Source organism: Acipenser ruthenus, chromosome 18 (assembly GCF_902713425.1).
Source record: "Acipenser ruthenus chromosome 18, fAciRut3.2 maternal haplotype, whole genome shotgun sequence".
In the NCBI taxonomy this organism is placed as follows: domain Eukaryota; kingdom Metazoa; phylum Chordata; class Actinopteri; order Acipenseriformes; family Acipenseridae; genus Acipenser; species Acipenser ruthenus.
In genome coordinates this window covers 173,683-245,000 of record NC_081206.1, presented here as the reverse complement: position 1 = coordinate 245,000, position 71,318 = coordinate 173,683, and the positions used below count along the sequence as shown (strand labels likewise).

The 71,318-nt window shown below is 43.4% G+C and overlaps 2 protein-coding genes across 7 annotated transcripts; one reads left to right on the top strand and one right to left on the bottom strand.

Moving 5' to 3' along the window:
* The first annotated feature begins 11,387 nt into the window (after positions 1-11,387).
* On the top strand, positions 11,388-50,381 carry LOC117423547 (RNA-binding protein Raly-like). 6 transcript variants are annotated; one of them, XM_058990634.1, is made up of 10 exons: positions 11,388-11,575; positions 39,756-40,040; positions 40,756-40,828; positions 41,272-41,319; positions 44,655-44,812; positions 45,353-45,466; positions 46,790-46,902; positions 47,368-47,464; positions 48,176-48,220; positions 49,891-50,381. In XM_058990634.1, exons 2-10 carry the CDS (start codon positions 39,785-39,787, stop codon positions 49,932-49,934), a joined length of 948 nt encoding a protein of 315 aa, XP_058846617.1. In that variant the 5' UTR covers positions 11,388-11,575; positions 39,756-39,784; the 3' UTR covers positions 49,935-50,381. The 6 variants fall into 6 exon arrangements, with proteins under 6 accessions (XP_058846617.1, XP_058846620.1, XP_058846622.1 ...); XM_058990637.1 differs by having other exon boundaries at positions 11,389-11,575; positions 49,887-50,381; XM_058990635.1 differs by lacking the exon at positions 11,388-11,575 and adding an exon at positions 11,626-12,457.
* Positions 50,382-53,551: 3,170 nt separating this feature from the next.
* On the bottom strand, positions 53,552-58,775 carry LOC117428140 (eukaryotic translation initiation factor 2 subunit 2-like). Its single transcript, XM_034046816.3, has 9 exons — positions 58,589-58,775; positions 57,044-57,221; positions 56,846-56,958; positions 56,488-56,620; positions 56,055-56,158; positions 55,765-55,913; positions 55,105-55,161; positions 54,737-54,822; positions 53,552-54,060 (listed from the first exon to the last, which is right to left on the bottom strand). The coding sequence occupies exons 1-9, from the start codon at positions 58,601-58,603 to the stop codon at positions 53,885-53,887; spliced, it is 1,011 nt and encodes a 336-aa protein (XP_033902707.1). The 5' UTR covers positions 58,604-58,775; the 3' UTR covers positions 53,552-53,884.
* Between the last annotated feature and the right edge of the window lie 12,543 nt (positions 58,776-71,318).

The window sequence follows — 71,318 nt, the reverse complement described above, 5'->3', positions numbered from 1 at the left end:
ATACAAGACTCTATGAGGCCAGCCATAAAGGAAACAACACCTCATAAAACAGAGCCCATGCAGCTTTATTAGAGACCAATCAACGTGCAGTCCATTGAGAGCAAAGCACTGCCATGCCAAGGGCCAGAGCCAGCCTGAGGGCAGATTCAATATCGTGAGTCAACGGCAGAGCCCTTAGGGGAACTGATTTTAAACCATTGGTTAGCAAAAACGTTACAAAAAAGAAGAAGAAGAAGAATCAAATCAAAAATGGAATCCCTGCAGTATAGAAATGGTTTCATAAGAGCTTCTGATTGAGCGTTAGAAGTTAAGGGGTGACTCTTCAGAATACAGCTACATTAAGTGGACCTCCACTTTCTTCACACAGTTCTTACCCCTCAGCAGAAGCCTTCATTCTCAAAAGCCTTGCTTTGCGCTCTGAACACGGGGTTGGGATTGCTCACCTGTCAGGTGATATTTGAGCAGCGCAGTGAACAGGAGGTGCACATTGCAAACCCTTTTAGAGGGGCTGGCTGGCGTCTTCATGAGTATCTTCAGTGAGCTTCGTATGTGCGCTACGTGTCTGGGAGAGGAAGCTGTCAGCATTGAACGCATCTCCTTCATTAAAAGGTACCTTTGCTAGTCCACAGTCAGCTATAAAAAAGGAAAGCCATTCTGCACTGATTATAGAGAATGCTTGTGATTTATATGCTTGATGGCGTTTTTATGAGCAGCTCCAGCTCATCATAAAGTGTAATAACAGGCCTGTAATTGCATTGGCCGCATGTCCCGGTACTTAATTATACTCCTGTCACTGTCGTTTGTTGGTTTGTCCAAGGCAATAACCTTGCCATGTGGCTGACATCCAAGTGTGGGTGTGGGTGTTTTTTGTCTGGTGTGGTGATTTAGAAATGGCACTCCAAAGACAAGGTCCCTCTGGGGCTTTGTACTTCTGATCCAATGCAGCTTGCATGGGAAAAGAAGTACCAGCAGAGACTCAGAGAGTGTAGGAGAGGAAGGGGCTTCTCTGTGGTGTTTGTGTGTCACTTCTAGCAGCTGTCTGTACCAGCGACTTCAGAACACGCCTACTCGTGCCTACTGTACTGTCTAGCGGATGAAAATGTTGTGATGAAAGATGAATAATGAAGATCTTCGTGTTCTCCACCGATAAAAGCTTCAATATTTGCCTGCCCGCTCCACACCTATAAAAGAAATACCACAGTATACTACGATCAGGACCAAAAATAGTCTTGTGAGCGTTTATCTTTCTCTGAATGAGGTGTTGGCAGTGAATACTAGCAGGTCAGGGTCCTGTTACAGTGCCTGTGACACAGAGAGCGGGCGTTCAGTGTTACAGGACTGTACACCCTGTCTGTCACGCTGCCACAATAAAGCCATCTTGCATGCAATTGCATGCTTCCAGTTTTGAGACGGCGCATTGCTAATGTTGGAATGGAATTCTCCATACAGCCTGGGAGCAGAGAAGCAATCCGGGAATGTTAAGACGGAACAGCGTGTTTTTAAAGGCTTTTTATTTACAACTTTTCAGACTTGCTTTATTTCAGTGCAATATGCACCCCTGTTTAAGAGAACCCACGCATGAATTAGATTCAAAGAGAAGGAAACGAGTATAACTGACTCATGTATTAGACTTAATTATATCCTGATAGTGAAATATAAAACACTGAAATCTTGTCTCAGGGGGTCTGCGATGTTTTGTGTTTTTTTTTTACACTGCCGGAGAGGCAGAGCGCAGCGCAGTCTCTCTGGAGAGGAAGCCTACCTCAGTCAGGCTGTGAGTCGTACAGCGCGGTCTCTCTGGAGAGGAAGCCTACCTCATTCAGGCTGTGAGTCGTACAGCAGCGTGGTCTCTATGGAGAGGAAGCCTACCTCAGTCAGGCTGTGAGTCGTACAGCAGCGTGGTCTCTATGGAGAGGAAGCCTACCTCAGTCAGGCTGTGAGTCGTACAGCAGCGTGGTCTCTCTGGAGAGGAAGCCTACCTCAGTCAGGCTGTGAGTCGTACAGCAGCGTGGTCTCTCTGGAGAGGAAGCCTACCTCAGTCAGGCTGTGAGTCGTACATGTTAGGTAACTGAGCATTCTAAAATTAATCTGCTGGCCATCATTTTGGATCAAACAGAGTGGGGAGTTTTAGCAGGCTTCAAATGGCAACCACAAAAGAAAACCTCATCAAGACATCAATGAGTTTGAATTCATGTAAGATTTTTTTTTTCGGCTTTTTCTCCAACCAGGATGCTGTTTGATTATAAGGTTTGAAAGAATGTAAACTGAAGAGACTAAGACTTGGATTAGCCATGCAGGTGACACGCAAGTGAAGATTAAACTCGGAATACCCATGCAGGTACACACACAGGTGAAGATTAAACTTGGATTAGCCATGCAGGTGACACACAGGTGAAGATTAAACTCGGAATACCCATGCAGGTACACACACAGGTGAAGATTAAACTTGGATTAGCCATGCAGGTGACGCGCAGGTGAAGGTTAAACTTGGATTAGCCATGCAGGTGACCCGCAGGTGAAGATTAAACTTGGATTAGCCATGCAGGTGACCCGCAGGTGAAGGTTAAACTTGGATTAGCCATGCAGGTGACCCGCAGGTGAAGATTAAACTTGGATTAGCCATGCAGGTGACCCGCAGGTGAAGATTAAACTTGGATTAGCCATGCAGGTGACCCGCAGGTGAAGGTTAAACTTGGATTAGCCATGCAGGTGACCCGCAGGTGAAGGTTAAACTTGCCTGTGCGATCCCAAAGGTTAAATACTGGATGGATGGGTCTGTGCTTTTGCCAGAAGCGAGGTGGGAGTCACCGAAATGGAGAAATCAAGCAGTTGTCAGGAACTTCAGCAGCTCACATGGATTCAAGGCTCTGAGGCAGTAATGAAGGGGGGGGGGGTAGCTGTGCGAGTGAGAATTAGCAGGTGGAGCTAATCTTAGAAGACAGGAGTGCAGGCAGCTCAAGGAGGTCACGTACAATAAGCAACCTGAATGGAGTCCATTCAAATGCTCCTTTCTGATTACACTGAGTATAAACAATGTGAGTCATGGAATAAATGAAGAGGCTTCATCTGGAAATAAGCGGCTTTGCTCATATTTCCTAATGTCACAAATACAAAAGGCAAGGGGTTCATGAGGCGCATCTGCTGCCTTGATAACCTGCAGTGCAGCTATCAGCTCAGAACAATGACAACTGAAATGGGAAGAAGAATCCTCGCTCCCGTTCCTTTGTGCTTGCAGCGCACGTGTGCCTCTTCCTTCAAAGCAACGATGTGTCCAAAAGAATACGTGCTTTAGGAGACAATCTCATTATTTGCATATCAGTGCATATTTGCAATGGTGTTGCTAAGCCGGTCTCTGCAATGAAAGATGCTTCCTGTGTCTGTAGTCATATAGTACAGCCAGCTTGATCTCTGTTGTTTTCTTCAGTAGAATGTTTGTTTGTCACTTGCCACTGCACTTGTGCTCTAAAAGAAAATTGCTTCTCTTCCCTTTCCAAGCTGACCCCTTCTTGGGTTCAACGCACTAGGTCAGCTGTGTCTGAAGTACCTTGATTGCCTGCTGCTGAACAGACTGGTTCATCACAGTGCTGCTCCTCTCCAGCTGTACAGGGTATCAGAGAAGGGGACATGCTTCCAAAACAGGTGACTCTGCAGGGTATCAGAGAAGGGGACATGCTTCCAAGACAGGTGACTCTGCAGGGTATCAGAGGAGGGGACATGCTTCCAAGACAGGTGACTCTGCAGGGTATCAGAGGAGGGGACATGCTTCCAAAACAGGTGACTCTGCAGGGTATCAGAGGAGGGGACATGCTTCCAAGACAGGTGACTCTGCAGGGTATCAGAGGAGGGGACATGCTTCCAAAACAGGTGACTCTGCAGGGTATCAGAGGAGGGGACATGCTTCCAAGACAAGTGACTCTGCAGGGTATCAGAGGAGGGGACATGCTTCCAAGACAGGTGACTCTGCAGGGTATCAGAGGAGGGGACATGCTTCCAAAACAGGTGACTCTGCAGGGTATCAGAGGAGGGGACATGCTTCCAAGACAGGTGACTCTGCCGGGTATCAGAGGAGAGGACATGCTTCCAAGACAGGTGACTCTGCAGGGTATCAGAGGAGGGGACATGCTTCCAAGACAGGTGACTCTGCAGGGTATCAATGCAGAAAAGAGTCACAGCGGCTGGGTGTGGTCAACATGGTGAAAAAGGAAACCCTTTGAAACCAATATCCCTTTCATAGCCTTCGAAAACACTGTAGACCTACTGGACCAGGTGCACTGAACTTCAGGCTGGTAATATCCCCTTCGGTCACGCTTGTGTGAGATCTGTGGAGTTTTGAGAAGCTGCCCTGCCAAAACTTAGAAAAAAAACATCAATGCAATATAAAATAGATAAATAAATAGGAAACATAACTGAAGGGCTTATAGAACAGAATCCATGTTGCTCTTCTTCTGTGTTGGGCTGTTTGAACACCTGTAAAGACTCCTCCCCTTTAACCATCTGTTTGTTAAGATCCGTGTTCCAGCTCGTCTTCAATCACTGCAGCTCCGGGTGGCTTTGTAAGGCAGCAAGACTAAAAAGTCTAAAACAAGCAGCAAGCCCATGTGTATATTATCAAGATACAAATTCATTTTGGCATGAGACAAAGGCAAAGCCAGGGACTGGCACAAGTCATGTGGACGTTAATTAAAGTACACTTGACAAGGGGTCCATCTGTCAACTCAATCTGGTCTGCATTCGTGCTATTTGATTGATTTATTTATTCATTTATTTATTTCAAGTTTTTTGGTGAAAGTGAAAGACGAGCAGAAAGGGTTTTTGAACAGAAGTCAGGGTGGCGCATTTGAAATAGCAGGTAGCAGAGTCCCGTATTATATTAAATTAAGTCTTCTATTACAATTGGATGCTGATAAGGCCCCTCTTTGAAAGTCCACTCTTGGAAATGATGGTTGTGCTCTGGTGCTCAGTTAAGCCAGTGTCCCCTTTGTGAAGGACATGCCAGATTGCACCAGACTGGATTGTACTGTGTGTGTGTGTGTGTGTTGAGCTTCATTCTGCTACACAATGAAATAGAGCCGCATTATGCAGGTAAAGCGTGTCTTTGTCACCCGGTCCCTCACACACTCACAGCTAAAGCATGTCTTCTGATTGTGAGGAGAGGTGTCTTTGTCACCCGGTCCCTCACACACACAGGTAAAGCGTGTCTTGTGATCGTGAGGAGAGGTGTCTTTGTTTTAAGAGGTGTCTGTTTTAAGAGCATGTCTATATTAGGCCTAAGACACAAGCTATCTGGAGCTATGTGGCCACAATGATAGCCGAAGCAACAGTAAAAAGGGGTTTGTTTTGAATTACTTGAGTGTTATGATCCACTCATTAATCAGCTATAAAGTATCCATTATTCCATTCATCGGTATATATTCTATTCATGGTTATTATTCATCTCATTATTATTATTTTGACTGTGCTCCTCAGTGAGGTGTCTGTTCTTCTTGAGTAGGCGCTAAGGGACCGTGGGATTACCTCTCTTTGATTTAACCAACACCACCCAACCCTATGTGTTTGCTAGTGTAGTATAAATATACAACACATGCTTTTCTCTTTGCATCGCTGGTGACTTTTCAAACAGGGCTCTCTGCACAAGGGTTGTTTAAGCAGTCTTCCATGGTGTGCTCAATTACCACGCATCAGCGAGCAGGAAGATCAAGCAGTCTTCAAGACTTCATGCAAGTGATAGGACACAATTTGAATATGAATTGTGTTTGGATTGTTCTTGAGCAGAAGGTGATGTGTCAAAGGAATCCACTCTGTGCTCCACAGCAATTAGATTTTATTAAGTAGGATTCCCTTCACTCATCAGCAGAGCCCCTGAGAGCTCATTTGAGACCTCTGTGTCGAGTCAAATTTGAGACCTCTGTGTCGAGTCAAGAAGCCCACAAGCTCCCAGACCAGTGGAATCTACTTCTTCTGAATGAATTCATTATCTGGGCGTTCATTCATCTGCCTGTTATATCAAAACCACAATGATATTAAAGCAGTCCAGAGTATTATTTGCATTCAACTATAAGGTATAACGTCGGATATCAATGCCATCTTTAAAATGGTACTGCATGGGTATCTATAAAAAAAATAAATAAAAAGTTTTCTCTGTTGTGGAAATCCACACGGTGCCTGCATTGGGAATCAAGCTGAACGCACTGTGCAGAAGGCAGGAACTTAATTACAGTACACATGTAAAATGCAACAGCTGTCATTTTCAATCTGCTCAATTAAACCTGAATGGGGCCACACTAGGAGAGAGTTTCTCATTAGAGCAAATGCCACAGATGCTAAAAAAACATTTCTATTTCTCTTAATGTGCCACTGCTGCAGCAAGCAGCCACATAATGTAGGTTTTAATTAAGGTATTCAGATACAATTGCTGCTTTGCACACAGTGTGCAGATTAGAAGAGCCTCTAATTAGAGCTATTGCTTATACAGATCCCAACCTGTGCCCATTGCTCAAAGAATCAGTGGTTCAAGCCCTGAACGAGGGCTGAGCGAGCATGCCTGAAGCTGATGAGATAAATGTAATAATTCATTAGCCGCTGTATTGCTAATTTACTGTAGGTTGTTTCATTGCGCTCAGTCGGCTTTGGAGATCACAGCTATTTTAATTGAATCTGATTAAGCTCCCAGGAGTTTGAAGTACAGGGCGCTGCAGAATATTAGAGCTAAAGATGTACGGTGAAACTCTACATGCATATGAATTGCTGGAGAGATCTTTGATCATTAAAGTTTCACCTCGAGATATTGATCGACAGCATTAAAAATGGAGGGCTGGCATGGGGCATTTTGAGACGAACGCTTGAGGAGGTAGACGCACACAAATCTCATTAAAGAAACAGTCTTATTGTTTGCAGTCATTTCAGAGTTTTCCAGTAGAGGTTGAGAGAGCTGGTTGCATCTCTGTGGTGTTGCAGTGCTAAAGAACAGAGAAGCAGACAGCCCTAAATATCAGCTCAGGTCATCTGATTCCATGCAGGAGGAACAGGAGACAAGAGACCCCCTAGTACAGCACTGCATCGGCTAGGGGGGTCCAGGAACACACACTGCAAAAACCAGGGGCTGGATTAGAACCCTGGAGGATTCCATCTGCAGCGTGTGTAGCAAGAAAGTCTACTGGCTTGGAATCTTCAGACATTCACACTCTGCTGGTTATTCTTCCTAAAACACAAGTGCTTTTCTCTTTGCATCGCTGGTGACTTTTCAAACAGGGCTCTCTGCACAAGGGTTGTTTAAGTAGTCTTCCATGGTGTGCTCAGTTACCATGTATCAGCGAGCAGGAAGATCAAGCAGTCTTCAAGACTTCATGCAAGTGATAGGACACAATTTGAAGATGAATTGTTTTTGGATTGTTCTTGAAAGTGAGGTGTCAAAGGAATACTCTCAGTGCTCCACAGCAATTAGATTTTATTAAGCAGGATTTCCCCCACCCATCAGCAGAGTAATCCGCATGCACCTGAGAGCTCATTTGAGACCTCTGTGCCAAGGATGAGTCAACAAGCCCACAAGCTCCCAAACCAAAGGCTCTGCCACTGCATGAAGTCATTGTGAACACAGTATGCTTCTGTTCCATTCCTCACACTGCTCTCACTGCATGAAGTCATTGTGAACACTGCTCTGTGTGTGTGTGTCTGTGTGTGTATTTTATTGTGGTTTGTTTTCAATGTTTGTTTTTGTATCTGGCCATACTGTATACCCCAATATAAATACACAATGAAATAGGAACAAATCTATAAAAGTCTGTCAGTGAATGGACAGCTAGGAATTCTCCACCTCCTCCAGCATTACCTGAATGATACACATCTCTTCAGTTATGTTTCATTATAGTTTTTGTTTAAATGCATTGTCTTTTTCCTGATAATTTGTCAAACTGACGGAGGGTTGTGTGTTTCCCGTGGTCACCCCAGAGGCTTGGTCGAACATGCTCTGGCTTCACAAATCAATGGCATTTCAAGGACAGTGTTCCCTTGGACCGGCTGTGAATTACATGAAGGAGTGAGTCCTGTGCACTGACGAGGAAAGGGCCCACTGACTGACAGCTGACATTGATTGGGAGGCCTTTGATCTTGTGCAGCACTGCCAGCCTCTCCTGGCTGCAGACTCACCTGCCCTTAGCGTGATTGATGGTCCACGGGACCCAGCAAGCCCCAGAGGATCCCATCTTTTATTTCATTCACTAACAGCTCTGTTGAAGGATCCTCGTTAGAGTAAAAGGTTAGAATATCATTGGGTAGCACTTGAGGCAGTTCATACTGCTGTGTACAGTATCAGTGTGGAAGTGTGAGATTGATCCTGAATTGATGAGCATGTCGTATTTCAGTTCACTCCAGCCACTTAGTGCAATACACTACTGAAGAGAAATGTGTGTGTGTGTGTGTGTATATATAAAGAGAAAAGCAAGCTGTTTAACAGAGTAACTCAGGGGTAATTGTAATAGTTAAGTCTGTGTTCTCATAATTACCATATGTTATATGTCAGATATCATCTCTTCAGTTTAAGTGCAGTGGGAAGTGAGTAACGAGATAAAGCACTGAGTAACACATCCATGGAAAAGCCAAAGGCGTGCCGGTGCAAACGCACTGAAAATGCTATTTGTTCTATTTTTGCAGGAGAGCATACTGTAGCGACCCTGCTGGTGTGAGTTCATTTAAATTCATTGAAATTCAAAATCATGTCTATGCAGTATACAGCATGTTATTAAATGCCAACGGGGTGATATTAAAAAGAGCATGTCATGTTATTAATTCAACTTGATCACTTCTACAAATGTATTCATGTAATTCTCTCTCTCTCTCTCTCTCTCTCTCTCTCTCTCTCTCTCTCTCATCAATGCACCACCCATCGAACAAACACCTCACTGTTGTGGGGAAGCGTATTAGTGTTGCAAAGGCTTCAGTGCACAGTGCTAGCCAGTGTGGTTCCACAGCTCACACAGCATGTTGCATTGGCTGACGTGTTATTCATTGGAGTTCTTCATCCCTCTGGTTGGGTGACTCGTGGGCAGTGTTGGGGAGTAACGCATTACTGTAGTCTGATTACATTTTGTAAGTAACTTGTAACTGTAATGGTTCCTTTTTTGTTCATTAATATCGTCCTCTATTGAAGCATTGTGTTTTATTCGATGATCAAAGGGACCTAACAGAGTATGAATCTACAGACATGGTCTATTAGCTTTGATAAACATGCTCCAGTGTGGAAGTACAGTATACTTCTATTTAAGGAGATGTCGTTTTTTCTCTCTCTAAGTGCAGATTTGATCTTTTTTCACAGCATGTTCTGTTGCTGCTTGTATCAGTACATGTGGTTACAATGTGTATTATAAAATGGACAGGACTGCCCTTGCTTAACCCTGGGCCAGTGCCTGCTGAAATGGGTAGTGGTTTTATAAAGCACACAGCTGCCCACTCAAACTCACTTTGTGCATCAGAGCTGAAGGCCTGGGCTGTTAGTAAACAGGAATCAATAGCCGTAAATTATTCAAGTGGGTAACAAAACGCATGTGGATTTTAAGATAATAACTCTCATCTTCACAGCACCTATATTATTCATTGTTCAACAGTAATATGCCCTTATTAATTCATGAGCATGGAAATCCAATCATTTTAATTAAACATTAACAGAGACCGCAGTATCAGTCCTGGGCTCAATAAAAAGGTTATTTGGATCTTATTACAAGCTACCAAATTCACTGACTAGTAATAAATACTTAATAGACTGGTAATTTAATACACTTCAAGAAGCTTGGTTTGTGGTGTAACTCATTTGGTGACTTCCCTCAAATTCATGCCCTTTGGCACTCATTTAACTATAGTGTCTAGTCATCAGACCTAGGAGCAGTCAATCAATGTGTATCCATGGTAACCGTCACTTCATATGCTGAGAACTACTGCTAAGCAGCTGCGTCCAGTATATACTACAGCATTGGTACTTCAGTAAGCAACTAGGACAATGTTTGTGAAAGGGAAGAAAAATAACGAGCACATTTACAAAACTAGGGAGAAACAGCTCAGATGTCCACCTAAGCATATTTTCTGTGACAGTATTTATAAAATGTACTCAATAAAGCAGGTGGCAGAATACAATTACATTCCAACAGTGCCTGAAGACCACCACTGACTTTGTTCAGAACGCTGTGCCTTTGACCAGATCCATGTTATCTGGATGAATTGCTAACCCGCTGCATGATCGCGATTGCCACAATAACACCTGCCACGGTATGCCAACTTCAGATGGCCTTCGTCTTGCAGTGCTGTGCAAACCCTTCACCCTGATGGTGCCTGGCTCTTATCATTGGTGTCTGAAGAGTCATTTTATTTATATTCCTGTTTCAGCTTAGCTTCGGAGTGATGTAAAACAAAATCAAAAATCATCTAAATATGTTGCCATTTTTTATCTAGAGAATTGTGTTCTGTTGGGGTCTTGTATTATAAACATGTCATATAGGAGCTATTCTGTTAAGAATTACTGCACTTTTGCCAAAGTCTGCAGTGAGTCTCATGAGATCAGTTGCTTGCTGTACTTGGCTGTTTGTCTTCTTTGACATTAGCACTGTCTTTGCAGGAGCGCTTTTGTGTAAACTGGTATCTAATGCATTAAACAAACTCCAAAGCTGTTCCATCAGTATTATCACCATGAAGACAAGTTGTAACTGAAATTCTTTACAGAGCAAACACTGTTTATGCACGGGCAATTACAGTCCAGAGGCCTGCAAGGTCATGATGGCACCCCAATTACTTTTCATTGAGCAGCTCATCAGTCTTGTGTTGTTGAGGAAGCATCTCTTATATTCTCAGTGATTATGAGACCTGCCAACAGCCACACGCCTCAGGGTTCACACGCCATTCAAACACATCACCTCTGGGCTGATACCATTCATGCTTTCTGTGTGCTCTTTCATTACGAGGTATACTGTCATTTACCGGTACCCTGCCCATAGCACGTTCAAGCCATTCCCAGGATTTGCCATGACTTTAACTTGTTACAAACTAGCTCTATTTTGTTTTAATTCGTGTATTTATTTATATTACTTTTTATTGTAAATAGAGTAAAAAGCTGGGATTACTCTCAGGGGATAAACAAATAAATACTATCTTTGCATCGCACGCACACGCACACACTGGAGGAGCTTGCACGGCTATTATGAAGCGCTTTAAATAAGAACCGCTACCATTTCCCCTCACATGGTGGGCAAAATTAAATAATAATTTAAAAATAAAAAAAAAACAACATAAATTTAATCGATGTATCACTTGCCTGAGGATAAACATACGCGACACAGCTTTCTCTTAAGCAAACGATGTTATTGATGCGCTGCCCGGCGCATTGAAGGGGTGTCAATCATTGCGAGCAGTTGTTTTGGTACCCCCTGTTCTCTGTGATGATGGTTTGCCCGAAGTTGAGGTCTGTATTGTGGTGGAGGCGAGCTGCCTCCCCGGCTGCTGTGTGATCGCGCTGTGTTCTGTCTGCAGCCGCGCTGCGTGCCTGCCTCTCCCTGCTTTCTGTCTTTCTGCGTTTTTATTGCTTGTGAAATTTTGCTTGGTGAGTATTTTTTCTTCTTTTTCTCTTTCCACTTCTTCTTTTTTATTTTTTTTAAAACAATTGTTTTTATTTTTTTACATAGAAATATATGTCATTTTTCCTTTATTTTTTTATTTTTTTGCATTTGAAGCCTGTCCCTTTTAAAGGTTCGCTTTTTTCAATCTCTTTAAATGTTGGAATGCATTTGCTATTTTCGGTGTTCCACGAGCACACTTGATTTATCTGAAGACCATGTTGTGGTGTCGTATGATACATACTTTGAAACATGTTCAATGTATTTTAAGAATAAAAATAAAGTTTTACTTTTTTTCTACATGATATTTCACGCTGGTACAACACGGAAGCAATAAATGAACATCTTGCACAAATTATTTCGGTTTTGTTTTTTGTTTTGTTTTTTGCGTGCTAAGCCAGTGTATATTTTCTCAGTCATTTTTATGGCAAGGTAATTTAAATTCTTGATTTTTTTTGTTCGTTGGTTTGTTTGCTGTAAGTGTCTGTGTTGACACCTGCTACTCAATTCTCTCAAGGATTTCACCTGAAGCTCGTGCCGCTGTGCTGCTCTGGTCTTGTAAGAAAACTTGCTGAACTGATTCATTCTGGCAAATAACAAGGGAATACCGTTGCGGTGTGTGATAATATCCGGCTGTCTGTAGTATAGTAGAACCGTTTGTGAGGCAATCAACAAATCATTGCGAGCAAGTTTTATCATAATAATAGCAAACAAAAGAATCAAGTCAAATGTATCCAAGACACAAAACGAAAGAAGCGCGTCCTGGCTTGCTGTAGAGAACGCTGTAATAGTGACGCGCATCTCCAGCAACAGTCACTGCTTCTTGGGTGTTGGGTCGGAACCCGATGCAGCTTCTGGGGGAAAGTCTGGTAATTTTGTTTTTATTATTATTATTATTATTATTATTATTATTATTATTTTCCTCCCCGATGTTTTTTTTTTTAATCAGCATTGTGTGCAGATGAATTGTGGTGTCTTTGATGTGTCGTTGTTACTCCTTATGCTTCCATAGGGCGCTGTGAAAAGATCGGTTACTGTCTGCTGTCGTTGTTTGCATAATTTCACCTGGGTAATTAAGGGTTAAGGACGTTACCAGCGTGACGGGATCCTTTCTGTTCAGGATAGAGCCCACTGCTGTGAATGGCTGTTTACATGTTTGAGTTATTAATACCGGCGCTGTGTCTCTAATACTGTATCCAGTGAAATGCGTATGCATACCGGCGCTGTGTCTATAATACTGTATCCAGTGAAATGCGTATGCATACCGGCGCTGTGTTTATAATACTGTATCCAGTGAAATGCGTATGCATACCGGCGCTGTGTTTATAATACTGTATCCAGTGAAATGCGTATCCATACCGGCGCTGTGTTTATAATACTGTATCCAGTGAAATGCGTATGCATACCGGCGCTGTGTTTATAATACTGTATCCAGTGAAATGCGTATACATACCGGCGCTGTGTTTATAATACTGTATCCAGTGAAATGCGTATCCATACCGGCGCTGTGTTTATAATACTGTATCCAGTGAAATGCGTATACATACCGGCGCTGTGTTTATAATACTGTATCCAGTATCAGAGAGAGAGAGAGAGAGAGAGAGAGAGAGAGGGGGGGGATGTTTGCTTCCTGTTCGTTTCAAACATGCGTTTGGCTTTGGTTTGGATGGGTCACTGGGCTGTAATGATAAGGCGGGCCTTATTCATTTAGTAAGGTCAACAAGTAAAGCTGGAAGCACACACTGTGTTTCATCTTCTTGTATCCTTTCACTGTTCAGTTACATCTGTAGTTATATAGTGTGTAGAAACTCAACCCTTGCTACAGTAAACCTGAAAATGTAATATTTTATTATTCCATGTCCTCAATATCAAGCTACTCGGAGGCCCGTGAGTTGTGTGTATCGGGACTGGACCATCGGCAGGTACCGTTTTCAGGGATGCCTGTTTCACTTGTGGATTTCAAGGGGAGAGAAAGGTGGGCTGTAAACCCGCTTCTTCCCAGTTCAAGGATAGTCAGGGCAGACCCCCTTCTCTTGCTGTATAATTGGAGCGTAGTTGTCGGGCTTGGGGAGCGTGTTGCTCGTGTACATGTTGAGACTCCCATGGAAATGTGCTGCTTCTCTTCTCCACAGGATGTTCTGCTCTACACAAGATAAGTAACTGTGCAGTGATCTGTGGCTGGTGCTGTTCTGTCCAAGCTGAGCCTTGAGTGATCTCACTCCCCTTTGTCTTTGATCTGCTCATGCAGTCTGTGAGTTTATAATCTAATCTGGGGCTTTCAGTGCTGCAAATAGCTGGGCCTGCTCCACAATCTTTAGAGGAAATAATTGGATTCTGGAAACAGGTGTACTTAGACAGAATGTGTGAGAGGCTCTTTGGTATATTGTCATTATGTTTCAAGACCAAGATGCACTGAAGCTGTGTTTTCCATTTTGCACTCATTTGCAAAGCTACACTTTTTAGGGGATGTTTTTCTTTTAAAAACGTCCAAATGGAAAATAAATAATAAGCAGCAGTATTCTCTTAACAGCTTTTTCAAGGCGTATTGCAAGTGCAGTTGAAATACATAATATGTGCATCTGCTGTTTTAAGGATAAGCAGGAGGAATAATGAAATGAAAGAATACAGCGAGAAGGACTCGCTTTAAAACCTGTATCTAGACAATAAAAAGGATGTCATGTTTTATACATGTACAGAATGTTTCTCAGTTTAAAATAAGTGATAGGAGAACACCCACAGCAAGTGTGAGTGTGATTTCTAACTTCACTAGAACAGCAGCCAAGTCTGTCATCTTATCAAAACATATAACACACAGCACCTTTCAGGTCCAGCACCTCGAGACTGAATCAAATACAAATAACTATAAATCAGTGTGTGTGTGTGTGTGTGCGCGTGCGTGTGTGTGTGTGTGTGTGTGTGTGTGTGCGCGCGCGTGCATGTGTGTGTGTGCGTGCGTGTGTGTGTGCATACATGTGTGTGTGTGCGTGTGTGTGTGTGTGTGTGTGTGTGTTCTTTTTCTTTCAGTCCTGGGTGAATCCCAACTTGACCCCTCAATAGAGATCCTTTGAGAAGTATTGCAGTAGAGATTCAGAGTGGATTTATTGTCAGATGGAATCGGAAGTCTGTGTCGGACCCTCTCGCCATCACCCCGTGTTTCCTGAAGGACAGGTTCTACGGCTGGGAGCAGTAGAAGCACTCAGCTGAGATTGACCCTGATGTACAGTGGTTAAGGTGCTCGAGTGGGACTCGCGGGGTAGCTGTTTCAGGCACGCTCGTCTTCTGTGTCTGTTGCATTGGTTAGGGTTAGGGGTTAAGGGTTAGGGGTTAGGGGTTAAGGGTTAGGGTTAGGGGTTAGTGTTTACAGCATATTCTGTGGACTTGGAAGAGTAAAGGTCTCTGTGTCCAGTGTTAATTGTATGAAATAGATCTCCACCCTTGATTACCATGGGCACAAGGACTGCATTGTAAGACAGCGGTGTGCTCGATGTTGAAATGTAAAAGCCTAATGCAGGACGTGCTCTTGGTAAATCTGTTTTCAGCTGTGCTAGTTACTGAGGCGTGCAGCCTAGAATAATTCACTGTCGTCATAAAGGCAATTTATTGGAAGCTTAGGCGCTAGTCCCGTGGAAGAGTGACTCACTACACTGTCATATATACATTAGCCTCTGCATTCAATCTGCATGTACAGCACCCGTGTGTAACTGATCTCTGCTCCTGGGGTCTCTGTATTCCCAGCGTGATGGAGTCTCACACAGTGTTTTGAGTCAAAGGCTTGAGGGGGTTCATGTTATTGCAGTGGAGGGATGGAGGGGAGGGGGGTGGAGTGGAGGGGGGGGGGGTTCTGAAGATTTTCTGTAGGGCCGTGTTTTCCCTTATTTGGAATACAGTGAATTATTTTGTGATCTGCGTTCTCTGTTAATTGTAATTACCCTAATTGTTGTAATTGAAATGAAGAATTTCTTTGGTGTCTGTGATCCTACATCGTAGTGCTGCATTCATTTCAAATGCTAATTATTTTCTTCTTTTGGATTGTTGCCACTCCAGTTTCTTAGCCGATTGTTAAAAATAGAACAGGATGTTCTGGGTTCTCCTCAATGAAGCATTTACTACGCTAATTAACTACTAATTAGCTAATGAGAAGAGCGGGTCTTACAAAGCACCTGGACCCTCTTTTACAGAACCGCCATTACCTCGCACTGCACTCCTGATTAATCAGTCGCAGTTAATGGCTTGCAATTGATTTTTTGAATTGGAGATTGCAGATTGCACTGTTTGAATTGATCCCACTTTAACCCCTAGCAAGCCTCCGCCTCAGACAGAATGCAGGTTCATCTCGGCTGGTCTGCATTTCCATAGGGAAGCGATGCAGTTGCTTTCCTTACATCAGTACTCCCAGGGTCATGTGCTTCCCTCAGAAATGTGTGATTTGTGGATTGTGGAAAGCATGTTGCTGTTTGAGGAATGCATTGATCAGGTGAATGCCCGAGGTGCTGGCTAATTGGTTTTCCTTATTGACAATCTGCACTGTCTCCAAAGATTGATTTAGTGTTTTCTGAATGTTTCCACTGGTGTTAACAGCAGAAAGCATGGCACAGAACATGCTGGGTTATTCTCCTTTACACATACTGAACAAAGATGAACTTTTAAGGCACATTTTCTGACAATATCCATAGCTTCTTCATGTTTCTTTTTTTTCCTTCCATATGTAGTTATATGAGCAGGTTGGAGGTGCATCTCAATTGGAAAGTGGCAGCTTTTACCCATGAGGACCCATGTATGTTACCCGATAGGCATGAAGAGAGACACACTGCTGCAGAGAGACACGCTCCTGCAGAGAGACACGCTCCTACAGAGAGACACACCTGCAGAGAGACACGCTCCTACAGAGACACACTGCTGCAGAGAGACACGCTCCTGCAGAGAGACACACTCCTACAGAGAAACACACCTGCAGAGAGACACGCTCCTACAGAGACACGCTCCTGCAGAGAGACACGCTCCTGCAGAGAGACACGCTCCTGCAGAGAGACACGCTCCTACAGAGAGACACACCTGCAGAGAGACACGCTCCTACAGAGACACACTGCTGCAGAGAGACACGCTCCTGCAGAGAGACACGCTCCTGCAGAGACACACTCCTACAGAGAGACACGCTCCTACAGAGAGACACACCTGCAGAGAGACACGCTCCTAAAGACACACTACTGCAGAGAGACACACTTCTGCAGAGACACACTGGTTTAATGCCAGTTTGTGTGTTAGTCACATGGTTTAATGCTAGTTTGTGTGTCAGTCACATGGTTTAATGCTAGTTTGTGTGTTAGTCACATGGTTTAATGCTAGTTTGTGTGTTACTGTCACATGGTTTAATGCTAGTTTGTGTGTTAGTCACATGGTTTAATGCTAGTTTGTGTGTTAGTCACATGGTTTAATGCTAGTTTGTGTGTTACTGTCACATGGTTTAATGCTAGTTTGTGTGTTACAGTCACATGGTTTAATGCTAGTTTGTGTGTTACAGTCACATGGTTTAATGCTAGTTTGTGTGTTACAGTCACATGGTTTAATGCTAGTTTGTGTGTTACAGTCACATGGTTTAATGCTAGTTTGTGTGTCAGTCACATGGTTTAATGCTAGTTTGTGTGTTAGTCACATGGTTTAATGCTAGTTTGTGTGTTACTGTCACATGGTTTAATGCTAGTTTGTGTGTTAGTCACATGGTTTAATGCTAGTTTGTGTGTTAGTCACATGGTTTAATGCTAGTTTGTGTGTTACTGTCACATGGTTTAATGCTAGTTTGTGTGTTACAGTCACATGGTTTAATGCTAGTTTGTGTGTTACAGTCACATGGTTTAATGCTAGTTTGTGTGTTACAGTCACATGGTTTAATGCTAGTTTGTGTGTTAGTCACATGGTTCAATGCTAGTCTGTCTGTTAGTCACATGGTTTAATGTGCTCTTTAGCTTGCTCGCTTCAGTGATGTGGTGTGCCAGGCCAGTCTCATTCTTTGTCAGTACAGAGGTGGTGGAGAGGCAGTTCAGGAAGTCTTTCCAGGCTGGGATTGCTCCCTGAGGTCCTCATCAGGAAGTGTTTTCTCTGAGCACTCGATGCTCGGTGCATTCAGCACTCCTCAAAGTAGCTGAATCAGCACCTTCCTTTCTTCCTTTCTTCCGTTCTTTCTTTTTTTTCATTACACGCCTATGTTTGACAAAACAACAAACAAAACAAAAACCGTAGAAAGCACTAACTTGATGCTGTATCATTTCAGTATTTCATCTCGGGAATTAGTTTCAGCTCCTGTTTGATTTGAGCCTTTTAAAGGACTAGGGGTGGAAAAGAACTCTCCATCTTCCATGTGGTAGAAATGTAAAGGCAGCCTTTCTGATGATGCGTTCATCCTCCCTGTTCCACACAAGCCTTTCTATAGCAGCGCTATAGCAATCTGTACAGGTAGAATGTTGTCACTGGTCATTAAGGGCTGCTTTGTCACTAAAGAGAGTGTGTGTTTCGAGACGGAGTGCCTGTCATCCTTTGCAGGACTGTATCCTTCTTTTCTTGCTGTTGCATGCTCTTTTTGAAGTGCTTAACGGAGAGGCATATTGGTACAATTAGCATCAAACTGCCAGGATGCGATTGGCATCAAACTGCCAGGATGCGATTGGCATCAAACTGCCAGGATGTGATTGGCATCAAACTGCCAGGATGTGATTGGCTGCAGGTAAGTTATGGTGCATCTTGCAGTTTGTTGTCATTTCATTTATTGATTTAGTTTGCACTCGGCGGCCCTTGATGTATTCCCAGCTGAAAATGAAAAGAAAAATTGATTTGGAAGGTATCATTTTTTTAATAACCCCCCAGAAAGCTGCGAGGGGTGTAAATTATAAATGGAGTCATAATGAAATTTGTATAAAAGCGTTAGTCATGCAGTAAAATGTGTCAAACATTGCAGTTACACTGGCGTCTGAATCTCTCGGGTTCTCATTTGGCTGCTGGAGTAATTTGCTTCTCGAGTCAATTAACAGTGCAATTTGATAAAGGAATGCAAATGTTTCATGTGCGAGGAAAATAATTGCATAGTGGGAAAAAATGTGTAATTACCATATTGTTTAGAATGAGTGTTTTTTTATGTTTGTTACAAAGTGTTAAATACAAAATCACAGGGGAGAGTCGTACTTCAACACATTTATCAGCACACTCCACCCAATGCAAGCATCCGAGTGGGAGTTTATCAGCACACTCCACCCAATGCAAACATCCGAGTGGGAGTTTATCAGCACACTCCACCCAATGCTAACATCCGAGTGGGAGTTTATCAGCACACTCCACCCAATGCAAAGTCCGAGTGGGAGCTTATCAGCACACTCCACCCAATGCTAACATCCGAGTGGGAGTTTATCAGCACACTCCACCCAATGCAAAGTCCGAGTGGGAGCTTATCAGCACACTCCACCCAATGCTAACATCCGAGTGGGAGTTTATCAGCACACTCCACCCAATGCAAACATCTGAGTGGGAGTTTATCAGCACACTCCACCCAATGCAAACATCTGAGTGGGAGTTTATCAGCACACTCCACCCAATGCAAAGTCCGAGTGGGAGTTTATCAGCACACTCCACCCAATGCTAACATCCGAGTGGGAGTTTATCAGCACACTCCACCCAATGCAAGCATCTGAGTGGGAGTTTATCAGCACACTCCACCCAATGCAAACATCTGAGTGGGAGTTTATCAGCACACTCCACCCAATGCTAACATCTGAGTGGGAGTTTATCAGCACACTCCACCCAATGCAAGCATCTGAGTGGGAGTTTATCAGCCCACTCCACCCAATGCTAACATGGGAGTTTATGGGTGTAAGGGATGCACCGCTGAACTGACCTCTGACATTCTCTGTTCTAAACTTGACATCCTTTTCCACCAGGAAATTCAACTCTTTGTCAATTCAGTGCTATATTTTTGATTTCATACTGACTTTCATCAGTTCTTGGAATAAGAGCACAGACCGCAAACCCATCCCCGTCAGCCTGTGCAGTTTTAGATGCTCTGTCTTTTTGAACTGATAATCTCAGTAATTTTTTGATTGCAAACACTGTCCTGCCACCACGCCTGTCCGCTTACAGCAGAAAGCAGCAGCTGCAGGGAGAATTGATCAGGCTGCGGATGGGTCTGTTTCTTTTTCAATCAAACAGAAGATTTGATAATTGTGAGTGTGCTCCACTATAATGACTGTAATCTCAGGAGCAGAGTGAGTCTGATATTGCCGTGTTTGAATCATCACTTTCCCCAGCTCAGCGGATCGTTGCAGCAATTCTAATTTTCACTGAGCTTTGATTTGCAATTGATTTGTTTGTGATAATTCAATTGAAATGCCTGCTTCCTCTCCGCTACGAGGACGAGGGGTGTGTGTGTGTGTGTAGAAGATTAAATGAAAGCAGATGTGAGTATCATAGCAGGTTATTGAAATGGGAGGGGGTGGGGGGGGTGTGCGCATCATAGCAGGTTATTGAAATGGGGGGGGGGGGTATTACAGTTGATCACAAGATCCTTATGCAGTGGTTTAGTTACTGGTACATGTGGTGCTAAAAAGTTAGTTTTTATAGAAATAATATAAATTAAGTCATTTGTAAAATGCTTGTTGTGGAATTTAAGCCATTACTTTGTATTGCTACATTATTGTAACACTTTACATGAAGTGCCTCTAACTACACTGCGATTACTATGTAACTGCATATGTGATTACATAGTAATTACATTGTGATTACACAGCCGTGTGTATAAATAGTGTTATTACAAAAGAGGCTAGCCACTGACAACATCTTTCATTTTGTAATGAAACATGTTCAATTGTAACTGCAGAAGCATGTGTGCAGTGGCTGTGTTATTACACTGTCTGTGCATTATAGTACGGGATAGTTAATGTTCGATGTTACTCTGCAGATCTCATTTTTTATTTCAATACTGCGTTTGACACATTGAAATGCAATTCTCTTTACTAGTGCCAGTAACTGATTGGAAAATTACAGCAAACGTGCAAAAATAGACAACTGAAATGTTAGTGTGAACTGTTTTTTAGTAAGGCTTTAGTTTGAGTTGCATACATAAGTATTCAATTAATATGCAGTTAGATCGAGGCAATAGGCTTGCTTGTCATCAGATTTGGAATACTTTGATTTGATCATGTTGTTATTGAACTGCTGGCCACTGTTAACAGATGTTTAATACAGAGGAGCATCTATACCTCTTTGTATACCTTTGTATGCACATCCATGCAATATAATGGGTTTGCGTCTTTGCCACTTCAGTTGAGCACAGAAAAATGTTTTTTTTCCAGGTACTAAATGGTTAGAGAGCATCCACGCTTTCGTACTGAGAATATTATTTCGACCGTCGACCCCCCCCGGCCCCGGGGAGCTGACATGCCTGTTTGCAATCCTGATTGTGAGAGTGAGGTTAGGATTAAGTTAACACTGTGGTTCATGGTTATTGGGTTACTATGTTTGTGTGTCGATGGTCCTGGAAGCGTGGATGTTTATGCTATTCCTCTTCCAGTTTAAAGGCTTTCATTTGGAAGAGATTTTTCCAGCGTTGGCAATGCTGGTGATGTCGTTTGTGGAGGTTGTTGGTGTTTATCTGACTTGAGTGAGTAAGATAGGTTTACCATGTGCTGTAATTAAGTATTGCGTGCTCACAAAGTGACCAGCAGACAGGCTGCCACACCAGTTCAGTGTTGTTCCTCTCCATTCTCCATCCTCTTAAGAGTTCTTGTATGTAAGAAGCAGTAATCACTGGCAGTGCTGGTGCTGTGAATCTCATTAACAAGACGTTATCTTGAGACCTTGTTCCACTCGGGTCCAAACCAGCTGTGGAATTGATGTGTGAATTGAACTGGGACAATACGAGAGCTGAACTGCATCCACTGCAGGGGTTGCTTTTTATATGAAGATGTTGCCTCCCAGTCCTGGATTAGCAGCTTCCTGCAGCACTATCATTTCCACGTTGCTGTCTTTCGCTGCTTTCATCTCACTGCTGAATTTCCTCACGTGCCAGCGGGCAGAGGGCTTCCACGTTGCTGGATGGCTGTTGGTTTTGGTTTCAGGTGCAGCACACTTGTTTTCATCTCTCCTGGGAAGCTTGCTCGTTTTCTCCCTTTTGTAACAGTGAGAAGGCTTGGTGCTCAGAGCAGTTTTAGTTGTTTCCGAATGACAATGAGTGCCCCAGTCTCACTGACATGCAGATGATATTTCATTGCCACTGAGACGGGAACAAAGTCATTATCATTTTAATGTTGCGCCGTTGATGACGATTATAAACTACAATGTTTTGTGTTAAAACAATATATATATATATATATATATATATATATATATATATATATATATATATATATATATTATTGTGCATGTTTTGTACAATTGCTCTTTCTTTCTTTCTTTCTTTCTTTCTTTCTTTCTTTCTTTCTTTCTTAAGGCAACGTTGGCTCTGAAGAGTAAATACTGTGTATGTGTGTAGAATGTGCTGGAGACGCTTGTTCTTCGTGTTTCTTTGTTAGACCGCGTTGCTCAGCTCAGATTAATCAAGGGCTGCCATTATTATCCCTGCTCTCGTACAGTTGCCTCTATTTTTAGATCTTTTTCCAAGGCCTCATGTGCCTTCACCATATGTTTCCATAATGTCAAATGTAAGAAGGCAACACTTTCATACTCATGCAGAACAGGACCGACCTCTTTTAGGTGTGAAATCGGCATGTTATCTATTACCCAGCCCTCTACCTGCAACACTGCATCCTTCTAGTGATAATTACAGGAAATGCATTATAGTTTACCACCTGAACTCACAGTGAATGAAGGAAAACGGAATTGCCCTTGGCTGATGCTTTCAGTAAATTCTCTTCATTTTAGCTTGCTGGCCTGTTTCGAGGTGAACTGGACTGCTGTCATGTCAGGGAAAAAAACCAAGGAGGAGATAAGGTGACAGCAATTGTTTTTAAGGTGCTCAGAATAGAGAAGACACTAACATTATCGACTCTTAGAAGTGCAGTATCCTATTACTAAGCTCTGCTTTTAATTCTTCCCTGCCTGAAATAGCACTGGGAATAGCATACAGGAAGTGTCCGGGGCATAACATGACTCATTCCAGCAGTGCCGTGTTCATGCTTTCTGTGCGGACTCCAGCCTGGTGCATGTTAGTAAAGTCCACTTCAATTGCAGTCTGTCTGGGAACATGTTTTGCTTTTTTCTTTTAGGGTTTTTTTCTCCGTATAATCGTGGTCCTGCTTTCACCCGACAAACAGAACCGGCAGTTTGTCGGGTTCAACAGCTCCCACCTCCCCCGTTTCCATGACAACAGATAAAGCAGCTCCCTCACTCTCTGGGGAGTGCAAGTGTTCTGTGCAAGACTGCATTCCATTCCATTGCACAGAGTAACTTTACCTAACCAAATACCCAAATACCTAACCAGCACAGTGTAACAAAGCACCGTGAAAGCATGGTAAAGCATAGCAGAGCATTGTGAAGCCCCCCCACTACAGAATCTCAAAACCAAAAAAACGTTTAACTTGTACTGTGCTGAACAGAAACAAAATATAAAAGTCTCCTACCCACCTCCCTTCCTCCCTCCCTCCCTCTCTCCCTCCCTACCCACCTCCCTTCCTCCCTCCCTACCCACCTCCCACCCTCTCTCCCTCCCTCCCTACCCACCTACCTCCCTCCCTCTCTCCCTCCCTACCCACCTACCTCCCTCCCTCCCTCCATCCAAACCCACCCACCTCCCTCCCTCCCTACCTGACTGGTAGAGCTGTGCCTGTTTGTCCTCACTTCTTTAGAATGATCTCGTAATTATCTGCAATGCATTGCATCTGTTGCTAGCTGGAAATCCCACACTGTTAAGTGGTAGTTAAGCAGCATATGTCTGGTTGGAAAGCCTTCCTGATGAAATCATTTCCAATCTCTTCTAGATTAGGCATAGTGATTTGAAATCTAGGGCAGTGTCCTGTCTAATCCCACTTCATCTGAAGACTGATTTATAAAAGAGCCTTCACTTTGGGAAGTGATTCAGACACATATTTTCGCGTGGGCTGGATTTGAACAGGGCATCAATCTGTTGTGACTGAAATCCCTACAGATGAGTGAGAAAGAAAAAACAATCTCATTTAGCAAGACTCCCATTACCTTGAGCAGTGGAGCAGAAAAGAAGGTATCGTTGTGCTGTTTCACTACATGTGAAATCAATCTCTCTCATAAGTACAGCTATGCGAAAAACACTAATGTGCAATAAATGTGTTATAAATACGGCTATGCGAAATACAGTCATGTGAAATCAATCACTCTTATAAATACAGCTATGCGAAATACACTCATGTGAAATCAATCACTCTTATAAATACAGCTATGCGAAATACAGTCATGTGTAGTAAATGTGTTATAAGTACAGTATGTGAAGTGCACTCATGTAATAAATGTGTTATAAGTACAGTATGTACAGGCTATTCCAGTGTGCTCATTTATATTTCAGCCTCAGTTTTTAAGTTATTGATTGTTTTTCTTTGTCCTCTTTTTTAACTATTATTATTAATATGATATACAGCTGCAGGATAAATTTGATCTTTTATTTAACGTCATATAATCAAAGAAAAACTGCAAAATGGAATTGCAAGAGTCCACCGGAAGCCATAATAGTGGTGCAGTTTTGTGTGTTAGATTTGGAAATGTCACATTTTTCAATTTTTGTCAGTTTTCCATTAAGTGTGTGGAAAAGTACAAAGCGGTGTGTAACTCAATATGTTAACGTCAGACCAAGACCTTACAACAGATCTCATGAACAAGTGAGCGAACGCCATAGCAGCAGAGAAACCCGACAGGAACTGTATGCAACTGATCAGGAATATTCAGCAGCAATTAACATCACAGCAGTGCAGCGGATTGAAGCAAGTGTGGAGTCCTGATGTCAGAGTTACCCAAACAGAAATGTCAGAGCCCTCAGATCCACTGCACAGTTTGTGATGATGCTCTCAGAACATCAAAGAGGAGCAGAGAGAGAGAGAGACAGAGAGAGAGAGAGAGAGACAGGGAGAGAGAGAGAGAAAGAGGGAGAGAGACAGAGAGAGAAAGAGAGAGAGAGAGACAGAGAGAGATACAAGGAGAGAGACAGGGAGAGAGAAGTGGTTTCAGGGCATCGTTTTGAAATAAAGAATTAGGACAAACAAGAAAGGAAATCTCTAGGGGAGATGAAAATGTAGGCATTTACATTTCAAAGACAGGGTGCAAACAAATGATTAGCTAGTGTTTTAACCTTGCATCCTAGTTAGGAATAGAGAAGCTTTCTTTCCCCCGAGAGTAGTGTAGTTCTTCAAGTGCATGAGGAGCAGGGATCCCAACCCTGTGGTCAGGTGAGTGGACTTTCTGAGAGCATCACAACAAACAAGCACTGTGCTCAGTACAGCATCCAGAAATATATCTAATGGTAAAATGAATCATTGCTAAAATGTACCGCAGAAGTTTGAGTTTTAAAGTAATCAAGACTCAAGCCTGGATTACAGTTGTTTTAACAATGTTCCCATCATAAGTTGTCAGAAATGTCAGTGGTGTTTCACTGGCTTTATACTGAGCAAGCCATGGGCATTAGCTGTTGGAATCCACAGTAGCTGGTTTTTAATTTACAGTAGAAACCAATGCGATGTGATATAATGAGACCAAAGCCAGAGCTGTGCCTAACCCCCCTCATGCTGGTTTGTATTTGCTGTGTACACAGGCAGGACAGGGATATTGAAGGGATTGTGTGTGTAATGATAGATCCTCTGCTGGGTTTAAACAGCTCTGTGGATTTTCATAACTTCTGTGTACCCGTGCCCTGATTTAAAATAGAAAAGTGACTCCACTGTAAACGGCATTGGTACCAGACTGCTCAATCACACATTCAGCTGCACATTCATGAACCCTCTCTGACAGAGTGGTGTCTATTTCACATGAAACAAATCCCTTCATTGTCTACAGCCAGAGATGCATATCAAGTGTCACTGAGTTACTGGCGCGCTGTCTTTCTGTCTATCGAGAGGACCCTGTGTCCAGTCCTGATGAAACTTCAGTGTCTCAGGACCTGGGTTAGGGTTAGGGTTAGGGTATCTGCCTGTATGTCAAACGTACATTTTTACATGTAAATAGAATGGATATACTGTGCAGGCAGGTCATGGTGATGTCACCACTTATTTTGAACAGACTCCCATCGCATGAAGCAGTTTGAGCCATTTCACTTTGCAAAGTCAAGGGCACCAGCTTGTTGGGAGAGTTGCTCCTGCTGCTCCAGTCCCATTCCTTCATTCGCTGGAACGCTGCTGTGAATCCGGCTGAGAGTGCTGAAACTGAGGAATGCTGGAGCCAGCAGTTGTTGGTGCCCATGCCTGAGTCGGCAGCTGTCTTCACAGAGGCCAGAGTCTCAAGTCCAGCCTTGTGTCCTCCCTGATTGGGGGAGAGGAGGGTGTATCTGCATTGGAGCTCCTCGTATCAGGAACAATGAAACTCATCACAGTGAGATGTATCGTACTGGCTTCAGTGATCCATGCAGAGTCATGTTGCAGACAACGAAAAACCATGCCAGCCTTTACAAACTCCTTTCAAACGCGTCCCTTTCGGAACGTTCAGAATGGGGTTTCAGATGATTCGTATTTTACAATCTCTTTTTATTTATTTTGTAGATTTTTTTTTTAAGTAGTGCTGTATAACATGATTAAACCAGTTCAGCAATGGAGCGATCTGGAATGTTTTGAAGGGGGAGGGAGGAGGAGATTTTGTGTTGCTGCAGATTATCTTACAAGCATATGGGAGCTGACTCCTTCAGCATGTCCTGCACGCTGCACCATGCTAGGAACCTCGTCTGCACCCCTGTACGCTGTACCCCTGTACCCCTGTACCCTGTGCCCTGTACCCCTGTACCCTGTACACTGTACCCCTGCAGGCAGGAATCCAAAAGGCACAGAATCTGGGACCCAGGCGATGCATCGGCAATATGTGCAACCAGGATTACTTCTGTTTGTGCTGCTCTGGCATTACCTGCTGTACAGACATAAGAAGGATATGACAAAGAGATTAACAAAAGAATAAAGGTTGCATGTTTCAAACACAGCAGTGCTAGTCGGTGACCACGTGAGGGGGGGGGGTAGTGGGCAAGGCTGGGCGGAGAAGAAAGTAGAAAGTACTTTGTGTTAAGAGATAATAATACAGAACAACAGCAGCGTGCAAGAGTGACTGGTATGCAGAAAGGTAATGCACACAAGGCCAGTCCTCCTCCACAGGAGCCCAGGGCAGTGAGCAATCCTCAGGCTGTGCTCTCTCGCTACCATCAAGCAGCATATTGCACCCGTCAGTGTTATTAGGAGGGCCAGCAGCCATGCCGAGCTGCGCTGTGCAGTAGAGAGTTCTTAACTAATCCCTTCAGGACAGGAAAGGCACTGGCTGATGAATGAAGTGGGCTGTGATTTAAGACTGGATTGATATGGGCTTAGGCTTGATGACTGAGCTACAGTATCAGGCTCTCTAATAGGATTGCGTTGTTTCCATTGCCTTTGGTCAGGGAAGAGGGAGGATTCAGTGAGGTCCTGTATCCCTCAGCAGTCAGTGGCAGCTAGCTGATGTGTTCATGAAGTAGTTGGCTCAAGAAATGTGTGACATCTAATAGGGTCACTGCTACCCAGATGCTAATGTGAAATCTAGGAGGACAGGAAAGATAAACTCCACACATTCAGGATGCCTTGATCAGCTGGATGGGCAAGCGGTGCTGACAGACTGGATGTGGAGATCCAAGCAGATCAGCCTGTGTCATTCACTTTGTGGTTACCTGCTTAGCAGTGTAGTGTTCTTGTCTAATTAATAAACAGTTGGTACAGCGTCTATAGATTCCTTCAGTACACTGATGCGAAGCACAGCCTGCCCTACAAGAAGACGGTTTCGGCTTGACCCAAGCTGGCCAGCCTTGGCCTGGGTAACAAGAGAGCTCTCCCCTTTGGACACATGTAGCAGGCCCGCCCAAGCCCTGGAGAGTGTGAAAGGAAGCGAGTGCAGTAAAAACAGGGAGCCTTTAGAGTGCATTTCACTGCCCCTCTGAGTGCATTTTATCAGCATGCTCCAGCAAGCCATTCCGCACACTAGATTTATATCCATTTCTGCAAAATAACACCCAGCCTCCAAACCTTGTGCAACTGCAACTGAGGAGACCAGGTGCTGAAGCCAGCCCTGCTTCTGTGCACGCATCCTAACCTACAGCACACTCTGAAATGTATAATAAGCGTGCTGTGGGGAGTGCTGTAGTCTGATCAGTATAAAGGCTCCTCAATCGTAAGCAGTTACTCCCCACCTGTGTAGAATTCTGCATTTTCTGAGCCACTTGGTTTTTCTCCCGGTAAATAAGCTAATCGTGAATCCATTATGATAAGTCATTATTAATGATCTCTCTTAATTTACAAGTCCGTCTCCTCTCCTGTCCCAGTGCCCACCCGAGCCCTGGGCTTGCTTATCTTTGTTATACTGGATCTGGTCTGTAGACTCATTTGAATTCAGCACCAGATTTGCCATTTATACACACTAATAAGCAAGCTGACCTTATAAACACAATCTAATCTCTCCAGTTGCTTATTGTACTGTATTTAAAATGATGAACCCTTATCTAGCCAGATAGTTGCACAGCCATCCTGTCACGTGACTTTAATAGCTTTTCATTAGCATAATAATTATGACTAATGACAGTTTGCACATTTGTGACAGCGTTTAGATCAGATGTGTGGATCAGTAAAATATGGGACCATCAGAAACTGATTTCTACTGAACCGCAGGGAATTAGCTGTCTTTACATATCGCTCTGTAAACCCCAGAGCGACACTGAACTACTGTGAGCACAGTGCGATGAGGCCTTTCTACTGGGCTCAGCGTGGCTGTGCTTGGCTAGCCTTTTATCTATCTAAAAGTAGGATAAACAGACTATAGATCAGTTTCCTTTGTTTGAAGTCTTTACAGCCTGAATAATAAGATTCATGGTACAGGGAGATGTAAATGATGATCACAGAAACATGGATAGCAGTCTGAGAGGAAGAGGCTCCAGAGGACACAGCCATGCTCTTGATCATTTGGAAGTGTAGAGTACAAAGAGAGAGGTACTGATGTCTTCACGCTGGCTGCTTCAAAGGTGCTTAGATTGCCTTCATGAAGAGGCTCTAGATAGAATAAGCATTAGTCCTGTGGGGCAGGTTATGAAGAAGTCTTGATTTTCTTTGGCAGGAGGTTCTCTGGTTGACATTGTCAGGTTTCTGTGGCAGGAGGCTCTCTGGTTGACATTGTCAGGTTTCTCTGGCAGGAGGCTCTCTGGTTGACATTGTCAGGTTTCTCTGGCAGGAGGCTCTCTGGTTGACATTGTCAGGTTTCTCTGGCAGGAGGCTCTCTGGTTGACATTGTCAGGTTTCTCTGGCAGGAGGCTCTCTGGTTGACATTGTCAGGTTTCTCTGGCAGGAGGCTCTCTGGTTGACATTGTCAGGTTTCTCTGGCAGGAGGCTCTCTGGTTGACATTGTCAGGTTTCTCTGGCAGGAGGCTCTCTGGTTGACATTGTCAGGTTTCTGTGGCAGGAGGCTCTCTGGTTGACATTGTCAGGTTTCTGTGGCAGGAGGCTCTCTGGTTGACATTGTCAGGTTTCTGTGGCAGGAGGCTCTCTGGTTGACATTGTCAGGTTTCTGTGGCAGGAGGCTCTCTGGTTGACATTGTCAGGTTTCTGTGGCAGGAGGCTCTCTGGTTGAGATTGTGTTTACCCAGCAGGTGGGAGTAAGGTCATGACATTTACTGATTTCAGTTCTCAGGGGGGCTGGAATGAAGACCCAGCCAATGAAGCAGCGCAGCATGTTTGCTCTCCTCAGTCAAGATGTACAGTTTGATTACCATCAAATACATTGAGCAGCTTCTTTCAATTAAAATAAAATGAGCACTCAATCAGTTTCTTCAGCGCGGCCTCGTCAATATGTTATGACAGTAGAAATACTCACTCACTCACACTCGCGCACACACACATAATATGTACACAACCTTTCTCAGACTTAATGATGCCTGAATCTAATTACAGAATGATTAAATCAGGCTATCTATCTATCTATCTATCTATCTATCTATCTATCTATCTATCTATCTATCTATCTATCTCTCTATCTCTCTCTCTACCACTACACAGTGGAATTCGTGGTTTAAGATTTACTTGCCTGTTCAATCCCTCAGTGGCAGACAATGCATACTGTAACTACATTGAAGGATGGTGTTTGAAACACAGCAGGAATTATAAGCTTCAGTTTCTTACACTGACACAGAAATAATGCAAGTCATAAGCCCACTCATAACACTTGAAACTTGAGTCCTCTCCTTCACATCATTTACAACTGCTCTACACTGGAGAGTAATCTTCAGACAAGGCTTTTCTGGACTGCTTGCATTCACATAGTGGTGCTTGTTAAGGATACTATAGAGAGAGAGAGAGAGAGAGAGAGAGAGAGAGAGAGAGAGAGAGAGAGAGAGAGAGAGAGAGAGAGAGAGAGAGAGAGAGAGAGAGAGAGAGAGAGAGGGTGGGAGATAGATATAGATCTTTTTAAAATTTGTATGAAGACAAGGGAGTTGATATTGACTGCTCAGATTTGCAAATTAGATTTGTCACGAGAAACAAGAAAACATCTTCTTAATTGGCTATAGGTTTGCAGTTTGTGCACGCTTGGCTGAAAATAAATTTGACTACCTGGGGAATTGTTATGGATCGTTTTCATTTGAGTAAGCAAAGTTTGTTACTAAAAGAGCTGGATCTATATCGCGTGCTGCCTGGACACAGAAGTGGGGAAAGTGCTGGTTGTGCTGGGTAATTAACAGGTTTAACTAATTATACACAAAGAAAACACTGGAGAGAATGGCAGCACAGGGACACTGAAGATGAAATCTTCTCCGAGTGCACAGAGATACTGAAGATGAAATCTCCTCTGAGAGCACAGAGATACTGAGGATGAAATCTCCTCTGAGAGCACAGAGATACTGAGGATGAAATCTCCTCTGAGAGCACAGAGATACTGAGGATGAAATCTCCTCCGAGAGCACAGAGATACTGAGGATGAAATCTCCTCCGAGAGCACAGAGATACTGAGGATGAAATCTCCTCCGAGAGCACAGAGATACTGAGGATGAAATCTCCTGTGAGAGCACAGAGATACTGAGGATGAAATCTCCTGTGAGAGCACAGAGATACAGAGGATGAAATCTCCTGTGAGAGCACAGAGATACTGAGGATGAAATCTCCTGTGAGAGCACAGAGATACTGAGGATGAAATCTCCTCTGAGAGCACAGAGATACTGAAGATGAAATCTCCTCCGAGAGCACAGAGATACTGAGGATGAAATCCCCTGTGAGAGCACAGAGATACTGAGGATGAAATCTCCTCTGAGAGCACAGAGATACTGAAGATGAAATCTCCTCTGAGAGCACAGAGATACTGAAGATGAAATCTTCTCCGAGAGCACAGAGATACTGAGGATGAAATCTTCTGTGAGAGCACAGAGATACTGAGGATGAAATCTCCTGTGAGAGCACAGAGATACTGAGGATGAAATCTCCTGTGAGAGCACAGAGATACTGAAGATGAAATCTCCTCTGAGAGCACAGAGATACTGAAGATGAAATCTCCTGTGAGAGCACAGAGATACTGAAGATGAAATCTCCTGTGAGAGCACAGAGATACTGAAGATGAAATCTCCTGTGAGAGCACAGAGATACTGAAGATGAAATCTTCTCCGAGTGCACAGAGATACTGAAGATGAAATCTCCTCCGAGAGCACAGAGATACTGAGGATGAAATCTTCTCCGAGAGCACAGAGATACTGAAGATGAAATCTCCTGTGAGAGCACAGAGATACTGAAGATGAAATCTCCTGTGAGAGCACAGAGATACTGAAGATGAAATCTTCTCCGAGAGCACAGAGATACTGAGGATGAAATCTCCTGTGAGAGCACAGAGATACTGAAGATGAAATCTCCTGTGAGAGCACAGAGATACTGAAGATGAAATCTTCTCCGAGAGCACAGAGATACTGAGGATGAAATCTCCTCTGAGAGCACAGAGATACTGAAGATGAAATCTCCTGTGAGAGCACAGAGATACTGAAGATGAAATCTTCTCCGAGAGCACAGAGATACTGAGGATGAAATCTCCTCTGAGAGCACAGAGATACTGAAGATGAAATCTCCTGTGAGAGCACAGAGATACTGAAGATGAAATCTTCTCCGAGAGCACAGAGATACTGAGGATGAAATCTCCTCTGAGAGCACAGAGATACTGAAGATGAAATCTTCTCCGAGAGCACAGAGATACAGAGGATGAAATCTCCTCTGAGAGCACAGAGATACTGAGGATGAAATCTCCTCTGAGAGCACAGAGATACTGAGGATGAAATCTCCTGTGAGAGCACAGAGATACTGAGGATGAAATCTCCTCTGAGAGCACAGAGATACTGAAGATGAAATCTCCTGTGAGAGCACAGAGATACTGAGGATGAAATCTCCTGTGAGAGCACAGAGATACTGAGGATGAAATCTCCTGTGAGAGCACAGAGATACTGAGGATGAAATCTCCTCTGAGAGCACAGAGATACTGAAGATGAAATCTCCTCCAAGAGCACAGAGATACTGAGGATGAAATCTCCTCTGAGAGCACAGAGATACTGAAGATGAAATCTCCTGTGAGAGCACAGAGATACTGAAGATGAAATCTCCTGTGAGAGCACAGAGATACTGAGGATGAAATCTCCTGTGAGAGCACAGAGATACTGAGGATGAAATCTCCTCCAAGAGCACAGAGATACTGAGGATGAAATCTCCTCTGAGAGCACAGAGATACTGAAGATGAAATCTCCTCCAAGAGCACAGAGATACTGAGGATGAAATCTCCTGTGAGAGCACAGAGATACTGAAGATGAAATCTCCTGTGAGAGCACAGAGATACTGAGGATGAAATCTCCTGTGAGAGCACAGAGATACTGAGGATGAAATCTCCTCCAAGAGCACAGAGATACTGAGGATGAAATCTCCTCTGAGAGCACAGAGATACTGAAGATGAAATCTCCTCCAAGAGCACAGAGATACTGAGGATGAAATCTCCTCTGAGAGCACAGAGATACTGAAGATGAAATCTCCTCCAAGAGCACAGAGATACTGAAGATGAAATCTCCTCCGAGAGCATTGCATCTGTTGGTTGTGCTTCATTTGCTTCAAAGGCAGCCAGATAAGCGAGCCCCAGTGTTAGTGGATGATACCGATTGTATCCAGCGAGAGGGAGGGGCAATGCAGCAGGGTTCTTCACACAGACCCCCTGTGCCTCCCAGTTAGTTGAAAATGCAAGGGTGTAGCTGCATTCCCCTAGACCTTAATGCAGAGAGAGGGAGAGAGAGAGCTGTGTCTGAACTCATCCATTATGTATTGTGCATGTGAGATATATAAGACACACTTGAAAACAAAGCGAACCGCAGAATTTTCAATGTGTTTCGCTTTTTCCCCTGATGAAAAAGTTGCAATAGTAATGGACTGGCTGGCGTGGTTTGTTGAGGGTGATATTCTTGTTGCTTTCAGCCCAGCTCACGTTTCCTTTTTAAAGAGGTTCTACACCATAGTTACTGTTTGAAGTCCTTCTTATTCTTCTGTATTATTATACAATACCTAAGTGTAATTTGATAGAATACACTGCAGATGAACTGCGAGGAGCTGCTTGTGTCGTTTGCTTTAGGTTTAGCACGCGCGGCTGAAGAAGCCTTGATTAATGGAGCAGCACTGAACCGGAAACCGTGGCTGTCCTTTGAAAGCGCTGAAGATAAAGCTTGGGATAATGAACCACAATAAGACAGATGCAGGGGTCAGATTGTAGCGAAGCAGCGTGGTATTCCCGGGAACCGCAAATTAGAGGCTCGTAGCTGCGTGTGGAGCAGATCGGTCCCGGGGGAACTCTTAAACTGGAACTGCAATTGACAGCATGCGGCACTTAAACACTCGTTAAATATTCTGGCAGAGGTCTCTCTACTGATGTCTGGCCATCAATAGAAAAACTGAATATTTCCTTGGATACCTTTCCACTCCTAAATGCCACTATCATTCATATAAGGGTTCTAAATTCCAGTATTATTCATATAAGGGTTCTAAATTCCAGTATTATTCATATAAGGGTTCTAAATTCCAGTATCATTCATATAAGGGTTCTACATTCCACTATCATTCATATAAGGGTTCTACATTCCACTAGTCATTCATATAAGGGTTCTATATTCCACTAGTCATTCATATAAGGGTTCTATATTCCACTATTATTTATATAAGGGTTCTACAGACTAGGTCCAGTGCTTAAATGCAGTAAGAAGCCATGGGGGTCCACACTTCCAAACAGGCTTTTCTTAAGTGTTAGGGGACTGTTTTTAAAATTCATTTTAGTTTTGTAGAGAAATGGAGGAACATTTTGGAAATGAATTTGGCAACAATCCGCTCCCAGAGATGCTTCTTGCATGTCTGTGGAATGAAGCCGATGCTGCATTTAAGGTTTCAAATCTTTTTAATTGTCAAAACGTTGATTTTTATTTTTGTGAATCCACAGTATGTACATTCTCTGCTGTTGTGTTAAAAGGTTTAATCAATAATTCTACACGACGTACTTTACGTGTCACCTCCCCAAGAAAAATATACTGCTGGATTTCACAGACTGACTTACATTAGAATAAAGAACCAGGGGTATAGAGCCTCCCTGTCATTACTGCTTGAATGTGCTGCTCACTGTGTATGGTAAGGAGTGCAAAGTCTCATAGGCACACTGCAGCACTGCTCAGATGTATGTGGCTTAATGTTTAAAAACAGAGCTCATCGTTTTTGAGTGCTATAAACAGGATGCCTTGGTAACCACTCGTTCAGTAATGAGGCAAACCCAAAACCCAAGCCAGGCCTTCATCTCTCTGAAGTTAGCTGTCGGAATTACCTGTAATTCAGTGTTTGGCTTCATTTCCTCCAATAATGTAAAAGCTGACCTGGACAGTTTGATTTGAGAATTAGATTTTAAGCATGGGCATTACGCTGATTGGCAGCTGTCATTGCCAGTTTAGTTTCCAAAGTAAGCCCTGTGCAACTATCGCGTGTCCTTAGCATTTCCAATATAGTGCATGTAAATCTCCTGTGCTTATGTCTAATCCAGCCTAGCTGTGCAAACACGATCAGACTGTGGCTTGTATGTGCGGCACTGGCTTTGTGTGTGGCAGCATGGGGCCGTATTGATCCGCCAGGGTGTCTCGATAGAAAGCGCAGCCTCTTTCCTGCAGGGCCTTCTGTTTATCGGGGGATTGGAGAGTGAGAGTCCTAATGAAGAAAGTATTGATTTCCCATAAAGGGGTTTTAATCAAACTCCCCTGACACATCTGGAGGAACAGGGCTCAACTCCAGCACCAAATTACTCTTCATACACCGGCCATTTTTCAAGCCCGGTATAAATGAACCTGCCCCGTGGATAGATGAGAGTCTGTGTGCCTCGTACATCATGGAAAACAAGGGGAGGAAAGCAAAGTGATTGGGACTGGTGCAGTGAGTGTACCAGGCTGGGGTCCATCAGCAGGCATTTCCTTTGCAGAGCAGCAGAGCTGAGGACACAGTGCAGCCCCTTCTCAAACCCTCACAAGCCCTGACTGCTCATCAGCGTGGCTCCCTGCTATTTATTACCCTCCCAGTCCCAAGTGGGGAAACTGCTAAGCATTGAAACACAGAGTGCAGCAAACAGCACTGGTGTCACCCCCGCTGCTGCTGTGGGAATCACATTACCATCATCTGATCAGAGGCAGCATGCCAGCAGCTGGCTTTTTAAATGCAATGAATTGCGTTGCAGGTTGGATGCTTTAATTAGGTGCTCTAGTCTTCCACTTTCACCCGCTGGGCAGATTAAGCTTGATTTGCATGTTTCTAGTGTAGGAGTGTTTGGCACCGAGCGTGTCCTTGCTTTACCCAGAGCCGCCTCACAGCTTTAGTACAAAAAGTCGAGGTAAAATTAAGTGCACAACAACTGTAATAGCATTGTGATGACTTCCTCAGCAATGCATGCTCAGTGTCAGCGGGATTACAGTTCTGCAGGCACCTGTCCTCTTCTCTTCAGCAGCACAGCAGGGCTCAACTCCAGACCTTCTTTGCCCTTCTGTTTTTCATTATCAAGTACGACTTTTTTGTTTTTTGCAAGAACACACAAGAAAAGAGATCCAAGTCAGGTTCATTTCACTGGCGTTGCGCTGAGTACAGCCTGACCGTCCTGACTTCTCAACGCTTCTATCAAGTCAGGTTCATTTCACTGGCGAGGGCTTCAGCCACTGTACATAGAGTCCCCAGGGGAGCTGTGTTATGTCATTGCATCAGTCACATACCAGCATGGTGCAGGCTCTGAGCACTGGCGTGGGTCTCTGTTATTGTGTGTCATGCAGCCCTCCACCCAGCTCTTGTTCCAACCTGAACTTTACAAGTTTTTTTTTTACTGTTATCTAATAAAAGTTGCCCCTCCCACTCCCCTTCTCACAATAACAAACAACAGAAACGTTTCTATAGAAACTTTATAGCCAAACTGAAATGTCAGCACATTCACCGCTAGTCATTGAGGGGATAGTGCCAGACAGGCTTCCACTGGATTAGCCTTCCACCCAGGCAGATGTCCAGTCATCCCACAGAGGTTTGCTTTCATCCAGGTTGAGTCCACCCTTGTGTGGTTCGCTATGACCTCCATCTCCTATTACCACAAAGAGCTGAGCCAGTGGTGTGACCCGGCAGTACGGATATGAAGGGAGCGGGTTTGCTTTATGAGAGCTGAGTAAATATAGATAAGCTGAGAAGGGCTCAGGGGCCAAACACAGAGCAATATCAGAGTTTGCACTCCAAATCAACTCTGCCGGCAGCTCAGAGCCAAGGATCTTCATCTATTTGATGTTTTAAACTTAAAGCAAGAAAGGCAGTGTGCAGCCCTTAGCATGGCCGTAGGCTTCACAGCCTGGGTATCAGTTATCAGGCTCTTAGGTAAAGTGAGGCTCTTGCCGGGTAGCTGTGCAGAGTTTATCGAATCCACCAGCTCAGGCCTAAGGCTACCCTAGATCGTAACAACAGGGTTTCTGAACAAAGCTAAACATCAGAGGACATTTTATTAACCTTGTGTTCACTACAAGCAGAAAGATGATTTGTTTCATTAGTTAGATTTAAAAGGAAAAAAGTTATGTTGTCTGCCAAAAGGTCAGTTTGTTGAAAGCAGCACCGCTTAGTTTTTTTGCTGCCTCATTAAGATATGTGTAAAGTAAATCAAATTAAAAAAAAGGATTTGACAAATAAAGCCGTCTATAACTTCTCAATACGCTGCAAATAACCTAAATGATATATTTTTGCAGCAATTCTCCAGGCTGCTATTGCAAAGTGAACAGCTGACTGGATGGATCTTAGAGGTTCATTCTGCAGAAACACTAGCAGGGGCATCTGAGTAGCTTCCCTGAAGAACACATGCTGGGCCCCAGAGGCGACGCGCTGCACAATCTAATGGAAGCACAGCGGGCAGGGTCTTCAGTCAGCTGTCTGTCACACGCAATGGAAGGAAAGTTGGGGCTAGTTGCAGAAATGGTGCTGTCTCTTTTGTGGTATGGGGGCAGTACAAAGTACAGAGTACAGATGCTGTGATCTGCTGACACCTGTATATTGAAGTTTCTTTCAGTATTTCTAAATATGCAAAGTTGAACACATTTCATTACTGTCCCACAGAACAGCTGAACAGGCTACAGTGCCCATCAACCTGAGATAGACTTCAAATAAACTGCTGCTGAGGTCAAAGGAGTGTTCCAATGTGAAATCTTCACAGCCCCCCACCCTCTCTAACGCAGCACACTCACTCTCACTGATCCTCTCTCACTATCTCTCACTCTCTATATCTCTCACTCTCACACCACACACCCTGAAACGCAGCCCTATTCTTGGAAGTCATGTCTTATCAATCACGTCTCATTAGAAGTCACAGCAGCTAGGGTAACATTTTCTGAGCTGCATGGCTGAGTACAAGCGTTTGTTTTGGCTGATGAGAGCCCCTTGTCTGCTAGAAAGTGCCGCCTCTGCAGTCAGTGTTTTATCAATTGATAACTCCTGGGGAATAACAATCGATAGGACTTCCTCCAGGTATTGATCAGGTGTTAAAGCAGGCGGGGATATGATGGACTGCGACCTTCACACTGTCTTCAGGGCTGTAAAGTATTGCTAATTATTGTGCTAAATGGACCCCTGGAGTGCCGTGCAACAAGCAAGACATCAGAGTCATCGCAAAGCCTGTACAGGGCTGCAGTGGGGAATTGCACACTCTTTACTGAATCGAAAGCTTCTCCATCATGCAGCACTCCAATGTGATGCAGATCACTCCCCTTCATATCTTCTGCTTGCTCTTCAGAATGTATTGTAATAACCCAAAAGCACTTCTCCTCTTTGCTGGTATAGGCTGCACTGTGTGTAGGCTGTGTGTGCCCCAAGAATGTGTTATCTTTAACATTATTATTTATTTCTTAGCAGATGCCCTTATCCAGGGCGACTTACAATTGTTACAAGATATCACATTATTTTTACATACAATTACCCATTTATACAGTTGGGTTTTTACTGGAGCAATCTAGGTCTTTTCATGTCTAAAGGGTAAACTAACTTTGGCTCGGACACAAGGAAGCTAATTTGGGGGTCTCGGCTTGGTCTGCAGGTCACATGACAAAGCTTTGGCCCAGCCTGGCACAGCTTTGCAGTTTGTGCAAGAGAGAGGCCCAGGACAGAGCTAGAAACCAGGGAAGCTCTCATGGTGTCCTGCCAGCACGAAGCTAATAAATCATTATCTTTATGACTCCTGTGCTTTCTGTCATTGGAAAAGAGTGCCACCTTGTGGCAAGTGTGCCCGTCTCTCGACTAGCCTTGCCCACCACTGCTACAATTCCACCATGGTCAGCTAGCTGTATTCATTAGAGTATGCAGTGCATCCCAATAAGTGTAATGTAAGTGGATCACACAATGCATCTCTTTAGTGACAGCGTCTCAGGAGCTCGGAATGGGATTTAGGATGTCATCGGATTCTCAATGTACAGTATGTTGTATGAAATGAAAATATAAAACACTTATTGAAGGATTTTTGTTGTTGTAATTAAACAACTTTATTCTGATGTTTTTGCAATAAAGCTCTAAAGAGACGTCTTGCTGAGGCAAGCAGATACATCCAGTCAGCATTACTGAAGCTACGCATGTTTTCAAATGAAGTGGCCTCAATACAAAAAAGCTTCACAGCTGTCAGTCCACACTGGAATAGCTGCTGCTGCACTGATAAACACAGGGGCAGTGTTAACAATGAAAAGAGAACACTCAATGCATTGAGACTTACCAGCACATGGCAGTAACCAATCGCTTCTTTAACAGTCTGATTTAGCAGCTGCAATCTGAACGCCTGAACAATTCTCCATACAGTATATCCAGTAACCTCTCTGTGTGACACGCCCTTCTCTTCACCTGTAACCTCTCTGTGACACGCCCCTCTCTTCACCAGTAACCTCTCTGTGTGACACGCCCCTCTCTTCACCAGCCAGTAACCTCTCTGTGTGACACGCCCCTCTCTTCACCAGCCAGTAACCTCTCTGTGTGACACGCCCCTCTCTTCACCAGCCAGTAACCTCTCTGTGTGACACGCCCCTCTCTTCACCTGTAACCTCTCTGTGTGACACGCCCCTCTCTTCACCAGTAACCTCTCTGTGTGACACGCCCCTCTCTTCACCAGTAACCTCTCTGTGTGACACGCCCCTCTCTTCACCAGCCAGTAACCTCTCTGTGTGACACGCCCCTCTGTTCACCAGTAACCTCTCTGTGTGACACGCCCCTCTCTTCACCTGTAACCTCTCTGTGTGACACGCCCCTCTCTTCACCAGTAACCTCTCTGTGTGACACGCCCCTCTCTTCACCAGTAACCTCTCTGTGTGACTCGCCCCTCTCTTCACCAGTAACCTCTCTGTGACAAGCCCCTCTGCTCTCTTCAGTGGTTCCTTTCTTACATGGTTTGTTTTTTACACCACTGCTTTGTGATTACTAAATCTTTTTCTTTTTCTTTTTTTCGGGGGTGGGGGGTGTGGTACAGGCCTCCACCACAACAGCAACCCCATCAAGATGTCCCTGAAGGTACAAACCAGCAACATCACGAACAAGAACGACCCCAAGTCCATCAACTCCCGCGTCTTCATCGGGAACCTCAACACGGCGGTGGTGAAGAAGTCCGATGTGGAAACCATCTTCTCCAAGTACGGGCGTGTGCTGGGCTGCTCCGTGCACAAGGGCTACGCCTTCATCCAGTACGCGGGCGAGAGGCACGCCAGAGGGGCCGTGCTGGGCGAGAGCGGCCGTGTGCTCGCTGGGCAGACACTGGGTACGAAACCCTTCTTCTTCTCCTTCCTGTTTAAAATAGCTTTCAAATATAAAAGCTGTTGGTTTTTTTCTGTGTTCTCTCACACCACACCACACCACACCCACCACACTACACCACACCCACCACACCGCACCACTCCTCACCACACCACACCACACCACACCACATCACACCCACCACACCCTGCCCTGCCACAATTATGCTTTATCTACTCGACTGATCTAAAGACCATCAGTGCTGAGATAAGTGAAATTTAACCACTATCACTAGAGAGAGAGAGAGAGAGAGAGAGAGAGAGAGAGAGAGAGAGAGAATGAGTTAATTCACTGAACATTTATAAGATATAAATCAGCCTCAGTTTGCTGCAGCCTTACAGTAGGATAATGAAAATACAGCAACCTGCAGAAAATCCTTCTGTGCATTCACAATGACAATAACATGCTACAATAATGCCACCTAGTGTTTGAAGGGCTGTATTATAAACAAGCCTATGCCCCCCCCCCCTCTCTCTCTCTCTCTCTCTCTCTCTCTCTCTCTCTGTCTCTCTCTCTCTCTCCCTCTCTCTCTCTCCCCCTCTCTCTCTCTCCTCTTTTTCTTTGCACTGGACAGACAGATGAAATCAGGCCCGCTATTGTTTACAGCACATGGGGATCCTTGCAGGCTCCAGTGGGTTAAGGAAGAGCTTAGAGAGCAATCCCTTTCTTTACTTTTCCAGATATCAACATGGCAGGAGAGCCCAGACCCAACAGACCCAAAGGGCTGAAGCGATCAGCGTCAGCGCTGTACAGGTATGTGTGGAGTCTCCTCCTCGCTGTGCAGCAACCCCAGGTTTAGTGCAATGAGACAGAGAGGCCCACATGAGACAGACATGATGAGCATTTCTCATGGGCTCCTTCTGTCATCACCACAGCAACCTTTCTGCACCCAGATCATTCCAAAAACACATCAGCTTCTATATAGCATACCACACCCACACGCACACACACACACACACACACACGCACGCACACAAACACACACACGTACGCACGCACGCACACACTCTCACCACAGTAAACTGCAGATACTAGATCTTTCATGTTCCTTCTCTTGGTAACAATCCCTTCCTCTAGCAGATGGTTTGCAGTTTTAGTAAAGCCCTCAGTCTCAAGCACTGGGCTGGGGGAGCTTCTCTTTGGAAGTAAGGGTGAGGAATGGGTCCTTTTTCATTTCGTTTTCTGTTTTTTTCCAGTGGTTATGACTTTGACTATGATTACTACAGAGACGACTTCTATGACAGGTATGTGCCACTCGTCACATAATGTTACACACGGAACCAGCACACTGGGTACTACAGTGCTTCATACTCTTATTCATATCTGAGTACAGCTGCCAGATATAGCACCTCTAACATTAAACTCAGTCATGAGATAGATCACAGAACTGAGAAGAACAGCACCTCTAACATTAAACACAGTCATGATCACAGAACTGAGAAGAACAGCACCTCTAACATTAAACACAGTCATGATCACAGAACTGAGAAGAACAGCACCTCTAACATTAAACACAGTCATGATCACAGAACTGAGAAAAACAGCACCCCTAACATTAAACACAGTCATGATCACAGAACTGAGAAGAACAGCACCTCTAACATTAAACACAGTCATGATCACAGAACTGAGAAGAACAGCACCTCTAACATTAAACACAGTCATGATCACAGAACTGAGAAGAACAGCACCTCTAACATTAAACACAGTCATGATCACAGAACTGAGAAGAACAGCACCTCTAACATTAAACACAGTCATGATCACAGAACTGAGAAGAACAGCACCTCTAACATTAAACACAGTCATGATCACAGAACTGAGAAGAACAGCACCCCTAACATTAAACACAGTCATGAGATAGATCACAGAACTGAGAAGGACAGCACCTCTAACATTAAACACAGTCATGAGATAGATCACAGAACTGAGAAGAACAGCACCTCTAACATTAAACACAGTCATGATCACAGAACTGAGGAGAACAGCACCCCTAAAATTAAACACAGTCATGATCACAGAACTGAGAAAAACAGCACCCCTAACATTAAACACAGTCATGATCACAGAACTGAGAAGAACAGCACCTCTAACATTAAACACAGTCATGATCACAGAACTGAGAAGAACAGCACCCCTAACATTAAACACAGTCATGAGATAGATCACAGAACTGAGAAGGACAGCACCTCTAACATTAAACACAGTCATGAGATAGATCACAGAACTGAGAAGAACAGCACCCCTAACATTAAACACAGTCATGATCACAGAACTGAGAAGAACAGCACCTCTAACATTAAACACAGTCATGATCACAGAACTGAGAAGAACAGCACCTCTAACATTAAACACAGTCATGAGATAGATCACAGAACTGAGAAGAACAGCACCTCTAACATTAAACACAGTCATGAGATAGATCACAGAACTGAGAAGAACAGCACCTCTAACATTAAACACAGTCATGATCACAGAACTGAGAAGAACAGCACCTCTAACATTAAACACAGTCATGATCACAGAACTGAGAAAAACAGCACCCCTAACATTAAACACAGTCATGATCACAGAACTGAGAAGAACAGCACCTCTAACATTAAACACAGTCATGATCACAGAACTGAGAAGAACAGCACCTCTAACATTAAACACAGTCATGATCACAGAACTGAGAAGAACAGCACCTCTAACATTAAACACAGTCATGAGATAGATCACAGAACTGAGAAGAACAGCACCTCTAACATTAAACACAGTCATGATCACAGAACTGAGAACAGCACCTCTAACATTAAACACAGTCATGATCACAGAACTGAGAAGAACAGCACCTCTAACATTAAACACAGTCATGATCACAGAACTGAGAAGAACAGCACCTCTAACATTAAACACAGTCATGATCACAGAACTGAGAAAAACAGCACCCCTAACATTAAACACAGTCATGATCACAGAACTGAGAAGAACAGCACCTCTAACATTAAACACAGTCATGATCACAGAACTGAGAAAAACAGCACCCCTAACATTAAACACAGTCATGATCACAGAACTGAGAAGAACAGCACCTCTAACATTAAACACAGTCATGATCACAGAACTGAGAAGAACAGCACCTCTAACATTAAACACAGTCATGATCACAGAACTGAGAAGAACAGCACCTCTAACATTAAACACAGTCATGAGATAGATCACAGAACTGAGAAGAACAGCACCTCTAACATTAAACACAGTCATGATCACAGAACTGAGAAGAACAGCACCTCTAACATTAAACACAGTCATGATCACAGAACTGAGAAGAACAGCACCTCTAACATTAAACACAGTCATGATCACAGAACTGAGAAGAACAGCACCTCTAACATTAAACACAGTCATGAGATAGATCACAGAACTGAGAAGGACAGCACCTCTAACATTAAACACAGTCATGAGATAGATCACAGAACTGAGAAGAACAGCACCTCTAACATTAAACACAGTCATGATCACAGAACTGAGAAGAACAGCACCTCTAACATTAAACACAGTCATGAGATAGATCACAGAACTGAGAAGAACAGCACCCCTAACATTAAACACAGTCATGATCACAGAACTGAGAAGAACAGCACCTCTAACATTAAACACAGTCATGATCACAGAACTGAGAAGAACAGCACCTCTAACATTAAACACAGTCATGATCACAGAACTGAGAAGAACAGCACCTCTAACATTAAACACAGAACTGAAAAGAAGCAGAGAAATTGTTTAGGCAGACGTCTGATAATTCAGAGTTTGGATTCACTGAGAATAACATGAGTGAGAGCATGCAGGTAATACTGAGCTCCCCAGTGTCTGGTAATAGAAACGTGGGCATTGAGATTTTCCCTGTTCTGCGAGTGGGTTTCATGCAGCACATTGCCTTGCGAGCGCGAGGCTCTGTAATTACACTGATTAGGGATTGGGATTCCACACTCTGCACTGAGACCAAGAGTTACAATCGTTTGGATTTGGAACATCATTGACTTTGTTGTAAAATGATTACATCTTAATTATGCCTGACTGAGTATTGTGCTGATGGATCTGCCCTGAAATGGGGAGAGGATTAAAAAAAAGTAATGAGCTGCATTGTAAATCCCTCTCTTAAATAAAAGGTGTGTTGTGAGCGTCGTGTCTGAGCTGCATTGTAAACCCCTCTCTATAATACAAGGTGTGTTGTGAGCGTTGTGTCTGAGCTGCATTGTAAACCCCTCTCTATAATACAAGGTGTGTTGTGAGCGTCGTGTCTGAGCTGCATTGTAAACCCCTCTCTATAATACAAGGTGTGTTGTGAGCATCGTGTCTGAGCTGCATTGTAAACCCCTCTCTATAATACAAGGTGTGTTGTGAGCGTCGTGTCTGAGCTGCATTGTAAACCCCTCTCTATAATACAAGGTGTGTTGTGAGCGTCATGTCTGAGCTGCATTGTAAACCCCTCTCTATAATACAAGGTGTGTTGTGAGCGTCGTGTCTGAGCTGCATTGTAAACCCCTCTCTCTTCTTGCTCTCAGCTGTCTCTCTGTTCTGCCCGTATGTGTTTCAGGCTGTTTGAATACCGCGGCCGCGTGTCTCCTGCCCCTCGAGCGGTCCCAGTGAAGCGCCCCCGTGTGGCTGTGCCGTTAGTGCGCAGAGTGAAGTCACTTCCTGTCAAACTAATGACCCGATCGGCCGCCATCACAAACAACTCTGCAAAACAGAAATGTAAGTGGATTCCTGAGGTTTCTCAAAACACCTGCTCTACCCTCACCCTGCTGTCAGCCTTACTCTGAACTGAGTCAACGCGGTGCCATGCTCTACCCTCACCCTGCTGTCAGCCTTACTCTGAACTGAGTCAACGCGGTGCCATGCTCTACCCTCACCCTGCTGTCAGCCTTACTCTGAACTGAGTCAACGCGGTGCCATGCTCTACCCTCACCCTGCTGTCAGCCTTACTCTGAACTGAGTCAACGCGGTGCCATGCTCTACCCTCACCCTGCTGTCAGCCTTACTCTGAACTGAGTCAACGCGGTGCCATGCTCTACCCTCACCCTGCTGTCAGCCTTACTCTGAACTGAGTCAACGCGGTACCATGCTCTACCCTCACCCTGCTGTCAGCCTTACTCTGAACTGAGTCAACGCGGTGCCATGCTCTACCCTCACCCTGCTGTCAGCCTTACTCTGAACTGTGTTCTTTTTGTTCTTCCCAAAGAGTATCACTCACATGTTGATGGGTTAATAAAAAACATTTTTTGTTTCCTGCAGTGAAATCCAGTGAACTTCAAGCAATTAAATCAGAGCTCACCCAGATCAAATCCAACATCGACGCTCTGCTGGGCAGGCTGGAGCAGATCACAGAGGAGAAATACTCAGCGACAGGTGAGTGAGCAGCTCACAGTACAATATACTGTGCATGGGGTGCAGATCAGAGAAATACTCAGCGGCAGGGGAGTGAGCAGCTCACAGTACAGTATACTGTGCATGGGGTGGTGAGCTGGCTCACTGCTTATAAACACACCAAATAAGTAGGTATGTTTGCATGTATGTATGTGTGCATGTTTGTGTTTGTGCATGTATGTCTTTTCCGTACTTGTCCCACAGTTGCATTTCATGCAAAATACCAGAAGATGGCAGAATTGCATAAAACGTAATGCAGCTAAAAGCATAAAGCCCCTACTGAACCACACCAGCCTCATCAATACACAGTCAAGGCAGGGAAGGGGGGCCGCTACATGTGAATATTGCATTGCCTGACTTTTCCATTCACATTCAGTTTAGCACATGCACACACACACACATATATACAGTATATTATTGAAATTAAAAAATAATAAAGTTTCAAAACAACTAGTTTTGACGGATCAGTAATTATTAATTCCATTTAGAAAAGTGAATGTGCAGTGACAGCTTTTTCCCCAGTCTAGTCGTCTGTGGGAAGCCGTTGAGAAGTGACGGCTCATAAGCTTCACATGCAGTTCCACACAGCTCGTAAATAAGTTCTGTGAGCCATTCCCAAGGGCTTCAGTGTGGGCTTGTTCAAAAGTACTGCTACTCTTGTGAACATTTGCATGTGTTTACTATTAAAAATAATGGGGTACCACTGGAAACCAAGCCATTTTGTGACATCCTGTTAGGAAGTCGAAGCCATTTGTGAAGGGAAAGGGTATTTTGTTCTGGACAGCAGCCACGTACCATGCAATGAATTGCTTGCTGTTGCACCCCATAGATCATTATTTTTTGTAAGAGACCTGTGCTGCAAACAGCATGTGTGTATCCTACCAGTGCTGGGACGCTGTCACAGACGTGCACGCATAACCAGAGTGTTGGTGTTTCCACCATCATGCGTGTGCTTGCGTGGCGTCTGGATCAGGCAGGTCTGGAGACTGTATGTGTCAATGAGACTCAGCCTGTTCTGTCCTCCAGACTACCTCAATTCACACTGTCTGGTGTGACATGCTCCACTTGTATACTACACTAGACTGAACACAGTGGTATACTTGCTGTGTGTATACAGAACACTATAGGATGGTTATACTAGGCTCAATGTACAAGCAATGTGCATGTGTAATGTAACTCACAGTGACACATTGTATCATTGTTGCCCTTGTGTTACCGTCTGAGCTCCCAGCTTTTCATTCAGCCCGTGTGTGTTACCCTGTCTGAGCTCCCAGCTCTTTCATTCAGCCTGTGTTGCGTCCACAGAAATCAGGAAGATGGAGGAGAGTAAGAGCGAAGTCTCGCAGGACGACTCGGCCTCCGAAACAGAAGAGCTGACAGAGGAGCCGCTGAACGGGGACGAGTGTGAGGAGGACATGGTGAGAGAGGGACACTGGAACTCATTCACACTCATTACCCTGTCTGTCTCACCCAGCCACCAGCCAATGACAGCCTTTTCACTACTCCCAGCATTCCCAAAGTTCTGGGGTCAGACAGAGTCCTCTTCCAGGCTGTATGGGAGAGTCGATATCTCAGTATCCTGTTTTAAATATGCACTTTTTTCATGCTTTTTATATATGCTTTACCATACCTCTCTGGGCTTTACAGTGCGTCCCTATGCTTTATTACACTTTGCTCTGCTTTTACTGTGGGAAACTTTTAGAAGGCCGTCCTTACACCCAAAAAAGCAGGAAAACGAAACACCCAAAGTAATAATTTTCCACCCCTCTCTCGGAGTCTGTTGGACCTGCCTTGGCATTGTGTGTATTTAAAGGTGCATTGAGCAGCAGGGCAGGGTGCAGTGAGCACGCTAAACATGTGGCCTGTGTCTTTCTCTCTATCAGAATAGTGCTGATGCTTTGCTGGACTCCCCAGCCCGAGGCTCCCGGGACTCATCTTCGCTGACCATCTTTAAACTAAGAATGTGGAAAATGTTATATGGTAGATAACTTTGATTCTACAGTACAAAGTGTGTTAGACCACTAGAGGGCTGTGTCAATTAGCGAGGACTTACTATACCTGTCTGTCTGATTTTCTGTGGCAGACCTTTAACATCTACTTGATTTTTCAGATGGAGTGCTCTTTAAAAAAGGGGGGGTGTCTATAAGGTCTGAGAGGTATTTGAGCAAACAAAGCCTCTTACCAATCAGCAGCCGCCTAGTTTTCCATCTGGGGAGGCTCAACAGCACAGTAAGGACCATAGCCTGTTATAAGGCAAGTGTCCAGCAGGTGGCGTCAGGGTACATACAGTAAATGTTGATGTGGGATTCCACCAAACAGACGGGCATATTGACAGGAAATGCATGCCTCTGTTGTACAGCGATGGCACTGCTCTTTATATTACAGTGTTTTTATTCGAGATGCAGGGTCTGCTGCTATGACACTAAATGATTTCTGATGAACAGATCCAGCCGTGCATGAAATGTCCTGAAGCAGCACCTGAATCTGCATCTTTACAGTCCTGAGACTAGCTGAATCAATGGCAATATCTCATTGCACATTACCACACGCTGACACGTCATCAGATAGCCCTCTCTAACACTTTCTCAAACCTATCTGCTGATGTGTTTTTTTCTTTGCTTTTTAAACAGTGATTTTCTTATACAAATGAAGCCTCTTTTGTTTTGTTCTGGTTTTGTCTTGCTCTTTTAGGAAAACAATCACCTCTCAGAAATGGATGCGATTCTACAGTAAAAGGCGAGTTGGAATGTGCCATTGTGTCTGAAGCCCTGCTTGATTCTTACTGCTGCCCTTTGCCTCGTCCTTCAAACAGAACAGGCTGCTCATTCAATTCTGCCAGTAGCTCCAGTTTGCAGCCTGTTTTTCCATTCACTGTTAGACCATACATCAGTGGCTGAGAGCACGATCATTGTAAATAACAAAACAACATACGTGAGAAATGATCTGAATCGTAATATCAATCAGCCATGGGATGTTTAATCCAGTACTGCTGTATCACACTTCTTTCTGTGTGCTTTAGTGCTCTTGCCTCTACTTCACCATGTGCTTTGTGTGCTTTAGTGCTCTTGCCTATACTTCACCATGTGTTCTGAGTGCTTTAGTGCTCTTGCCTATACTTCACCATGTGTTGAGTGCTTTAGTGCTCTTGCCTATACTTCACCATGTGTTCTGAGTGCTTTAGTGCTCTTGCCTATACTTCACCATGTTTCTTTGTGTGTGCTTTAGTGCTCTTGCCTATACTTTACCATGTGTTCTGTGTGCTTTAGTGCTCTTGCCTATACTTCACCATGTGTTGAGTGCTTTAGTGCTCTTGCCTATACTTCACCATGTGTTCTGAGTGCTTTAGTGCTCTTGCCTATACTTCACCATGTTTCTTTGTGTGTGCTTTAGTGCTCTTGCCTATACTTTACCATGTGTTCTGTGTGCTTTAGTGCTCTTTCCTATACTTCACCATGTGTTCTGTTTGTCCTATTGCTGTTTACTATGTGTATAACACTGTGCACTATAATGTGGGTTAGTAGGCAGTTATGTTCATATAATAATGGATAACGATTAACAAATATTCCATGATTATTGAGTAAGGGCCAACAGAAGAATCAATCTCGTTTAGTATTTATTTTCCAATAGAACGTTTTTCTCATCTGTGTGTAATCCTCCCATAATTATTTTCTTTGGATGCTTTGTTTCTGCAGCTTAAACCCCAATTTTCCTGATTTCAGGCTCCACTTGCCAAGAAAGCGTTCCAGTTGTTAAGTTTATTTTTTGTAATATTGTATTTAATAAGCTTGGGCTGGGATTGTGAAATAAGAGCGCCCCCCACCTCCCTCCTCATAAACAGCGCACTAGTGGTAGGTCTCAATGCAGAGGAGCCAGTATGGGGGGTGTTGCACTTCAGTACCAACCAGCTATGTGCTGTTTGGTCAAAGACGGAAGTGACCTGCTAGTGAACATTTTGTATTTCCATGTGTAAAGCGTAGATTAACTACACAAGGGCTATTTTTTTAAATCACCATTATCAAGATTTGGAACAAAAATCCAATGTCCCAGCCTGGCAAGAGAAACGGTTTGTATCGGTAGACAGGTAGACTGCCAGTCGAGCCGTGCAGAACCTATTGCTCGCTGGCTTCGATCAACCACAACTATAAAGTTCACGGCCTATGGCCGAAAGTTTTGCATGTCTCCTGGTTCAAGCTGTGTTTAACAAAACAAACAGTGTATTAAGTTCTACTCGTTTCAGAAGTCTGAACGGGATGGATGATTTAATGTGAGCTGTTGGCCCTTCCAGGCAGCTGAGAAAAACATAAACACATGTGAATGTTGCCAGCGGTCCAGCCCTTCTCTGCATTCTTCCCACTATGCTGACGGACAAGCGGCTAATGCTGTTCTTCCTCTTTCTGTCCAGGCAGCGGGGAGTAGGAAGAGACTGTCGGCTGGAAACAAAATGTTTTAGTACCACAGGCATCTGAGCGAGAAAGGGGAACAACTTCAACGCAGGGAGAAGCGACGGGTTGAAACGGATCACCTCGACTCCCCTGCCGTCTAAAACAAACAAACTTGAGTTCCTGCTCTCCACAAACCTGTGAACAGGACGCAGTGACAATAAACTGTTGGATTCAAATATTACTTTGAAAAGAAAAACAAATAACAGTTTCTGGATTACTGTTAAGCACTCTCATAAAAGGACTGTGATTTTATGACTGCTGCTAAATATTAGAAAGTGTTCCCCTCCCTCTCGTCCCGCCATTATCTGCTGTTTTTATTTATATATACTGATCTTATATAGATAAAATGGTATGTTATTTTTAATTACTTGTGTATATTTTCTGCTTGCACTTTCAAGACTGCAAGAAATCTTTAAAGACAATGTAAATAAACAAACATGAACTTGTTGCCTGAACTGGTGGAGCTGCAGAATAGAAACCATGCGAGTTTTTAGGTGGTGTGTGTTTTCTAAATTATGAAAGGTTTCCTCTTCCCTTCTTTTTTATTCCTCTTGGGAATATATTTGCATTAGACCCAACTGCTCTTTTCCCATCATGAGCTGAGAAAGCACTAAGGAGACAGGTTCATAAACAAGAACTCACTTCCACAAACCTACGCTAAGAGAGTTCACTTCATAGGTTAAGCATTCTCCACGGATGTCATTGTCACTGCTCTGTGAAGCAGACATGTACTCTGAATTGCATCACACCTGACCTGCAGGAAGTCACCTGACTTATGCTAATTCGCTGCATTTGTTATAGAATCCGTGTTCATACGGTTGCTTGTGTTTTGAGTGGAATAAATACTTGGTGTTACTCCTTTCTGCACACAGCAGTGCCCTCTAACCAATACCCTCCCCACCCTGCTTCAGTCCTGGAGAGAACATGAATCTGTATGTCTGTACACCCATATGACCTGCAGCGCACACAGCGTGCCTGCAAATTGAGAATGCAGCATCGGGCAATATAGTCAGGATTTTAGAATCGTTGACCACAGGGCGCATTGCGGGTACATTTCTTGTTTCAAAACAGAATCTGGTGTCCTAGTTAAATAAATGATTATTTCCCAGAAGTAGCCTGAAAGTACTGTACATGTTCTGCACCGCAAACCCTCACCCCCTCGATTTAGTATCTTCACTGCAATTTTAACATTGCTAAAAACAAGACTGCATATAAAGGCATCTGTTTAGTGTTTAAAATGTCACGAAAAACTGGGACCTCTGCTAACAATACATTACGGATTTGGGATAGTGGTTAAAAAAAAAAAAAAAAAAAAAAAGGCTGGTTGTTTCTTGAAGAATAAAACATCTGCCTGTGTTTCTCAGTCTCTGCACATAATTGGTCATTGGTCTCTTCAGATATCTAGCCAGCCTGTTTATTGTTCAGCTGAGTTCTCTGAAGCAATGCTGCACCCCACTGCATGCCCTGGGGTGGCAGAATCCTCACTGGAATCGTTACATTGACAGTTATGCAGATTCATTTCTTTTTATTTTCAGACAACATTCCTGTGCCGCTGTAATTTCTTTCCCCTCACATGCGTGTCGGATTTCATGTTGTTGGGCTGGTCTCTCCCCAATGATCATGTTGAACAGAAGCTGCTAATCATTCTCTGTGTCTCTCGATGTATGCACCAGGTCTGCATTCTCCACATCAAAAAACCCAATGCACAAAAAATAACCAATAAATAATGACATGTCAGCTTGGTGCAGGTGGGGAATTCAAGTGTGGTTCAAACCACAATGCCAACACTCCCATTCACATCATTGAATTTAAACACTTTACTGGATAACCCATACACATGTAAAGCTATTGGAACGCATTGGTAAAAACTACCATGGACAAACCGTACGTATTAGAAAATGTTTGTGTGTGTGTGTGTGTTTGTACTTATTCCAGCTGTTGAAAGAAGATTTATGCTCCCTTCTTGTTCTCAATCCCAAATCTCCACTCTGCAGATCAGAATGTGCTACACTGCCCATGCTATGTTCCACCCCAAATCAGCTGCCTGCTCTCTTCTGGGAAAGCAATTGCTAAAAGGCTTGTACTCTTTTAAAAAAATGTTAACATTTATTTATGGTAGGCGTCTGGATTTTGTTGCTGTGAAAACCGTGCCTGGACTAACTGTGCAAAGTGCCAAGTGTAAAACCTCACGTAAAATCTGACACAAGTAGTCTTAATGTTCCACTGCAGCCCGAAAGGAGGTTCAGATATTAATGGAATTTAGAAATACGCCAGATGTTATCCGTTAACACACACGAACCTAAAATACCGGTTAACAAAAGCACACAGGTGTCTGCTTTTCGGTTGTTCCCTAGTTCGATGCATGTTGGGGTTTCATGAGGCAACGGCTGCAAATAACTAAATATGTAAGCATGGCATCCCTTCAAAAGCGACGCACCTCCACAATACTGGGAACATGCGCTCCCCACACAGGGTAATGACATGAACCTCGTTTAGTTTATCAGGATATTAATAGATGTGCATTAGACTAGTCTACACACCTAGACCGGTCTTAATCTAGTCACTTAGACGAGTCTAATACAAGTTAGCCAGTTGAATACAAAGTCAGACTGACTCGTTCTAAGCCTAAATGTTAAGACTCTCCTCACCCAGACTAACTCCCAGTCTTGGTCTGCGTTGCTATAGCAAGGAGGAATGGCTATTAAAGGAGGTTAATGAAGGAGGTCATGTTTAAGGCACAGCTCCAGTTATACATTGCAACAAAGGCATACAAGTCTGCCAATGTACAGATTGGGCCCATTCTGGGTTTACTGCCACTGACACACAACCCCTAACAAACCAATTCTGCAGTAAATGAGACAGCCACAATCCCTTTCTATACGACCCCATGACAAATCTTGTGCTGTTTTATATGTTTCCAAAGACCAACATTAACAGCCCAAGCCCTGCACTTCAGCACCTGATTTCACCAAGTGATTTGTTGCTTTTAGTTTTATAGGTTTTTAACAGCTCATTGCATAAGGTAGCCACATTGTAGCATCTTCGCAGTGTGAAGCTGCTGGCACACTCTACAAGCACATAATGGTACATTTCACTTGTATAAAGTGAGCATTTTATTTGCAATGCCTCTGAAGTGATAGAGCAGGACGTTCAGAGACCTGCAACATGCTAACTGTGCCATTCCCTTGACCGTTTGTCTTGCAGCTCGCAGTTGAAACAGCTACTGACAAAAAATAAATAAATAAATAAAATACAATTGTTATTTTTGACAAACAAGGTGTTTGATTATTGTAAGCTGGTCAGCTTTACTCATATCAACAGCCTTTGTCGTCATCTCCAGGAGAGAGTAGTGCTCTATCAATTATGAAAGTTCAATTCCATGAAGCAAAAAAAAGTTATAGTACATTTTATCACCAACCCCTGCTGTCCTCACTCGAAGCTCCTAATAGTTATGGATCACAATCAGTGACCAGGCTGTACCAGAATTAGAACAGTGCATTTATACACGCATACCCCGCTCCCTCCCCACATCTGCAGAAACCTTTAATAAGCACTTTTGAGAAGCTGCAAATCACCTCTAACACCAATCTGAAGTGGCCCTACAACACAGTTTGCAACCCCAGAATGTTTTTTTTGTCATTGTTTTATTAGGGGTAACAGGCAAGTAGAAAAAAAAATGCTAGGTGTTGACAATTCAAGTTCACGATGTTACCCCATTTAAAAAAAAAAAAAATTCCTTGCAAGCAGAATGGAAAGATGATGGCAGCAACACAGATGTGCAGAAATCACACAATGAACTACGGAGAGCGCTTCACAGAATACACCACAATCCTTTGTCAGTTGCCATGCTCTTTAAGCTGCTTAAAACCCACCCACAGTTTGTAAAATAGTCCACCCAGGTCACTCCTGTGCCTTCGCCACCCCCACACACGAGGAAGGGATCCAGTTCGCTAGCGCACTAGTTGGCCTTGGCGCGGAGCTGAGCTCTCTTGCCCGTGACGGCCTGGAAGCCAGTCTTGATGCTGGCCACAGAGCAGCGCGAGTGGCACGTCTCGCACTGCAGGAAATACAGACGGGTGTCTTTCTGCAGGATGGTGTCTGGGGACCGGCAAGTGTGGCAGGTCACATACTCCTCTGCAAAACAAAACGACACACAGAAACTTCACACACTGCCCGCATTAATGACTGACGGACGACCCAAGGTGACGATTCGGACACACATATACTAAATAAAATCTAGCTTTAGTAGAGCAAACTAATGCAAATGTTACATGCTGATCAAGCAGCTATTGCTGAAGCTCATGGGAACGACAAGCATCTTTTGTTCAACATGTGTTATATATTGCTGAGCCATTATCCCAAAAGTCAAACAGTCTCAAAACCTTATTATAGATGCTGTCAGTGTAAGTTATAGGCAGTTACTCTTTTTCTGAAGGCAGCCCTGTTGAGTTACTCAGAAATAGCACGGACCATAAAAAGCGTCCTTGGCTTCAAAGGCTTGAAGACCCGACAATCTTGGCTGAAACGTGGCTTGTTCTTTTGAAACCCACAGAACATCTGAGGGTGTGTTCTAGCAGCAGCAGTTATAAAAAACGGCCATTGTTTCATCATTAGAAGGCAGCCCTCCCTGGCATTAAGAAAATCATATGCCATGCAATCTCTTTTTTTTGTGTTACTTCTGATGCTGTAATTCAGTATTGGCATTGACTAATTAATAAGCCCCCGCTCCGCATTGCCCTGAGGATATGGAACTAGTCCAGAATGCAATTACACAATAGAGCCACACAGAGAAGCACACACAAACACTCACTGATGTATCTCCTCAAGACGTTTTCGATCTGTTTCTGTTGGAATCTTCCCTTGATGACAAGCTGGTTGTTGCCGTCTATAGACCCGCTGTTGGTGCAAACGAAAGGCACATTTAAACAAGTCGATACAAACTGCACACTGGCCCAATTAGCGTAACACAATCTTCATTCCTTACAGGCTCTCTAAATACCCATCATCATGACGATGGTTTAATGACACCAGCATGGTAACCATCACTTATATTTTGAACTTGTGCCACATGATGCATAATTTGGGGGCAATAAGCACGACTTCCAACCAAAGTGTCAGTTATTCCAAAGTGCGATTCGCATCAGATCTGCTGACACTGATTTTAACAGCAGGTCTTACCTTGTACCCAACTCAGCCAATAAAAACGCCAGGAGATGCTTCGGCTGACGATGCAACCTGAGAAGAGAACACAAGGTGCATCAGATAGAACACTGTCACACTGCAGAACCCTAACAATACACAGAATGGATGAAACAAGTTTGCTAGTAACACAACCCCTTCACTACAAAGGAAGAGCTCTCAGCATCACGATAAAGGAGACAGAAGCCGCATCCTTCATTCCAGATACAATACAGTCTGCTTTTATATAGAGCTTTTCATGCGGAGCATCCCAGGGCACGTCACAATAAAAACTCAAAGAAAAAACAAAGAGCCACTGGCCAATCAATCCAGCTCAAGAACAGCCCAACGCCATCAAATATGTCCTGATACTGGATTTAAAAAAAAAAAAAAAAAAAGAAGAAAGTGGACTTGCCTGTGCCAGCATTTCTGGTCCGACTCGGGACGCAGTTCCAAAGGCAGGGAGCAGAGCAACTGAAGGCTCTCGCCCCTCCTGACTTTAGACAACTTCTAAAGAACTACCAGAAGTTCAGCATTCGCTCATCTCAAGACACTCAATACCTTGCGATAAAGAATGTACCAACCAAGTGCCCCTGGGTCACCACTGTGCAAACGACCAATACAGAAAAATGAAACAACATGATAATCAGATCTACTCACAGTTTGCAGATATCTGTGAAGTTGACGAATGAAGTTTTCTTCGTCCCCACTCTCACCACCTGGGGTGGTTTCATGACAAACTTCCTCTTTTCTCCAGCGACCATGTCCGGGTTTTTTTCTCTCATGATATTAAACACGCGATACAGTAGCTGGAGGGGAGGGATCAATACATAAATAACTGGTCAAACAGATGCATAACTACGCACGCACACACCTGTAACTGCTTTAAAAATGAATTCGGAGGGAAAAGCCTTAAACACGACAGCCGAGCCTGGTTTTATTTATTCTACCTCATCATAGGTGTAGTCTCGCTCGGTGCCAGCCCAGGCAGGTCCAGACTGAGAAACGAACGTGATGCCATCGTTATTCTTCCCTTCTTCATCATCATCCAGTGCTGTCCAAAACAACCACAGTTAAATGAGATCAGCACATTACTCTCAGCGAAGCCAGTGTGATGCAAAAGCTCAAGCTAAAAATACCAAAAGCAGCAATAAAAACAAACAGTCACAGATCATTCAAGCGATTGTTGTGAGAATGTAGAAATAATCCTTGTGCACCCAGAAACAAAATACCTTCCCTCCCTCCTTCCTCACGGGTATATAACTCTTTGTAGGTAACATTTGCTCAAATTAAAATGACACTTTTTTTAACAGTTGCCAGGTATTGCACACAAACAAATGCATCCAACAGGCCCCTTCTGCACAGCAGACAGCACTGACTGACCTTCTCTGTCCTGCATTTCACCCTCGTCTTGAAAAACAACTTTCCTGGGTTTCTTCTTCTTGTCGGGCAGCATCAGGTCGAGGTCGTTGTCATCATCTACCGCTTCCGTCGGCTCTCCCTCGATTTTAATATCCTAAATTCAAGACAGCAGTGTTAGGAAACGCCAAGGGCAAACTGGAAACAGGTGTTGTGCAAACGGAGAGTGGGGTCAAAGAGGCCCACAGATAAAGTCTTAACTGTCTTATTTGAAATGTCTGCAGAGACAGGGAGGAAGCCAGCAACGCCCCTCACACATATCACAAGAAACAGGACTAGAGAGGCTGAATTGTACTCGAAGCACAGAGCTGGTTATACTGACCATCACACCGGCCGTCAAGCTTTGCTCTCCTTCATCGTCAAATTTCTTTTTAATTTTCTTCTTCTTTTTCTTCTGATTGAAAAAGATCAAGTCATCCAGATCATACGATGCTTCTGAAAACAGGAGATTAATGAGAGTGAGGGTCTTCCCTCATAACAACACACACAGAACTTCAACACACAGTCCGAGAGTCCCCACCTTTCTTTCTGCTGTCATCATCATCCACATCGCAATCCTCCTCCACGGCCTCGGGCTCAGCCTCCTTGGCCTCAGCTGGCTGGGTGTCCTCACTGGGCATCTCTCCCCCCTCCTCATCCAGCATGAAGGGCTTCTTCTTCTTCTTCTTCTTCTTGGTCATGTTGGGGTCAAAAATCATCTGTGGGAACAAACGGGAACCAAGTATAAGCCTCCATTAAACGAAAGCTTGGATTACTGCTGTTGTGGGGAAAGAAATGCTTCTTAACCCCTTAAAGGTACACAAGGGACTGAGTGGTTGTTCAAACGGTTTCTTCTGAAATTTGAGGGGGACTCAAGGATCACGAGGAGGAAACTGACAATTTGGACGACTAGATCCAACCTATCAGCAAGGTTGGCAATTTTTTTTTTTTAATAGATCGATTTTTTTGGATTGTTTCCAAATTATGTAAATATTTTAATAGTACCGTAGTTGTAGCTCTGCCTCCAAATACTGTAACTAACATTCTTAGGATGTTGTGAATGGTGGTTTGTTAATAGTTACATACCAAACCAAATTACTCAATCTCAAATGAATACACAAACAAAGCAAACTTCTCATTGTGGCATCCTTAAATGTGAACTAGAATATGTTTTGCCTTCTAAAATGATTTTCACATCTTTACTGCATCAGCACAGTCTTGTCTTTTACATTCCGAATGATACACCCTTCATCAGTCTGTGTGAAGTTTCCAATGAGATAAAGATAGATAGATCTCTATCTTAAAGGGATTTCCTAATATCCCCCCCCCCCCCCTTTGAACACATTTTGGACAGTCGGATATCACTTAAACAGGGAGGTTCTGATTAAAAACTTGTAATTGCAAGATGGGATCCCCTGCTTTTACATGCATTCAAAGCAGTAACTACAGAACATGGGAAGGTATTTTTAGGAGATCTCAAGGACCTGTTGCAGGCTGACACACCCCTAATTAATTCTCACGGGTGCTTGGGTGTCAGCACCTCACTGCCGCTACTCCCTGACACTTCCCAAAGATCCAAAATACAAAAACGAGTTCTGAAAATCTCACCAACAACCCCACAATTACAACTGAACAGTGCTTTCGTTTAACTTGAACACCAGCCTGTATGAAATGGTTTCTGCAGCTAAACTGCGGTGCTTAGATACATCCATCATGACCATGTCTGTCAATCCAGCAGTTTTTCACACAAACATGCTGCAGGGCCCGGTTTCGGGTCGTGTCATTTTAAATGTCTCGCTGGGAATCCCATTGTGAACCTACATAATGTACAAGTGTCTACTGTCCATCACGTTTCAACTGTAACGTGTACTTATTTATAATAGAGCACGTTACATTAACAATACAGACCAAAACAAGCCGTTTGCAGACACACTGTACGTCTCGTCTCACATGTCATGGGGCTGGACAAAAAATCTTATCGGGCATTACTAGGCCCAAAACCAAGCTACTCGATTCAACAAACTTTATTCAGTTTACTTATCACCGACGCTTACTTTAAAAGAAACAAAAATGTGTCTCTACTCACCTCGTCTCCAGACATGACTGTTTTGCTTGTGTGTATTAACTGCAAGTTTTGTATTATTAGTCTGAATTCACCACTCACTACCTATCTCTCCTTCCTCCGTGCGGCTCCCGTTTCTTGCATCAGCTTTCAAGCACTGGGCATGCGCAAGCAGACCGGCGCGCGCCACACTCCTCATCACGCAGGCTCGTGATTGTAGTTTCTACCGGCAGAGCTCTAGTGTATGCTGGGTAATAGTGGCCGTCCAAGGACAATAAATACATTTTTTCGCTGTGATGTAAATTACTTTTGCAATTGACTGTAAATTTGCTCTGTGTGTGTTACCGTTATTATTCGGGAAATTTAAGAACTGTATTATTTGTGTTTAGTAACGTTGCATCTGCATGAATGAATGAAAGTCATGCAGTCAGATGCTCTTTAGAAATTGAAACACCGCTGCGTTCTAGTTTCAGGTAGAAAGGCAAACTGTGCAGTTCTGCTGATGAATGCTCACAAACAATTCCCTTTCACAGGTGATGAAAAGGCGACTTCAGTCTCAAAAGCTGTGTTGTATTTTAATTGTTTGTCAGTCCAACACAAATAGTATTTGCTTATTTGCCGTGCATATTAATTAATTCGATCCATCTGAGTATGACATAAAAAAATATACAGTTAATCGTGTTGCTGTTCTATTCTTGGTTATTGTTTATGAAAGTAATATTACCAGTAATAATTCTTTAAAATGCTGACGTGTTTTCAGATTGTACAGTGCATGTGGTCTGCTGTAGTCATGGCTGTAATACCGAGCATTGCCTGCAGGGGGTCTGGTCCTTTGTAGTCATGGCTGTAATACCGAGCATTGCCTGCAGGGGGTCTGGTCCTTTGTAGTCATGACTGTAATTCCGTGTATTGCATGCAGGGGGTCTGGTCCTTTGTAGTCATGTCTGTAAGTCCGTGCATTGCCTGCAGGGGGTCTGGTCCTTTGTAGTCATGGCTGTAATGACTCACTGGACACTTTCCAGCCACATTCTCAGCCTCCCTTCTTGTGCTTTGTAGAAACAGCATGATATTGGTTGCCAGTCCCGTCCTGTGTGGGAGTGATGATGTGTGAGAATGCATTGCAGTGCATGACTCAGAGAGTTCAATACAGTGTGTCCAAAGAAACATGATCTCCAGTGGACTCGACAATATCAGCTTACTCAAGGGCAGGAGCTGCAAAACGACCTTTCCACAAATCCAGAGGGACTACAACTCTTCACAAGAGTCCAGTAAAGCATGCCTTCGTTTTTTCATCTGGGAAAGAGCATTCAGGGAACATATAAATCCATGCAATGGACAGGCTGTCATTGGAAGTAAAGGAACGTTTCATGAGCTTCGCATTTTTATTTGATCTATAAAAACAGACTTGTAACAGAACGTGCGGGTTAAAGCTTTGTGAAAAAAATAAAATACTAATTCAGTCCCATTTCTGTGATGACGCAGGATGACCAGTTTCCAAGATGAAAGAATGATCGTTTGCCAGTCGTTCCTCACAGCTGATTTAGAACATGCTTCTTGCAGCTTCCAGATGTGTTCCATGGAACAGAACATCCTGTGGGATTTTGCAATTGATAGTCAAGTCTCAGGGCCCAAGGAGGGCTGAGAGGACATGATTTAAGGACAGACATTCACTCACTGATTGATGTCTTAATGTATGATATGATTGCTTTCAGTGTTTTGCACAGCTCTTAAACCTCAGCTCTTAAAAAGCACCCTCGGACGGATAAGGTCTGTCTTTTATCTAGCTGAGAGTGCAGTGCTTTCTCACTGGAGACACGTTGAAACCCCAGGTTTGTATTTATCGAGCTGAGAGTGCAGTGCTTTCTCACTGGAGACACGTTGAAACCCCAGGTTTGTATTTATCTAGCTGAGAGTGCAGTGCTTTCTCACTGGAGACACGTTGAATCCCCAGGTTTGTATTTATCGAGCTGAGAGTGCAGTGCTTTCTCACTGGAGACACGTTGAAACCCCAGGTTTGTATTTATCGAGCTGAGAGTGCAGTGCTTTCTCACTGGAGACACGTTGAAACCCCAGGTTTGTATTTATCGAGCTGAGAGTGCAGTGCTTTCTCACTGGAGACACGTTGAAACCCCAGGTTTGTATTTATCTAGCTGAGAGTGCAGTGCTTTCTCACTGGAGACACGTTGAAACCCCAGGTTTGTATTTATCGAGCTGAGAGTGCAGTGCTTTCTCACTGGAGACACGTTGAATCCCCAGGTTTGTATTTATCTAGCTGAGAGTGCAGTGCTTTCTCACTGGAGACACGTTGAAACCCCAGGTTTGCTGTGTGATACAAACCAGGGGAGATGCAGGTCACTGTGCGTATGCTGCAGGCTGAGGAGATCTTTGTAGAAAGAGACACGAGCAAAGGCATTTAAGCATGAAACTGTTTCAGATCCCAGGCACTGCATTAATCATCCATACAGCTTGAGGTTGAGGTTCCCATTGTGTGAGTTATTAGGCAAACGCTGCTACTAAATGGGCTTGATTAGAGTTAATGATAGATCTCAAGTATTCCGAAATGTTGCTGCAACTCCCACAGTTTGATATTTCTTCAAGTCGTTCCAGATTCCAGGCTGGCCTTTATATTGGTGCTGAAATGTGTACATGCAACCTACTTATTTAAAATGTGATCAGTATTCTGAAATGTGTACATGCAACCTACTTATTTAAAATGTGATCAGTATTCTGAAATGTGTACATGCAACCTACTTATTTAAAATGTGATCAGTATTCTGAAATGTGTACATGCAACCTACTTATTTAAAATGTGATCAGTATTCTGAAATGTGTACATGCAACCTACTTATTTAAAATGTGATCAGTATTCTGAAATGTGTACATGCAACCTACTTATTTAAAATGTGATCAGTATTCTGAAATGTGTACATGCAACCTACTTATTTAAAATGTGATCAGTATTCTGAAATGTGTACATGCAACCTACTTATTTAAAATGTGATCAGTATTCTGAAATGTGTACATGCAACCTACTTATTTAAAATGTGATCAGTATTCTGAAATGTGTACATGCAACCTACTTATTTAAAATGTGATCAGTATTCTGTATTCAGTATTCAGGACTAAACAGGCACAGGCCAGCAGCTCTGAAGGAGATTTCCAACCCCCCCCCCCCCCCCCCCCCCCCGAGTCCTGTGTTCTTTGACATGCTGCACAGGTTTCTTTGGATATTGTTAGAATGGTGCATTACAAACTGTATTCCACTAGATAGTTGTTCGATTGATAACAATCTGGATGGTTTCACATAGTGTCCACTGTCTTGTGCATTTCTGAGCTCCAGAACATTCGCACCTCTCTGGTTACAGCATGTGATACACAGGTACTCATAATGAGTATTGATCCGTACAACCAATAGCAAACTTCAGTCAGGTGAACTCTACACTTTTACATACCACAATATCCACCAAAGCAATGCTGGAATTTCAGTGTATTCAATTAGCAGCTTGGATCACCTACAGAAAATAAAGAAAGTAATAACCCCCATATCTCTCTATATAGAACTGAGATCACCCAAGGAGAAAGAATACTGTTTTGCTGTGTAATAATAATAATAATAATAATAATAATAATAATAATAAAGCTATTTCTTTGTAGGGGATAGGCATTAGAAAACCCTACTTTTGATTTTAATGTTGGTATGCTTGCAGTAATAGTTCAGCTCACACACTAAAGCTGCCATGTGTTTGGATCTTGTACATCTGACCAGTGCACTGGTGTTCAGATTGATGTGTGCTCTTCTGAGCAGCTTTAATGATGAACATCTGGAGAAAAATCCTGAGAGATGTCAGGCTCTTGTATGTAGCCAGATAGAAACTGGCTTTGTATACAAGATTCTGCTTGATTACACAATAACTGAATGTGTGTGTGTCTGCCTTTCTCTGATGGCTTAATGTGATTTAAACCACTGTCTCCTATTCCTTTTTTAAAAGCCCTCTTTTAAATGGTATGCATTTTGTAGTCAAATGTCATGCAGTTTCCAATTGCTTTCCAAATATTTCAAATAAAATAAATGATGCTGACTTCCAAGTAAGAACACACTGTCGTGGTTTTCAAATGGTCGTACTTCAAGCTGTGGAACCAGCTGTAAAACAGTAGAAAGAAAAATAAAAAGCATACATGTATAAAAGCAAAGCACCCTGCAGCAGTGTTTACAAGAAGCACATGCTTTATCTGGGCTGTAGCCCGTGCTGTCCATATGCAGCCATATCCTTTTAAACACAATCCTGGTTATTGGGATATTCGTATTCCCACGGCCCCGGCTGTACACCAGCATGGCAGTGTATTTCTCAGCTGGTACCTGAGTGCTGTCTCCAGGAGAAAGAAGCCCTCTTTTATGAGGTGGTGTATCCAGATCAAGCGCCCTCCAGAAACACTGCTTGGGGTTCTTTCCTTTCCCAGAGCGTACCATCCATTCCCATCAGAGCACCAGCAGTGCTGCAGTCCAGTGCTCTCTCACACACACACATTATACACATGCCATACTGTTAGAGATTCCATATTCCATTCTATAGGCTTCACAATACACTGCCACCTAATCCATTCCATCACTGGTGTTTTTCCTCATAAAGCACTTTAGCTTTTGAAAATGATGATTGGGTAAGTACACTGAACAATGCTCAAGCATGTTTGTGATTCCAGATTCCTCATAGTTGGTTAATGCTAATGGGGCACCATCTGGAAAACGACTCAAACAGCTCCTCCAGGACTTGTATGGGAAACAATGGAATGAAAGTGTGTTCTGTGGAGTTGACACGATACATTCTCAACGCCAGTTGAGTCAGAAGTTGCATTTGAACCCCAGAATTCTAATAGAAACACAGGTGAAAATGAAATGAGTGGAGCAGACATTTACAAGAGCACTGCAACTGTGTTCAAGAATGCTGAGAAACATGTTTTCTTAAAAGCATTGGTCTCTACAAGCAAAACTCTTTTTTGAACTAAATCACAAAATAAGCCCTCTCAGGTGTCATTACTGCATTGTTTGTTACCACCAAATCTGTTAAAGTGTGAATGCCAACGAACTTTTCAGATTATGGGGCCGATGTAAGGATACGTGGAAAGTGATTTGCCGCGCTAAACACCCATATTGATGTTTACCTGGCGTAAAGTGGGACTTCAGCGGTCACTAAAAATGTGGCATGTGTAAAGAATGGTTTCACCTGGCGTTCTGCACTTTGCCATCATGAATCCATTTAAATGATATTGAAATGTATTCAAATGAAGAAAAGAGCATGGAATTGGGCAGGGATCTGGAATCCTAAGTGGGCGCAAACATTCTAATGAGATGTAAGGATTTAGCCTTGCACTTGGGCAATTGCTGGCCCTCCAGAAACATTGCACCTTCCCTGACAAGGTGCAAACCATTGCAGAAGCGAGGAATTAGGAGCTGTGTGAAAGCACACACCCGCAGAGACCTGTCATTGGCTTCAGGGTGGCTGCTGTGGTGCACTTCCTGATGCTGCGACGCTTGGCTCTTGTTGAGGACAGGCAGGAAAAGCTTCAGAGGAGAAGGGCAAGACAGAGAAGACCCCGCATATTTAAACCCAGGGTCACTTTGTTTGGGATGCCGGAGGATGCGGTGGTAAGGCCTTATCGTCTCACTCCGCAGGTCATCCTAGACCTAATAGCTGAATTTCACCTTTTCATCACCTGGTTGACTGTCCTCCTGGTAACACTGACAGCATTGACTTTCTCCACTATAGAGGACCGCATGCCTCTTTGGTAGCATAACTGATGTTGGCTGAGGTCTTTGCAAATAACTAGATTTCACGCCGAATGACCTCAGCCGTAAGGACTCTCAGCACCTCCTCAGTAAACATATATTTTCTTTTACTTCTGCCAAGACGGCTATATCTGAGATATATGAGTAGAATAAAATAAACAGATGCTCAGAGGAATAAAGTGGTATTGTCAGCTCTACCCTGTGATCATTGAGATATCTGGACAACGGGCAACTAAAGTGATATATTATATAAAAAAAAAAAAAAAACAACATAGCTAGTATTGGAATAATCCTACCTTATGTCTTCCAACAGTTTATACCAGTTATATTTAACTTGTTTTCACCATGTGCCTTTTGATCTGTCCTTTTGGAATTTTTATTACCTTTCTGCAATATTGCAAGATATTGTGCAGAAGCTTCAGACAGATATTATTATAGCAACCTTCTGTCTGGCTCTGACCTTGTGAGGGTGATCTATCTGGAAGACAGCAAAGTCACTGGCTCTGACCTTGTCAGGGTGATCTATCTGGAAGACTGCAGAGTCACTGGCTCTGACCTTGTGAGAGTGATCTATCTGGAAGACTGCAGAGTCACTGGCTCTGACCTTGTGAGGGTGATCTATCTGGAAGACTGCAGAGTCACTGGCTCTGACCTTGTGAGAGTGATCTATCTGGAAGACTGCAGAGTCACTGGCTCTGACCTTGTGAGGGTGATCTATCTGGAAGACTGCAGAGTCACTGGCTCTGACCTTGTGAGAGTGATCTATCTGGAAGACTGCAGAGTCACTGGCTCTGACCTTGTGAGAGTGATCTATCTGGAAGACTGCAGAGTCACTGGCTCTGACCTTGTGAGGGTGATCTATCTGGAAGACTGCAGAGTCACTGGCTCTGACCTTGTGAGAGTGATCTATCTGGAAGACTGCAGAGTCACTGGCTCTGACCTTGTGAGAGTGATCTATCTGGAAGACTGCAGAGTCACTGGCTCTGACCTTGTGAGGGTGATCTATCTGGAAGACTGCAGAGTCACTGGCTCTGACCTTGTGAGGGTGATCTATCTGGAAGACTGCAGAGTCACTGGCTCTGACCTTGTGAGGGTGATCTATCTGGAAGACTGCAGAGTCACTGGCTCTGACCTTGTGAGGGTGATCTATCTGGAAGACTGCAGAGTCACTGGCTCTGACCTTGTCAGGGTGATCTATCTGGAAGACTGCAGAGTCACTGGCTCTGACCTTGTGAGAGTGATCTATCTGGAAGACTGCAGAGTCACTGGTTCTGACCTTGTGAGGGTGATCTATCTGGAAGACTGCAGAGTCACTGGCTCTGACCTTGTGAGAGTGATCTATCTGGAAGACTGCAGAGTCACTGGCTCTGACCTTGTGAGAGTGATCTATCTGGAAGACTGCAGAGTCACTGGCTCTGACCTTGTGAGAGTGATCTATCTGGAAGACTGCAGAGTCACTGGCTCTGACCTTGTGAGAGTGATCTATCTGGAAGACTGCAGAGTCACTGGCTCTGACCTTGTGAGGGTGATCTATCTGGAAGACTGCAGAGTCACTGGTTCTGACCTTGTGAGGGTGATCTATCTGGAAGACTGCAGAGTCACTGGCTCTGACCTTGTGAGAGTGATCTTTCTGGAAGACTGCAGAGTCACTGGCTCTGACCTTGTGAGAGTGATCTATCTGGAAGACTGCAGAGTCACTGGCTCTGACCTTGTGAGAGTGATCTATCTGGAAGACTGCAGAGTCACTGGCTCTGACCTTGTGAGAGTGATCTATCTGGAAGACTGCAGAGTCACTGGTTCTGACCTTGTGAGGGTGATCTATCTGGAAGACTGCAGAGTCACTGGCTCTGACCTTGTGAGAGTGATCTATCTGGAAGACTGCAGAGTCAGCATCTTGTTATCGTCCCACACACTGATAAAGACTTCTTGATGACACGTTTGTCTAATTTCAGAAGAGATGAGAGAAAGGATTGTATTTGAATGGAAACAGACCCTTTCCCTAGCGCTCTTGCAGTCTGAATCGATTCCCAATTGGGGTTTGTTTTCCATGTGGGCCTCATTGCTTTGCCTCAACACTCAAAGGTCATAAATACTTTGAACAGTGAAAAAGCAAATAATTTTTACAACCCAGTAAGTACGCCTTGTTTCAATTGCTCACATTGGTTTGAATTCTGTTTAAAAGGTATTTAAACTCTGAACAAATGCCAACGGTGCAAGACCTTTGACCTGAATGCAGTCATTAGAACATGTGTTTTTTTGAAGGACGTTCCTTCAGGTTAATTACCTGTTAAGTCGCTACCCAATGCTCTCCACATGGGAGCCTCTCCAGGACGTTCTGTCCTGACTATGTCTGTGTTTTTTTGTTTCTCAAGTCGTATATTTATTAATAGTGCTGCAGTGTTTCAATGTTACCCTAACATATCAATTCACTCACTGTACCTTTATGACATGAATGCATGCACTTCAAAAAGCGAAGATGTGGACGCCACCCTTAAACATCAGCGAATCTGGAACTAGAAGGCACAGCTGTGAAAGTAGCGTGAACATGTACAGTAACAGCAGAGCTCCTCTAAACAGGGCACATGAATGGGACACTTCAGAGACACAAGCAAGCCCACTGAAATCAGAGACAGACGATAGAATCAGGGCAAAGCAAAGCCGTGGATGGAGCTTGTTAGGTCACTTTACATTCGATCCCTGGCCAGGGGATACACAGATACACATTGCAGGTGTCAGTGTGATGAATGCTACAAGTAGGTCACCATCACCAGGTATTGCACAGCATGTCAAGCAGTCGCTAACATAACAGATGTCTATAGCTTTTTTGTTTCTTAGGAACCAGTCAATTGATTCACAGGATATTGCCTTCCATAGCTCTGCTAATCCACTGTCAGCACAAGAAATACCCTCTCGCATTATAGACTCACAATATGTGGAATAGCTTCTAAAAAATAACAATGTAAAGTATTATCAAACTGAGACCGAGCCCAACCAGTCGGAGGCCAGCATTCTGAACCCTCAAGAATTAGTGCTAAGGATGAGTGGATCTCAAGATCTCCATACATATTACAGTGAGGCATAAGGACTGGATACCAGGCACCCCCTCTACTCATCCCCAATGGGGATCCCTATTCTCCAGAGTGAAGTGGCAGTCCCTTGTTACCATCTCTATGAGAGAGAACACACACACATTTATCAGGTATCCAGCCAGCAAACGGTACAAACCAGACAAACCACTGGATTAAACATATCAGCAAATATTACAAAACACTAAATAACACAACAACGCAAACCTAAATATCTTGCGGTTCATACAGTTTCCATTTAAACGTGTTTCACTGAAACGGTTGTACTTATTCTAAATGAATGACCTGCATGATGTGTCGATTAGAGAAGACCTCTGTACTCCACCAGGGACAGGGATGTGGACAGGGACTTTGATACTTTATAATTCAAGTTATATAATAATGTGATCAAGTTCAAACAGTGCTGGGGTACAGGCTAGAATTACAAATATTAATAGCCATGTCAACAACAATAAGTATACATGATACAACTGGAAAGGAAACGTCTTAGCTGGCATTGCTTGCAATCTGTTACTCCCAGCACATCGAGTTACTGTGCAGGTGTTACCTGGTCTAAATGGATCTCACAGAACAGTTCCTTGTTTATTTCATATAGAGCCTACAGTACTGTGAGACAGTTACAAGGGGACCTGTCCGATGCTTCATCAGCAAACCCCTTTGGTGTCTTCTTGGTGGAGAAATGCTTTCATTTGAGATGCAATGTCAACTGGTTCTTCTTCTGGAACATGCTTCCAGTGAAAAGGATATTATCACACAGGACAGTATTTGATATCATTTCAATAAGCAATTACCGTAATTCTCAGTATGGAACTGCGACCCTGTAGAACAATTCTGCGTGCTTTAGAAGGGTTGCTCATTATATAGGAGAATGTTGCACACTTGGGTTCTAGTGTTCAGATAGTGTACCATGTTTTATATGAAGCATGCCCAATGTGCATGTTATACATGCTCCTTGTGTTGCGAACTGCGTGTTGTACAAGGCATGTAACCCATGAAGAAAGGCACCGGAGTCTAAAGGCATGTGATATGTTCTTTAATTCTAGTAACCCATGACAACAAACACTCAAAGCTGAATAACAGAATGGAAACATTTTAGTCCAGCTGACTTTCCTTGCTGCACCAGCCACCCTCACAGTCCATTGCATCCTTGTATATCTGTGTTCAATTAAAATGTTCACTGGAGGAGAACACATTGAGACACTTTAAATGAAACTGGCTTTACACGACCACATAACATAACTCACAGCTCCAATTCTCCCCTCATTTCACGACATTCCCTCTAGAACCTGTCCTCTCATTGAAACTGTAATGAACTCAACATGCAAAGAAACTGCGCAATTCAGCAGCATGCAGTGGCTTTATGAATAAAAGGGCCCTTGTGTAACCAGTAATACGTGCAGCGATGTGAATCTGTCGAACACTAATTCACAGCAGCTTTATTACACGACTGTTTGTAAAGTCCACAGATTGCATTGGCACTTTCATCTAAGGTGTTAGTGTTTTATAGGCCTTGTTTTATTTTTAAACTAAATGCTTTGTTTTGGTTCATGAAAATCAATAAAGTCACAAGCCAAATGAATTCCAGGGGAAAAGGGTAATTGTGTCACAGCCTGGATTGGAGTTAATCAAATACAGGCTTTGTTTTAAATACAGCACATCACTCCTGGACTGCTGGGATTAGTAATGCTGAAATAGATCCTAAAGGACATTAATGAATTTATCCCATTCAAATACTTTTAAGACTGCTGTTCTTAATATGTACTGTTTTCCAAGTACTATTACATTTCAGATTTGTTCTGCAAGATTATTTTCTAACCACAATGAAATACTGTTCCTAAGCAAATCTTTAATCCTTATTAAAAATGCGATTCATGCTCAATGATATCCCGATATTGTCTTTGGAAAGAGCTGAAAGTAGATATGTGTGTTTGTGTCACAAATACAAGCATCTCCTGTGTCCCGCTAAAGCACATTGTCACTGATCTGCACCTTTAAGGCTTCATTTTTACACATGAAGGTAGAATTTCTAGAGGAATGCCCTTCTATACTCTGTAACATAGCTAAGATTATTTTCAGTCGTGTTCACCAAATGTCGGGGAGCGAATGGAAATACTATAAAGCAATAAACAACGTAAGTGAAAGCAGTTCAAGTACAGGATGTCTGACGTATTCTAGTGGTGTGCTGTATATACTCTCTGCTGCGTTATGTACACTGACCTCTGTTGTGTCCAGAACTGATATTCCATTCTAGACTGAGCTACCAAGGCATTTTCACAAAGTCTGACTGCTCCTCAATGCAGAAACACAATAACTGAATTTATAACAGATCATATTATATACAGGACAGGTTCAATCTGAAGACTTAAATGCATTTTTTTTTTCTTCTTTAAATTTAGTTTTGTTTTCCAGGGTCTGATTACAAACATAAAAAACCAAGCCACATAAAAATGCACTTTTCCTGGTAAATTCACCTGGGAGGAATGTTATTCTCCTTTCTGATTGGAACTAACCTGCTCTGAAGAACACAAAGGATTGCCTTATATTTGAGCAGATCACTTCTCCCAGCGCAGATTACCCTTTTTTGGGGTGGTGTTGCGGTGTGCCAGGGCCTCCTCTAGAGTTTCGTAGTGAAGATCTTGTAGCAAATGTAGCTCAGATCCACCTCCAAGATTCACAGCGGGAAGAGTAACAGTAGGGCGTCTTTCAGAAAGGTAAGCCTGGATTGCCAAGATTCAGTCTCTGCTCTCTGAGGCACTTTCTTCTGTCTAATGGACTGTGTGTCGGATGCTAGACTCCGCATTGCGAGGCTGAAGCTACGCTGGGTCAGATTAGATATTGAATGAAAAATGCTAACCACACGCTAGGGGAGAAGAAGAGGCTTAGACAAGCTGCTCCGAGCGTGCTGGGATAGTGCGCTTCGTCCACATCCCAAACCACGCATACCATACCATACAGCACTCTGTAGAAAAGTGATTTAAATAGGGCCACGCAGACAAAATAAATCAAAGGACGGCTGTGTCTGAAAAAAATTCTTCAACTCATGACAGGCATTCCTTAACTGTCTTTAAGCTTCTTTCACTTTTATAAGAAACGGAACTTTTGATTTTTAACTAAAATCAGCTGCAACACTATTTTATTTTTGGCAGAATAAAATGCATTTGAACTGCAAAACTAAGCTTGATTTAAAGATGCTGCATAATCTTGTGTTGTGTTGATATTTTGTATGCTTCATATCTGAATTTTATATATATATATACATGTTTCCTTGCTTAAGCCAGGATTGTCTGGGGGGGGGGGGGGGGGAGCTATGAGGACAAACACACTGCTTTAAGGTCTACAGTTAAAGTTAATCAACAAAAGATCTGTTTTTAAAAGTTTATTTAAGATAAAACTGTAACTGCTGGAGTCATGCCAGAAGGAAAGAATCTCTTCTGAGGATCATTTGAGTTGGCTTGAATGTGAAGAGGCTTGAAGCCATTCTGTTTCGACTCCTAAAGCCAACCGTGTTTTGACTGTTTGCATTTTGAGTGAAATAGCACGATACTACTTGGATGCAAACTAGAAGTATTTTCAAACAAAATGCCCCTTTGAATGTGCAATTAGTATATACTGTGTGTTTTGTTATTGCAATGCTAAATAATTCGAAGGGAGACAGTGACTTCTATTTCACCTTCCTGTTGTGACTGGCTCACTCGTTTCTGACACTGTTACACCACGACCATGTTTCTAATACAGGGCAGGATACGTGAGAAACTCACTTCTCCATTCACAAAACTCTACAGTTTGACACATAGGTTATGACAAGGTGCATCCAGCACATATATTATGGCTTTCTTCCTTATGAATTATTGTATAAATCACAAAGAGAATTCAAATAAATCAAGAG

Bases quoted from the DNA above. Each gene is read 5' to 3' on its own strand.
- LOC117423547 (XM_058990634.1), top strand. From the start codon at position 39,785: ATGTCCCTGAAGGTACAAACCAGCAACATCACGAACAAGAACGACCCC. The intron at 45,467-46,789 runs GTGAGTGAGCAG...TTGCGTCCACAG, and splicing joins GGAGAAATACTCAGCGACAG to AAATCAGGAAGATGGAGGAG. The intron at 46,903-47,367 runs GTGAGAGAGGGA...TCTCTCTATCAG, and splicing joins ACGAGTGTGAGGAGGACATG to AATAGTGCTGATGCTTTGCT.
- LOC117428140 (XM_034046816.3), bottom strand. The intron at 56,159-56,487 runs GTCAGTCAGTGC...TGTTTTGGACAG, and splicing joins TGAAATGCAGGACAGAGAAG to CACTGGATGATGATGAAGAA. The intron at 55,162-55,764 runs GTGAGTAGATCT...TTCTCTTCTCAG, and splicing joins TTCACAGATATCTGCAAACT to GTTGCATCGTCAGCCGAAGC.